Source organism: Thunnus albacares, chromosome 3 (genome assembly GCF_914725855.1).
Source record: "Thunnus albacares chromosome 3, fThuAlb1.1, whole genome shotgun sequence".
Lineage (NCBI taxonomy): Eukaryota > Metazoa > Chordata > Actinopteri > Scombriformes > Scombridae > Thunnus > Thunnus albacares.
The window spans coordinates 28,823,337-28,895,425 of record NC_058108.1 but is presented as its reverse complement, the minus strand read 5'-3'; the positions used below and the strand labels follow the sequence as shown (position 1 = coordinate 28,895,425).

Genomic DNA, 72,089 nt, shown 5'->3' with positions numbered 1-72,089 from the left:
CTGCCAGGTTGAAGATGTTTGTGAAGCATCCACAATTAAGAATTAGCTTCTTTGCAGCAACATCCATATCTGAAGCTTTGTCTACTGTCATGGCTACAACTTTGTGTTCTATCAGAAACAGCTTTATTGGCCAAACATGTGAACACATACAAGGAAAATACACTTAATACCTTTTATTGAAATCCCTCAAAGTCTTCACAACAAATACAGACATGAATGTAAACTTCAACTGGACTGGTTGGCAGAGGCATACAACCGTGAGGCAGTATTTCTAGTCTTGTGGGGTAAAACGATAAAAGAGACAGTGACTATTTGTCACTGTTTGATGTTTACATGCACAAAATATCACGGTTTTTGCCCCTATTCAAAAAAAGACAATATTACTACTAGGGGTGTGCCCAAATACAAATACATTATTTGGCAAAGCACAAATAGTGGGTTTTATAAGAATATTTGTTTCATACAAATATTTAAAAAGTTATTTGTCAGGGGTGTTCCCCAGAGATAAAGCTGAGCTATTGACACAAGCAAAGTGCTCCCAAGGGACTCTCCATAACCTGTTGTTCCCCTTCTCCTTTCCACAAAGTTAGGTTGTACAAATTGGCAATAAATGAAAAGTGCAAAGCAATAATTGCCTTCTAAGTTCCTCCCTACACATTACACGGTGTGCTGTCTCTGTGTTATGGGTGTATAAATAGGAAGAGGTCTGTCTGCATGAGGTGATGAGTAAAGTTTTAGCTCAGTAATCAGCACAGTCGTCTATGATCTGGGAGACTCCAGTTCAAGACCCGATGTGGGGACCTCCTTTGTAAGGTAGTTTATTCATGAACACTTATTGTAACACTTAATTAAAAGTGTCATAAAACAAAAATAGGATTTTTAAGCCTCTTTCCATTTTTATTCGAATACAAATACAAATACAAATAATTTTACTGCCTCAACAAACACAGATACAAATACTAATACTGGGATCTCTGCACATCCCTAATTACTACTAAGCTATTTACATGGTGTAATGACCCTTGCTGTCATCTTTGTTTTACTGTGTGATTCAGCTGCCTGCTCTACTTTTGCAGGTGATCGTTAGCACAACTGGGACTCCTGAGGGTGTTCCCAGGTCTCTCTCTGACTCACTGCCACTCTCTCCCTGTTTTGGTTCAGTTATGCTGTTTTAGTTTGTCTTTATGTTTTGTTTTGCACCCTGCAAGACCCACACACACACACATCCTCCACTCACACACACCGCTGACTCTAATGATTTCCATATTGTGAATATTTTTAATTTGGTCTAATTTGGTTAATTTGTTTTAATAAGCTTATCTTTTGTTAAACATTGACATGGTGTGTTTCCCTGCGGCCATTTGAGCCAGGTCATAACAATGGCTAATAAAAATGAATGTTCTACTAATATTCCTGTTTACATGCAGAGGGTTTTCAGGGTTTCCCTCTGCTCCAGTGGGAACGGGGATCACAAGATCTCTGCAGGCAGTGAAGTAAACCAGTGAGGTGAAAAACATTAGTGAGCTGCTGCCTGATATTTATAAGTGAATTTAATATGACTGATATTATAAATGTGTAGTTACAGGCACATCCAGTACTTAGTTATCTCATGATGTTTACTACACTGCTGAGTGTTTTTGGTGCATCACACCAAGTTATCACAGTCAGTCCATGGCTGCATGTCAGGATAATAATCAATTCCCTCCGTCCCCGTCGTGGAGAAGATGTACTCTGTATAAAGGCCTGCCCTGAACAGCTCTCCACTCTCCTCTCATTCCTCTCCTCTGTCTGCCTTCCTGCTCCAGCATATGTCATTTTGCCTGAGCAGGGGTGCATTACACAACCAGACCGTCATGCATCTCTATGCCGGCCTTGCAAATTGTTGGCTAGTTGGTTTGTTTACAACACACAGAGCTGACCGTAAACAGGCAAGGGGCCGTGTGTTGCAAACTGCGGTTAAAAACTCTAATTGAGACACATGTTCTGAATGCGCTGTATACATGTCCAAAGAATGCTCCTAAAACCCAAATAATATCGTCATATCCCACATGTCTTAATCGGGAAATGCTAAATTCGGAATAAGGCCTAATTTTGGATATCCAAACAGAATATGCTGTTTACATACACCCATATGAAATTCGTAAATATTGTATTCGGAATAATAGTGGAATATTAGAGTGCATGTAAACATAGTGTATTAAATGGAAATCATAAGACTCTCAAGACTGAACAGCTAATCAGAGAGCTTTCTCTCATTGACTTCCTCCTCCAATTCAACATGCTAAATTGGTCATTCAGAGCCGATTAGTGTCAACAGAGGTGGACACCCCAGAAAAACTTTGGACAATAGGTGTTCACAATCAGGGGTGGACTTTACCGTTAGGTCAGTGGACACAGACGTGTTCTACATGTGCCCGCTAGTAAACAGGGTTGCAGCGTGATAACTTTCCAGAGTTGTAAAATCCAGTATGTGAGTATTACAAACCGCTGTGCAGTGTTTCTCTGATCAGCCTTTAAGTGCAATAATCTGTTAGTCCAACCTGACTTACTGGATCATATTTCACACATATTTCAACAACACGCCCACACCAACACAGCCCCTTGTATTGTTTTACACAGGACTGTTTTCAGTCTGAGGAGTTCCTGTATGTTCCTGAAAAACAAGAAAAAGTTGGAAAAACGAAAAGCAACGGCTTAATGAGAATAGGAATACAGTACATACATACAGTAGATGAGACAGGCATTCCTGTTCTCTTCACTCCTGCTACTCAGAGAGCCGGTCATGCGCAGTTGATGTGTTTGCTGTGCATTCAGTTTGTGTGGTCACAAATTTGCCCCCCCCCCCTCTCCAGAATGATGATAATATAAGAAAAAACTGCATTCAATAAAGTGTCAACTAGTAGCTTATAAGAAAAGAAAACTGCTTTCAGAGCAGAGGGAGAGAGGAAGACAATGTGCAGCAACATGCTGCTCCCAGTGATGGAAGAAGTATTCAGATCCTTAAAGTCACAATACTGTAATACAGAAATACTCCATTACAAGTCAAAGTCCTGCATTTCAAGTTTTGCTTGTGTTATATAAAGTTTTACTATGTTACATGTTACTTGTATTGTTATTACAGGCATATTGCCTTATAAGCAACATTTGAATGTTAATTTTAACATAATTTTAATTTATATAGCTACTGCTGGGTAGTTTAATCTATAGTGATGTGTCATATTTTATCACTTCATATATTTTGTATCAAAAATCTTAATCTGTAAATGTAGTAGAGTATTAATATTAAGTAGCATAAGGAGTATAATATTCAAGTAACCTAAAGTACAAGTAGCATACCTCACTAGAGTAAATACATTTAGTTTTTTTCACTGGCTGGTTCAGTGAGTAGTTCATGTCAGAGACGCAGAAGAAAAACCTAGTAAATGACTGCAGTAATGTAACTTATCAACCTCCTTAATACCATATGGTGAAAAGTAACCAAATACATTTACTCGAGTATTATGCTTACATTTATGAGGTACATGTACTTTAGCCTAATATTTTCAGGGGGAAACACTGTACTTGTCATTCTACTACATTTATCTGACAGCTTGTTATTGGTTACTTTACAGACCAATATTTTACACACAAAATATACAATCAAAGAGAAAATATGATGCATTGTGATAGATTAAACTATCCAGCAGTATATATAGCAGCTAAAACAAGCTTCACCTTGACCAGACGTTAAGTAAATGTAAGACAATTGTGCTAATAATACTTCTGCACTTTTACATAGGTAAATTTTTGAATGCAGGGTTTTTATCTTTATCAAAGTATTGTTAGTATGGTTTTAATAGTATAAAGATTTAAGTACTTTGTCTACCACCGCCAATACCAACATTCTCAATCAGAGAAAGGGTGAAAATAAAATGCGAAGGAGGCCCCATAACTCAGTTTAAATCGGCTCCTGTTCATGATACTTGACCACGACTCACCAGCACTCAAGGCTGTCAGTGTGTCAGGACCCTCAGACAACAAAGACTAGGTCATACAACCTGTTATATTCTGTGATCTGTTAGTATACATACCCTTGTTTAAGGCGAGGCTGAGGCCACTCCTCCTGACAGACCAAGATGGCAAAAGACCCAAAGCTGATCTCCCGCCGTCGGTTCATCACTGCAATAGGAGCGCACATGATCGAGGACACAGTCCACACCACCGCAACAGTCGCCAAGATGCGACGGCGGGTAAACATAGAGCGAGCTTTCAGTGGTGATCGAACACTGTAGTAACGGTTCACACTGATCACGGTTAGTGTTAACACACTGGCTGAGACTGAAACAGCCTGCGTGAAGGGGACAGCTCGACACAAGAGGTCACCATACACCCAGGCGGTGTAAATCTGGCTTCCCAGGGTGATGGGCATGCACACACACACCACAGCCAGGTCACACACTGCCAGGTTCAGCAGGAGACTACGTGTGGCACTGACACCTGCTAGCCTCCGGCTGCGCCTGTTAGTGAGGACACGCAGGGACATTAAATTCCCAATGAATCCCAAAATGAAGGACACACAGTACATGATGGTTAGAGCGATGGTGCTCGGCTCATGGAGGGTCCAGAGCAGCATGCTCTCCAGATCTGACAAGTCATTAGATGAAAAGGTGGGCAGGGACAAAGGAAAGGAGGAGGAGGGTTGGTTGACAAAAGTGGATGCTTGTGGAAAGGATGAGGAGGTGGTGGAGAATAAAGGGGAGGGGATGAGGGAGGGGTATGGGACAAGGGAGAACGGCAGCAGTGAGGGCAGAGGTTGACGGAGGGAGTCAGTGGGGGAGCTGAAGGTGGAGGGCAGCATTAGAGAGCTGTGGAAGCTGTATGTACGGTTGAGTCTTTCTTGAGAGCTGTCGTACTGCAGCAGTGGAGAGAAGCTGGGCTGGACTGAGCTCCAGTCCGATGGCTGGTCCTGGGATAGATCCATGCTGCTTCCTGGCGGGAACAGAATCACAGCAGGGGGGACAGGAGAGAAATATGAAAATCTCTCGGATATAAGGCTTACTGCAAAAGCTTCCTTTGGTCCTCATTAAAATCCATTCATAGACGCGGCGAAGAAAAAGCAAAACACGAAAATCAGAATCCAATGCAGCAGCAAATCCTTAACAATCCCCACCAAAGACATCACATCAGGTTCCACGTCCCAAAATCAAAACTGTATGCAGTCTTGTGGTCTGTAGGTCCTCCTGTTCATTGTGGGTAAAAACCTCTGTAGACAAATGTAAATCATGGTTACCCATCTTATGGCACATCCTATGAGTCAGCTGGAGCCATGATGTTGTTTAGCAGTCCTTATGTAACATATATGCACTCGTTCCTCCAGGAAGTGGCTGTCAGAACCTGATAATCCAACACCAGCTGTTAATAGACTTTCTCACCTTCAAGGAAGGTAAATCTGATGCGGACCCCCGTCTGCTGCGCTTTTCCTCCTCACACCTTCAGTCCATCACAATCAGATCTGTTTAGAGAAATGTTGGGAGATATGAGAGGCTGTTTTCACCTGCAGCTGTATTAACAGCAGTGTAGCAAAGGAAACAACAGCAAATAACACATTCAAGGACAGAAAAACACTGAAAAGCTTTTAACATCTCCTCATGGTGTGTTTGGATCACAGCTCCTCCCAGTGAAGTCATAGAAACATTTGTTTCAAGGTTTCTGCTCAGGAAATTATTTTATTCATAAAGATATAGCTGTAGGTGTGGTAAAGAAACATGTTTGCAGTAATATTAATTAATCATTTGTCAAGTAACAGATGACAAAATGTCACTCTGATCATATAATTCTCATTTTACAGGTATATTTTTCATTTATGCACCAAGAGAGTCAGCTGCAACAGTCCCACTATCATTAAAATCATTGCCATTTTTAAAAAAGGACATAAATCAAATGTTGGAATATAGAAACTTAAAATTTTACACACTAACCACATCCTGCAAAAGACATGTTTTACTCCTGAGTGAATAAAAGGCACAGATTGTTTGTAAAAGAAAAAAAATAATGAGATAACCCTCAGAGAAAAGAAAATCCCGCTAAATTTCAATTACTGTTTACTGACCGTGTGCGAATCCTCTGTGATGCTGAGCTGAAAAGCTGAAGGCAGCAAGGTGCTGACCAAGATCTGCACCAAAAAAAAAAAAAAAAACAGAGAGTGACAAAGTTGCTCCTGGATCGCTACAGCCGGTTTATACGCTTTATAATCCGTGCTTTGAGACCCAAGCTACAGAGGGATTTTTTTGTTGGGAGAGCTCTTTGTGTCAGCTTCTCTTTGACACTAACGGGCTCCTCAGATGTCTGCGCTCCTGTCGGCTGGAGCACCGAGCGAGCCCATCCGCCACTGCAGGACTGAACATGAAGTCAGGGAGAGAGCAGCTGCTGCACACACACACACGCACGCGCGCGCACACACACACACACGCACACACACACACACACACACACACACACACGCATACCCCGCCGCGCACTCAACCGCACAGCACCTATGTCATTTCTTAAATACTATAATCAATCAAAAAGTGGTTGTCATTGCACTCTGTGAGGTTCCCCCCTTTTTATCCTACTTAATGTTTCCTTTACAACCTGAATAATGAAGTTCGGTAAAGTTGGAAATATATTCACAGATATGAACTTCCCGGATCAATAACTCGTTGTTAAACGTTGTTAAAACACAAACGACGTTTCTTTCCTACCGTAGACAACGAGCTACAAACTAATTTTAACCCATAAGAGCCGTCCTCTGAGCTGGACTAATAACATTGTTCTCTATGTTCAGCTGGTTGTGAGACACTGAGAGTGCGCAGGGACCGTCTAAAAAGTGCAACACCGAAAAGAGATACTACAAAAATATTCAATAACGTCACACGTCAATGTTCTCCTGCTGTTTGTACTACAACACTTAATTTGCGGAATGGGGAGGATTTTGCATAATTTTGGTGATTTGGGGGGAAATATTCAATAATTACTGTTGTGGAAAGTGTCTGAAAACACTAAACACACATATGAAATAATACACAAAGCACTGCTGAGTTGAAGGTTAAACAATTATTATTGTACAATAAGGAGACAGAACACACAAAGATTTGCATCAGTTCGTCTCAGCGAGCAAAAAGCAAACCCTATTCTATTATAGTTGTTGTTAGTTATTACAGCCAATGGCAAACAGCCACAAGATACATTTACATGCACATGTATGTTAACTAGGAGCCACATCACCTAAAGACACAAATCAAGGTAGAGCCTCAAGCCATATGTGGCCTTCAACCCCTCAACGTGACTTGTTTACTGCAAGACACAGAGATTTACCTTCTAAGGGATGAAACAAGATAGAGAAGGCCAGTGGGCCTCTCAACAATAACAAAAGAACATGTCTGTCGAAAGGCAAACACAGAGTTACAGAGAAAATGTAATGATCTCACTTCATGTTTGTATATTAAAATGATAAGCCAATCCTTCGTCTTTCATTACTTTTACACTTCATTCTTATACAGTAAAGTACTATCAAATTCAATTCAGTCTCCTGTTGGTTATATACTGCAACACTTAGTTTGGGAAAACAAGCTTTTGCATAATTTGGGGGAACAACTTCACTCGTGCAGTGTTCCCAAAATCACTTCACACATCATTGTCTCCTGTTGGTTATACTACACCACTTAATTTGGAAAATGTCTTTATTTTTAATGGTCTTAATGTTTTTAAAATAAAGTGTAATGGCACCAAATTTACATCAAACACCAGGAGACCTCTGATAGTTATACAAAACCACCAAGTTTTTAAAGAATTTTTGCTTAATTTTGATTAATTTTAACCACAATCTCTTTAGCATTGAAACCATGTAAGAAGGTGTTGTATTTGCCTTCCACAAACCACGACATTGCTTTAGGGTACTTTCATGAATTGACATACAGACTCATCTTATATTTACTAAACTGCTTCTTCTGAGAAGGATGAAAGATTGGTTCAGGGGAGCCTCCCATTGGTCAGTAGTTAAAAAGTGGGGTTCACACTGAACAGTTTATTGGTACATCACAATCACAAAATAAAAATATTTTTTAGGAATTTATTTATGAAGCATTCATGTGATGTATTCATTGGGGATATACTCCATTATAAGACCGTGCAATTACTTTTTTGTTGGAGCAGCATCCTTGATCTGGAATAGCAAAATATTCTCCCTGGCAGCAAAAGTCAATAAATTGAATAACCTTTTATGTTTGATATCCTTTCTTGGTTACTTGTGAATACAAGGTCCTTTATACATGTGCGTTGGCATTATTGGTTGTTAAAGTAGTATCTTTAGTGATGAAGTGTCTGATTTGTAAATATCTAAAGAATTCACATTTCTGTAAGCCATATTGCTGCTGTAGCTGCTAAAAGCATAGTTAAGTCTGACCATCAAATAGATGTCCTGGCTTTGTCAGCCCCCGGCTGCACCATGCTTTAAAGTACCAGTCTTGACAGCCTGGCAGAAAGTCTGGACCATCCAGAATAGGAGTAAGAGGGGATGTTAGCTGTGCACGGTCCTCTATAGTACAGATGGACCTCCAGGCTTTGACTGCACTATAGGGTTAGTAGGTTAGTACAGAGGTCCTTGACAGACTTAAAGTTATTCACAAACAACAAATTCCACAAAGGGCATTTGGACTGAGAGGATTCAGTGTTGAGCCAAATCGAGGCTGAGTCATATTTGAGCCAATCCGCTATCACCTGGAGGTATGCTGCTAGCTGATATTCTCATATTTAGTACATCTAATCCCCAACCAGAGCCAGCCATTTGGAATTTTGCCATCTTCAGTCAGGGCTTCGTTTTGCTCCAGATAAAGGAACTCAGCCAGCCTTCAAGCACCTTGATAATCTTGTTTAGTAACAAAATAGGGATCATTTGTTGTGGGTAGACTGGTCTGGGCAGGGTGTTCATTTTAATGAGAATGATCCTAACTAGCCAAGAAAGAGGTAGAGGGACCAGCGATCAAAATCTGCCTTTATGGCATCCAGAAGGGAGGGAAATTGGTCTTAAACATCTGACCATATGCACTCCCAAGTAAACAAAACCAGAGGGAGATGGAAAGGAAAGGGCTCTGACATGCTCGGGACAGACATTAGAGACCCCAGCGGCATGGCCTCAGACTTTGCTAAATTACTCTTGTACCCTGAAAAAGTGCAGAATGTTGAAATGGCTTGGGTCAGGCAGGGAATAGAGGTTTGTGGTTGTGATAAAAAATATCAATACATCATCCGCGTAAAGGGTAATTTTATGCTCCCTCTCCAACAAGAATACCAGTTATTAGAGCATTCTGCCTTATTGCTTCGCCAGTGACTTGATAGCAACATCAAAGCGCAACGAGGGTCACTCCTTTTACTCCCGAAGTAAAGGGGAAAGTTGCTAGATCTCGGCCCATTGGCCAGAACTGCTGCCGTTGGAGTATTGTACAGAACCCTGACCTAATTGACAAAGCCAGGCCAAATTGCTCCTGTGTAAAAAATAAATAAGACCACTTGACCCAGTCGAATGCCTTCTCGGCATTGAAAGAAAGCACAAGAGCAGGGTCCTTGTAACCTTGGGATAACTGAATGATATTAAGGAACCTTCTCATATTATCACAGGAGTTCCAACCCTCAATAAAACCGACCTGGTCCTCCTTAATAATGCAAGGTAGCGCTTTTAGCACTTTATAATATGCATGGCTAGTATTTTGGAAAGCAATTTTTGGTCAGAGTTAAGTAGGGCTATTTGCCCATAGGGTGTGCAAATTTCGGGGCACTTTCCTTTTTTAAGGATAAGAGAGATATTGGCATCCCTGAGAAATTGAGGTAGCATCCCATTTTTAAATGAATGCTTAAAAATAGCCAGCAAATATTGTAAAACTCCTCATAAAACTCACATGTAAATCCATCTGGCCCTGGGGCCTTCCCCAATGGCATGGATTTGAAAGCAAGCAATGCTTCTTCTCTTGTGATTGGGGCATTTAACTGTAGTTCTTGAGCTTCTGTAGCTTTTAGGGGTCTCAGGTCTGAGAAAAATAAGTACATAAGGGCTAAGGCATTGTGCTTGATATGTAGTGTTTCTCCAAATTGGCTAATCTAGATTGAAGGAGCTTATGCTGTTCATTTTTTCAACAACTCTTAGATACTGCAAAAGACATAACCAAGTCCTCTCTTTGAAAAGAGATGATTGAAGTCTCCAGCGCCTTGATAATGCCCCGCCCTCAGAAAGATAAGGGGGCGTGGTCAAATAAGATGATGCTACCTATGGTACATAAAAGAACCAAAAACATCTTTGATGAATGACGAATGAAAATATAATCAATTCCAGTATAACTTTTATGAGGAGCAGAAAAAAAAGTAAACTCAGTGGGATGAAGCTCCCTCCATACATCTCCATAAATCTGAATATATCTGAATACCCAATGTCATGACATACAGAAGTAAGCACCCTGACTTGCCTTGAAGGAGGAGAGACGCCTGGTGGAAGTTTATCAAGAGAGGGATTGAGATGGCAGTTGAAATCTCCTCTCACAAAGGAATTCATAGAAGTCAGTGTAAAATGTGATGCTGACAATGTGGGGCTTTGCTCCATCTCTCTTTGTCCAAACCTCCTGAGATTAAGTGATGTCTTTTGGTAGCATGGGTTTAAGGAGTAACTGCTCAGAGAAGTTATGAGACGTGATGTGTTCTCTGTATCTCCCCTGTAGGGAGCCATACATTTTCCTGACAAAAGTCCCTGTCCTCAGTCACCTCTGCTTTTTCAGAATTGACTGTTTAACAATTCCAAACCATCTCTCCACTTGTTTTACTTGGGCCAAAGGTATCATCTTCTTTGTCAGATGTATACCTTTTCAAATTCCCCAACAGAAAAGGGAAAAATGCCTAGGTAGTTCTCAAAAAGGACATCAACAATGCCTAGGCAGAAGTATCGATTTTCCTCATCATGCGGGGTCTCAACATCCTTTTTTTCAAGCTCTCCCTGTACCTCGTCCAAGACCTTCTTGAATTCATATGTAAAGTGAGATCTGCCAACAATTGTGTGGGCATTTATTCTTTGTTCATCATCTTCCTCCTGAGCTAAGGGGCTGTCTTCTGATTTTTCTGTCTCTTCCATGCCAGGAATCTTGCGTTCTTTTATTATGTTCTGCATGGCCTTCAAATTAATCAAGCCAGTATTGGTGCTGAGTTTGCCAATTAACATAGTGCACAGTAAGCGGAAGATTTTGAGTGCTGGTCATTGAGGTAGTGTTTTGCAACCTGGCAAATGCAAATGTTGCAAAATCCTTCAAACCTTTGTCTTCTGTTTTTCTTCCAATTGACTGAGTGTCAGCTTTGAGCTTGTGGGCAGAGCATGTGTGTAACACTGTAAACATTCTGATATCCTTCCATGTCTTCAGTTTTGAACAAATAACAAAAACCCTGTCCAAGTAGCTGACAAGCTACCCAGTTGAATAACAGAAGAACACTTTGGAGTAGTGTCCAGCAGGAGCGTGTGGTCCATTAAGGGTGCTGGGGCGCCGATCCTCCTGCAATTCCAATTGTGAAATACATATTTTAACGCAAAATCATTTTTGTTATTGTTGTGTTGTGTGTGTATAAAATGCAGTTGTTACTCCACATAAATCATACATTGTTTTACGATAGTTTTAAAGAGTGTATTGGGCCCCAGTTGTTGAATAGTGTTGGTTCAAAATGAATATGCAAATCAGAACATGTTCCATGTCTGGATGTATTCCTTAAATTGATACCATCAGACCAGACATTTTCTGCAAAGCTGCACTCTTAATCATTCAACTTGTGTTTTTCATCAGATAATATGCAATTGCATGTGAAATAAGTTTGATTAAAATGACAAAAATTATTGGTTTTGGCTAGACCAGATTGAACGAAATGTTCAATATAATCTGATGGCTGAAAAAGATGTCAACTGATTTCTTTGACTAAGATAAGACTAAAATGTCCAGATTTTAGTCAACTAAAACTTTACTTAAAAAAAACAGGATGAGGTTGACTAAATATGATTAAAAAAAATTAACAAGGACATTTGACACAGGACTAAGACTAAAACTAAATTTAAAAAAAGCTGACAAAATTAATTAATCCTCTGTTGTTCTATCCTCTGCCTCATTCGTCTCTGTGTCCTCATCTGATACTGGTTTGATAGTGTGAACTGTGCTCAGAGGCAGGTCCTCTGTCCCTCTGTCTTGAGTACATGCCTCTCTAATATGTCTCTCTCTTCCTCAGTCTTTTGTGTCTTTGTTTTGCATACTGATGGCTCCTTAGTCTCCCAGATAGCATACAGAAGTGGGCCACTTCAGGCAATGATGTGGCACTGCTGGCCTTCTTCTGGCCAAAATGGATGTGAGCCTGAAATGGCCCACATGTAAAATAGCGAATATGGCCCAAATATCCCAAATCAAGTGTTGGCCCTTTTTGATAAAGATGCGGTGCTCTTGCTGGATGTGGGCCAGTTCTGGTTTATCTGATTTGTTCTTGGTTGACATACCTCATTGCTATGGCTTGCTTGTGGCCCAGATCTGGGAAACAGGTGCAGACCACCCAAGTGCCATCATTCCAAGCAATTATGTGGGCCAGATGAAAGTGTCCGGTATGAGCCAGATCTGGGCCACAGCAATTTTGCCATCTGGGCTCACAGACTGAATTTTTTTTCTCCATTACCTGAGATTCATTCATCTCCAATGACTTTTCCCGTTGTTTACTGATCAAATCCATAATTCCATCTTGATTTCTGGTCCATATGACCCACAGCCAATGACGGTTTTTCTTATGACCTTGACCAAATAGGGTTATAGAGAGTTCAGACCAGATTTCTCAGGAATAACCTCTATCTCTATTTGTAAGCATCAATTCCATAATTCTTTCCTCTGAGCTACGTTTCCTTTTTTAACTCTTCCCATTGTCTTCAAATCGCCTCTCACCTAGGGAAAGGGGGGCAGGCAAAGCTAGAACCTTTTGTGAAGATAAAGTGAGTTTGTGTAGTAAACCCTTTTGGCCCAATACAAAAAGCTACATCTGGCACTTTAAACAACAGTACTTAAACATATCAATACATAACTAAGAACTTAAAAAAAAACAAGTAAAAATCACATTTCCAGTTTTACATAAATCAATATCCATATATGGTTAATGATAGGTTCGGCGCATCACGTGTCTTTGTCTTTGTGTGCTATTTATTTCTGATATACATGTAGAAAAAAATAATACATTTGTTTGGAACTTAAATTCAGTAACATTTCAGTTAGTCAAATATGCACAAGATCTACTTCAAATTTAAATTTCTGAATCTGAACAGGTATACAAGGCATAGCACACGTATACTATGTTAATAACTACAATGAAAAGACAATGAAAACAAAAGATTACTTACATATAACCATGGAAGCAAATTTTCAAGGGAATCCAAATGCATTAAGTACTGAAACATTGCTTTCCCCATCATAGTGGTTTTGCAGTACAGACTGAAATATAATCACTGCAGGTAGAACTTAATTGGAAGTTGCTCCTGATTGGCTGCTGACTTAGTCACCCTATGCATCCTTCATTTGATTAGTTTAAAGGCAGTGACCATGAAGCAGCTATGAGATGATCTATTAGCAACCATATGAAAATTCAATAAAATTCAAAGCCTTTTTTACAAACTAAGTATTGTAGTATAACCAGCAGGAGACCGGTGATATGTCAAGTGATTTTGGAGACAGTACACAGTGTAAGAGTGGAATTATTGAATATTTTTGCCGTATCGCTTTTTGGTGTTGCACTTTGTAGACAATCCCTGCACACTCGTCTCACAGCCGGCTGTACAGAGAGACCAATGTTATAGATACACTGTGTGTTTTGCATATCATCTCAGGTAGGCCCTTATAGAAATCATTGTATATTGTGAGACTGTCCTCCCAAGAAAAATATGTCATTCTGTGTCATTCTGGAGTGCATGGTCAAACAATGCATTTGGCGTTTAATTTGGAGGACTTGTTGGATGTTGCATGACATCCAAAATCTGGCAATAATCCTAGAATGCAAAACACACACATGTGCAATAAAATGTTCTCATAAAATCACACAAACATTCAACATAGTGTATGTGATTCTTTCAGATGTTTATGTAATTGTGTAACCTGTTACAGAGAGGCATCGATTCAGGCCAGTGAGACCAGGTCTACTTTTTAACAGCTCTTGATAATACAGCAAATGTGTTTAAATTAATCAAACAGAATTAAACAATTGGACAGGACACTGTATTGACTGCATCATACCTTCTATTATTTAGTTCTTCTTTATCTGGTTAATGTTGATAACCAGTGAGCTCAGAGATCTGCAGAGTGCAGCAGCACCAGATGCATAAACCTTGGAATAAAAATTTACCTGCTGCTAAACGTGACACTGGATCATATAGAGGAGGATATATTGTCATCTAATTAACTTGGAAGGTTAAATTAAAATGTCGTGGATGTGGATCACTGGGCCTCTCTCGTTTCAGCCCAGTATCAGTAAATTAATAATTCCCTGTCATATAATGTTTTGATCAAACCGGATGTGTTCCAATTTAAGCATACCCTGCTGTCATTCTCTCCACGGTGGACTAATTTATTTTGTCTCAGGTCGACAGGTTGTGTCTCTTGTTCTTTTATAAACAGTGAACTCATGGCTGATGGCGAAATAAGCAGTTCTCACATTTTTAATGTGGGCTAAATCAAACAGCACATTTTCTTTGACATGCCTGAGCAACTTTAAATGCAACATACTGGTGTGTTTGACCTCGCCTGCTGCACATTCAAAATTTAACGTGTTATGAAATATCAGGTTTTTAAAAAAAATACCAAATATGAACCTCCTAACATAGCCTGTATTTTATGCAAGATAGTTTTCATTTCCACTTCTCACTATATAAAGGAGAACAAAATAAAGAAATGAACCAGTTTTTATTCAAAGAGTCTAGCTCCAAAATTAGATATTAACCTTTAAAAAGAAAAAGACACCCCCTCTGCAATATTGACATGAAAGTTAGTGTTGAAGTTATGAGTCACCTCCAGATATTTATTATTTAGCTCCATTTTAAAGACTGAATCTTTTATGTGTTTTTTTTTCCTTTGTATTCCCTGGTGGATTTCAGATCAAAACAGATATGGCCATATAGCATTTTATAATTATACTTTTTACTGCTAATAAGAGTCAACACTTAGCACTTTTTGGAGGCTTACAAACCCATAAGATAAGTCTTCTAAAAATAATACTTTTTAAATTCACTTTGATGACAATTTTGTCTGATATTAACACAAAAACACTGTAATCAGTTAACGATGTACAAAATTAGAATAGTGAAGCAAATGTAACAATATTAAGGGTTTAAACTGTTTCCATGCTGCTCTGTGCACTTAAACATTTCCCAGGTTTGGCAGCTTTTCCATTTAAATGAGCTGCTGACATTTTTTACTATACAAGAAGAAAGCAAAGGTGTCTTTTATTAAAGGGAACCTATTATGGTCATTTTCAGCTCTATATTTTTATTCTGAGACTCCACTAGAGTAGCTTTGCATAATTCAAAGTTAAAAAAAAAAAAAATACGATTTTCATGCGAAAATCAAATGCCTGTCCTATTGATTGGCTCTAGTGCCGTGTTGGAATATATATAGAGAGAGTCCAGGTTCATACTGTTTGGAGTAAAGCAGTCGTCCTCCTGATAAATCCTGAGCTCCATTATGTTGAGCAGTGCAGAAAAACTAAAAACTGTAGTTATCAACTTGACAGGACAGAAAAACTATCCAGTAATGTTTAGCTTCTGAAATATTTTTTTTGGACAGACAAGAGAAAAAAAAGTTAGTTTCTGATTTTGGTTTAATTTCTATTCGAATTGTCAATTTGAAGAGGGAAACCGGTTAGGGGAATGGGAAAAACAGGAAAAAACTGGAGGTGGATTACGTTTTTTAATTCACATGAAAAAAAAAAAAAATTTGTTTATCCTGTTATCAAATAAGTTGAACACAGCTTTGGCCCAGGAGGCAGCAATGCAAATCCCTGCCTAGTATGCCGGAGGAGGTCAGTTGAGTAGGTGGTCCTTCAATGTGGTCGAGGACGCATTGCGTCACTGCTAAAAGAATGTGGCCACACGCAGCCCAGACCACCTCCGAATGTGGTCTGAGTGATCAGATCTCAACGCGTCCTCAATGCGTCTTGGTCTCCTGTACTTAGAGTTGTCCACTTGTGATCGGAGCACCCAAGACGGATGTTAATGACAGGTGTACACAGGGCTTAACAGGCAGTCTTAGCTCCTGTCTCTTTCAGACCCCCCTCTCGTCGAGCCCACTCTGTTCTGATTGACCAGCCATATCAGAGTCCTGTTAAGTTACCACCGATGCAAACCCAACATTTCCTGTTTTACTGCTTCATATTAAAGCTTTTAAATGACTAAATAATGGGAGACTTTTATTGTGAAGAATTTACAGGAAATTAAACGTGTTCCTCAACAAATTAGCAGAGCTTCGTTAGTGGTGCTAAAAACCAACCGACACAACAATATAGAAACATATGGAGACATTTGGAGCTCTTTGTTCCGCAGATCAGTTAGAAATAATTCAAGGAGGAATAGTACAAACAGAAACAGCCAGAGTGATTATGTTGTTTAATGAAGAGCTGCAGACAACCAGCAAACCTCCAACAGGTAAGCTACTTATTTTACTTTGGAAAAACACTCACAGCATGCCAGCTCGATTCACGTCTCGGCTCGACGTGACTAACCCCAAAACAATGGAAAAACATTCAGCTCGGGCTGAAAGTAGAAAAAAAACGTTGGAAACTGAGCGTTCAGAGCAGTCTGAAGCCGGAGCTTTTTGCTAACAGGGATTACTTCTACATATGTTTACCTCATTATTTGATACTTTGGCCACGTTTTATATGAACATCCAACATTATAACATTATATATATGACTGAAAATAAGGAAATGCATAATAGGTCCCCTTTAAGAGGATGAAAACATTACTGCTATCTTGAATGCACATTGCTGACTAATGTAAACTTGGAAGAAAAGTGTATGCCAGGGTTAAATACATACACATAATATATATAGTAGGAATGCTGCAGAGTAAATGCCATTCGGATCCTTTATGGCTTATAGCTGCTCTGGTGATGCATCTTAGCGGTACCTTGTTTAGAAACTCTGTCTCTGTGTTTCAGCCTGAAAAGGGCAATGAAGACAAAAGGGCAGCCACCTCCTCATGCACACCCGTGAGTTCAGTTTTAGTTTGTCATAACGCACACCTTCACACATCAGGATGATTCTGAATCAAATCACAACATGTATGAAGTAAAATGAGCATGTTTTTATTCCAACTTTAATATATAAAATCATTCTAATTTTATTAAAGCTTTTTTCTTAAAGGATAAGGCTAGTGATTTTCCATGTTTTTCTTGTTGTCAACAAATCTCATGTGCAGAGCCAAACCAACAATGAACTCATCCTACTTACAAGTAGTCTGATATATCGTATTCCTGTGTGCTGTAGAGCTCCATTGTAGTCCAAAAATTAAAAACACATCAATGAGCCACAGGTTCCTTCACCCTGAAGAGTTTGGGCATGTTAGGCTGTTTAGAAACAGCTCCAAAGAGTAATAACAGCGATCAAATCTTCTGTCTCAGGAGAGTAGTTCTGTGTAAGGCAGATGCAACTGAGCATGCTCGGGAACTCAATACCATTCACAGAGCTTCACCACCTTGTTTTGCTACATATTGTAATCTCTTGATTTCATACTAAATTTATGTACAATGTAGTTCAAACTCAGGATGTTGTGATATGTAGCACAACAAGCTAGCTGCTGTAAACAGAATTCCCTTCCCACGCGTGCAGTAGTGTTTGTTGTACACAGAACTTCTCTCTGAAGACTGAAAATGCACTGTTTGAAGCTTTACAATATAAATTTTCTATATTATCAGTGCATATCCAAAATTCTGAATCATATTGCAAAACCAGTCAGTCTGCATTTTAAAACATCTGCCTCTATTAAGAATTTATAACAAATCTCTGTCATTGTGTACCAGCAGCAGTGTGTCTCTATGATCCTCTCGCTCTTCTTATCACTTTGATCATAAAGGTGACACTACTCTATAGAGTAAATAGGCTACAATATAGTACAGATCTTAGTTTCGCTATATTTGCTTCCTGTAAAATCTAGAATAGAATTTAAAATCCTTCTCCTAACTTACAAAGCCCTTAATGGTCAGGCACTATCATATCTTGAAGAGCTCATAGTACCGTATTATCCCACTAGAACACTGCGCTCCCAGAATGCAGGCTTACTGGTGGTTCCTACAGCCTTTAAAAGTAGAATGGGAGGCAGAGCCTTCAGCTATCAGGCTCCTCTTTTGTGGGACCATCTTCCAGATTCGGTCCGGGGTACAGACACCCTCTCTATGTTTAAGAGTAGGCTTAAAACTTTCCTTTTTGATAAAGCTTATAGTTAGGGCCGACCAGGCTCACCTTGGATCAGCCCTTAGTTATGCTGCTATAGGCCTAGACTACTGGGGGACTTCCCATGATGCACTGAGCTCCTCTCTCCTCCTCCTCCTCCTCTCCATCTGTATGTATTCATGTAAAATCAATACATGCCTCTAACTTTGCTTCTTCCCCAGAGTTTTTTGTACTTTCTCATCTCGCAGGAAACCCTGGGTTGCAGGCCGAGCCTTCGCGGTCCTTTGCAGTCCTGTTGGCATCCTTCCCTGGCTATTGCTACTGCTGTTGCTGCTGCTATTGTTATTGATTGTTGTTATTCTGTGCCCCCCCCTCCTCTCCCTCTCCCTCTCTTTCTTTCTCTCTCTCAACCTAACCAGTCAAAGCAGATGGCCGCCCACCAAGAGCCAAGTTCTGCTTGAGGTTTCTATCCATTAAAGGGGAGTTTTTCCTTACCGCTGTCGCCAAGTGCTTGCTCATGGGGGAATTGTTGGGTCTCTGTAAATTAAAGAGTACGGCCTTGACCTGCTCTATGTGAAAAGTGCCCTGAGATTACTTTTGTTGTGATTTGGTGCTATATAAATACAAATTGATTGATTGATTGATCTGAATATTTATAGTCTATAGTTTAGAGAATATTATAGATCTAAGCTGACAGAAGGGCAGGACTGAGAGAAAAAGGCACAATTAATCCGTTTGCTACTTCAGCACCACAAACAGAACCATGGATTTATTAATACACAACACAGTTAGGCTACTGATATTTCAGTAACAAGGAGGATGCATTTCGGTCATTTTGCTAACCAATCGAATCGCCTACTGACAACAACAAACATCTACGGCACAGAGGAATATGATAAATCAGGCTTTGATACACACAACACTTGTAAGTAGGATGAGTTCATTGTTGGTTTGGCTCTGCACATGAGATTTGTTGACAACAAGAAAAATATAGAAAATCAATCGCCAGCCACATCCTTTAAACCATGTGTAAAGTTTTTACTTTATAATTGCATCATTCAAATTGTAAGTATTTGTTTTTGTTTGTAGAGAAATGAGACAATCCTTGTGACTTTCAACCCATTCAGCTCAATCCACCACTGGAGAAAATTCTACACACGGTGGCTTTAAAGGCTCAGTTCAACAGAAACATTTCTCTTACCTCTAGCGTCCTAGCCATGCAGATAGTTTTAACTCGCTTTGGATTTGAGATATCCTTCTCATGCATTTCTGCCACATCCCCAAAAATTGTTTGTGGTGCTCATAGAAATAAAAAAATTATGTTTAAAAAATTCAGTAGCAACCTCTATTTACCGAAACACTGTCCCCATTACTCTGTATGATCCACATAAACAGTGTTAACAGCTTTTATTGAAACTATTAGTTTTGTAGAACATTTTCTTACAACATGACTGTATATTCATTCATTTCTTTCCCATAAAATTGAAATATAGAAGGGCTATCATCTTTAGGGTTCCCAGAAATGCACTCAATAAGCCTTAGAGATTGAAAAGGATTTCTCTGCTTGTGAATTGAAGTGTGCTACTATGAGTCACTTACCAACATGCTCATAAATGCTCATGCTCATACAAAATACTCCAGCCAATCCTCAGAATCATGTCATTGTCGTGGTGCCAAAAGAATTGATGGCGGATGTATTTGAGAGTCTCTTTCATTCTCACATTGTAGTGCAACCTATCACACATTGAGTGAATAAGTTCACTTTATTGGCACTACAACAAACGTTGCCTTGGTGAAGGTGATTCATAGAAAAAACTTAGATGAAAATAAACAAAATACCATGCATAGAAAAGATAAGCTAAGCTCAAAATGTACTTTGAAGTGCCAAAGGTTTACAATTCAAAAGTCAAATACTCTCTGGGAATTTTCTCCTTTTGAACTAAAATTGAGTTGTCTATCTGTGTCTGTGAAGATTCTGAGTCACCCAGGCCAGGTTTATCCAGAAGGGATAAGTCAAGGACAGCTGGGCTTGTTTTTGCTTCCCATCCAAATGGCCTCTTCAGTTCTTTTCTTCAGTTGTCTATACCTCCTCCCAGGGGGTATTTCCTCAAAGAGGGGAGAGACGCTGGGAGGAAATCATCTCTAATGATGTTCGGAGCCTTCAGGTGAAGCTGAACTTTATAAATTAGAAAGAGTGCTCGGAGGGAGTAGTCAATAATTTTAGATGCAATATCTTTAGTTCACAGGTGCAAATTAGGAGATAATTTATTTTACAGTCACTCGTCAAACACATTTATATGAGCCAACCTGGGTTTTAGAAATTACAATTCAGTGGAAAAGGCAGACATCAGAGCGCGCTACATGAAAGAGGAGCACAGATGAGACGGACCTGCACCACTTCCACATAGGCCACTCTGAAAATTAAGCTTCTGAAATGGCAACATACAATCTACAGTGACATGGACAAAAAATGGTTGTGGGTTATAATTTTCATTTGATGTGAAGTCTGTAGGTGGAATAGATTTGAACCGATTGTTTGCTAAAGCCCTCCCCGAGACAGTGATTGTCCAATCATAGCTTAGCAACCGTAACTAGGTAAGCTTTGGATTTCTCCACATGTGGGCATGGTGCTCTATGAGCAATTTAAAGAGCTTAGGGCTGTGTATTTTTTAAGATTTCCAAACCTGAAAACACAACAGCAAAAATGTGAAGAATAGTGTTTATCTGTTTTAACATGAGCTGCAAATGTTACCATGTCCTGCTAACTAGCATACTACCTACCGTAGTAACCATAATCTGTTACGTCCAAGACGGGGCACATCATTATAGCCACATTAGTTTGTGGGGTTACAGGTTATTTTAAGAAATACAAGATTTCCTTTTATTTATTTTCATGTCTTCTACATTGATAATCAACTGGCTTTGGTAGCTTTAGCCTCAGCATTTTAGCACAATCATGAAGTTCATATTTAAGACATTTTTACAGGGTTCTCATTTAAAACCAGTCTGTTTGAAACATTAAAAAGTCAGTCAACTCATGGAGCTAATGTTAGCAAGTTAGCTAGTGTTAGTGAGCTCAATTAGCAAACTTAATTAGCTAGCTTGCGGAATAGAGTTGCTGGTTCCCACAGTAAAAGTCCATGACTCACAGTTGGAGAACTTCTACAGCTTTGATTGGTTAAATCGCCAGTACAAAAGCTGAATAACTGTGTTAGAAAGAGCCTGTCAAGAAAAACAACACTATAGGTCGTAAATTCAGTTGCCAAAAATGACCCATTGTTATGTTTGAGTGACAGATGCCATCTAGCAGTTGTGTTACTTATGAGACGGGGAAGTGACGCAGTTCACATTGTCAATGAATTCAGCAACTATGGCGCTGTGATTTGTTCTCATCTGCAATGACAAAGCATTTTGAACTTGCTATCGCTCGGATTAACAGCCCTGACTGGCTTCTTCTTCATGGCCACATCCACAGAGGCTCATTATAGCATTATGATAACTTAAACCTTTATGATGGTTACCTTATCGAGAAGAAGCCCCTGTGTTACTAAGTAATGTTGAAAATATGATTGAAAGAAAACAGAATGGGGAAAAACACCTCTAGGACCAGCCATTTCTCCCACTTCACACTTATCAGCTACAGCAGATTTTCTGCTCGAGACACTTGTCATTTGAGCTTGCATAATGTGAAACCTACTTTTGTCTACCTCTGCCTTAAAGCAAGGATCCCTAGTTTAAAAAGTTACCGTGAATTTCGATGGTCAGTCTATCACATTTATCACTGTAAACTGTGTATGTGCTGTGCAAGAAAGGAACACTGATAAACACAGCAGCGGTAACCAAGGGAACCACTGCAAAAATGCAGATACGTGGAGAAAAATATGTTCTTTGCAATAACTGAAACACAGTTATCCCAGATAAATGTCCATTCAATTTGAAAGTCAAAATCCTGCTGACACAATCTATCAATCTAAAGATGTAGCAGTGCTCATTGTCTGAGGAGATGAAACAAGCTGACTTGATTGCTTCTGTCAATAAGCAGGGGGAGAGGGAGGAGGGGGGGGGGGTGGGGGGGCTTGTGACTCAAAAACAGGCAGCAGAAATAAGAGTTTCAAAGAGGCACCCTTCAAAGGGTGTTGTACCATGGCTTTCTAGAAGAAGTACATCGCTGGTATTGTCCTTCAAGTGGCACAGTCTCTTTTCTCCAGGGGCCACTTCAAATAGAGTGGCTTTACACTGTGTGTGTGTGTGTGTGTGTGTGCGTGTGTGTGCATGTGTGTGTGCGTGCATGTGTGTGTGCGTGCATGTGTGTGTGTGTATGTGTGTGTGTGTGTGTGTGTGTGTGTGTGTGTGTGTGTGTGTGTGTGTGGCAAACTTTTTCTTTACATGTGTGTGATGACTTGAATCCCTTTGTCATTGTAATGGTACCCCACTGTTAACATGAATACATTGAAGTTGCCAACATGAATGGCTAGGACACACAAACACAAACACATACGCACACACACACACACACATACACAGAGAGAGAGAGAGAGAGAGAGAGAGAGAGAGAGAGAGTCTAGCCAATGTAGCAGTCTACTTCGTATTAAAGATAAGAGTCTGTTTTCCATAATCAATTTGTCTGGTTTGCAGAAAGCAAAACGATGGTTAAATGTAATCTTCAAGTGTGTATGTGTTTGAGCAAAACCTGCTGAGATTCAACATGTCATAATGATTGGACATACAAAAGAGGATCAGAAATTATTGATGAAGTGATTTGATGAGACGAAGCGCTTCTTCCTGCTGTTGGTTTATTCATTCGGTTCATTCCAGTAACAATATACGCTGATGTACACTGTTGTCACGCAGCACAAACTAAACAACACTTTATGGATTGTGGACCCGAGTATGTTGATTAATTTTCATACGGAGGAAGCGACCATGTAAGCAGAAAGCTTCCTCCGACACACACAAACACTCACACACTGAGTTGTTGTCATGATGTCACAGCCGTGATAATAAGTGTAGGAGAAACATATCACACAGAGATCTCTGAACTCCCACTGTTAGATGCAACACACACATTCAACCCTCCACTGCACACCATTACTCTGAGGCAACACAACAAAATCTTGTCAAAATGTACAAGTGTGACAATTGAAACAACATCTATCTCAAACCTCAGTCTGTTTTCTTTTTATACACGAAACAAGTGTCTGCAGGGGGGGGTTAAACACACATGCACATCTGACAAATAATCTCACCTCATGGTCCATTTAGTAGCTGTTCTGGAGCTTTTAATCATATCACATACTCTTCATCGGCAGATGGAGTTGTCATGGAATTGTAAATGTTTAAATGATTCGTTCTTGACCTTAAAAACAGCAGTTCACAAAACAATCTCACCTCAAACACGACGTTCATATATGTTTCCTTGTCAGTGTATTGAGGACATACAGTACACCAGGGGATTTTAACACAGAAGTTATCATTTCAGTGCAAAGAGATGAAGATTCCTTGTCTATTAAAACTAACGATGAAGTGAGGAACCTTGGCGTCCTTCTTGATCCCAACTAAGGCTTTCCACAAAGCCTCTCAGAATTGTATTTTTTACCACAAATATAGCAAAAAGAAGAGGCTGTCTATCCAAGCCAGACCTGTAGAGACTTGTAGATGATTTTATAACCTGTAAAACTGACATGGCCTTTTCTCTGACCTGCCTCAGAAAATTGTGGGGCAATTGCAGCTCATTCAGAGGCTTTTAACAGGGACTAAGAGTGTTTTCAAACTGCCTTGTTGCCTGGTTGAATCAGACTGTGGTCCGTTTTCCCACTTTGGTTTGTTGTGTTTGGGAAGATCTGAACGCAGCAATCATACTTGGGTGTGGACCAAAACAACCACACCGACAACCACAAGTTGTCCCTGTTCAGTCTCAAACGAAATCTGGAGCGGTTCATTTGTGGTGGGAACGTGAGCCGACCTCAATCCAACCCAACTACTATAGGCATACTCTGCTAGACTAAGCTAAACGGTTCCCGTAACCAGGTGCACTTTGCATTCTGGGATGCATATGAGTGAAATCAACAGTTGCTAGGAGCTAGCTGGAGAATTAATCAAGGTCCGACCTGGACTAGTGCAACACAGTACGTTGCATTTGGCCGGAGGACCTTCTTCCTGTGTTTACGTTCTTTCTCACGTCCAAGAAACAACTATCCAATGAGTAGAGTGAACGTTCTCACAAGGCTTTTAGTGACGCACTTTGGTTTGCTTTAATTTTCTGTGTAAAAAGAAACTGAACCAAGGGGAATACGCAACAACTTTACCAACTCATCCACTGATTCAGACCAGAGCAAACAAACTGTAGGTTTGAAAACGCCCTGAGAGAACAGAGCACATTACAGCTGTCAACACAACACTGACTTTCAGTAAATATGGACCTTAAGGTTCTTCTGCTAGTCTATAAAGCTCTGAATGGCCTTGCCCCATCATATATGTTAGACCTGCTCAAAAGCTATCTTGCCTGGAGTCACTTCAAAGTCCGGCAAGGCTGCCTTTAGTTTTTATTAGATATTATTAGATTTTATCAGATTTTTATTAGACCTTTAGATGCAGTAATAGCCTCCCCGAGGATCTCAGATGTGTTCTCATTTCTCACAAAAATATTTCTGTCCTCTGTTACCTTTCAATAATATGCAATACATCTTTTGTAACTGAATAATCTCGATGTGAGTCTTCCTGTATGCTGGTTGCGAGTGGCCATTATTACTATTTTCATTATTACTGTTATTGTCATCTCCATCATTATTATTCTTAATCTCATTATTATTTCTATTTTTATTTTTTAATCTCTCTATTTTCTTCCTCTTCTCTCCCCTTGTTCTTTCTTTTCTTCCTGATCTTCACGTAAAACACACTGTGTTTTCCGCTGGGTGTGAAATGTGCTATATAAATAAAGCTTGCCTTGCCTCAAGGTCCATTTTAGTGATGGGAATTGCAGCTCTTTTTAGTGAGCCAGATCATTTGGCTCAGCTCAGATCATCTGGCTTTTATAATTCAGCCAAATTTATCAATGTTTTGACCTATGATTGGTATGTGTACACATATATCACTTAAATTAGTCAATGAAACTATACTAAACTTTATCATTTCCAGATTGTAATGTAATGATACATGTTTGGTATAAAAACCGTGAATAATGTAAAAACATCAAATACTATTACACAAGTGTATTGAACTTTTTATTTATACTGAACTATCCAAAACAGGGTCAGGCCAGTGTTGAAAATGCTAAATTAAATGAAAGAGAGAACAACAGTCCATCAGAACTGTAGACCATCAGCCTCCCCGCCTGCTTTTAATCTGATGGTATGATCTCTGTCTGTCATTGCAAGTGATTAGTCGTCCACACATACACATCAACACAACATTCAGTCAGTGCATGGAGTGCGTGTGGCTGAGCAGTGTGGCGAAAAGATCATCCTATTATTCTATCTTGTATTAATTTATGAAAAAAAAAGAAAGAAAAAAGAAATCAGCACATCAGACACATCAGAAGTGTGTCAAGTCATGAAACACATACACATGTTTATGTAAACATATTTTGAGGATTTTCACTGCATAGTTTAATTCCTTACTTCAGCTATTTCCATTACTTCCCCAACCATACTTTACCGAACCTTAACTAGAACATAAACTAAATCCTAAAACCAAATTATAGCCCACAAACAGGTCCAGTCATTGTGGAAAGTTGCATAGAGAAGTTCGTCCTAGTTGGTACTGTAGCTGTAGCAGCCGAAACATGCTGGCACCGTAAATCACAATCACAGTCACAATAGCTCTCCAAGCTAGGTAGCCTGCTAACTTGTAACTTGTTAGCTTGGTTGCTAATGGGACAATAAGTTCACACACGTGATAAGAAAAGTTCAACAAAGTCGAACTTGATGCAAAAGATTTCATGGGTTTTATTCACCCCCGTTAGCAAATGCACTGATTGCGCTAATTCAATCAGAATAAATTGATTTCCCCGTCAGATGTGACGGGTAAAGTGGCTCCTCAGGTTGTCAGTTAGTAGTGACAAGAACCACTGTACACAGGAAGTGGCCACACAGAAAGAGAAGGAGACTCATTATTTTCCTTTTTAAAAATAATCAAGACACTTATCAGTGTGTATTTTGATATTTTTACGGGTCAATCATATAAAATAAAAATAACCACTGCAGCACAAACACTGCTTATTATTTTGTTACTTACTTGCACACTGACACATAAACAGCAGCTAATTTGTGTTTTCTCATCATTTTTTCACTTTTTTGTCTATTACCAAAAGTGATCAACATCCTCTTGCAGGAAGAAAACACAACAAACTCCAACTGAAAATAAGTTTAAGCCAGTCATCTCCAGTCATTCTCTAAAGAAGAAGAAAGATTAGCCTCACAATGGATGGGAAACGAGTGCTCACTTTGAAACCTCGCTTGTAAGTCATTTATTAGTATAACGTCCTCGTCTCGTGTTCGCTGCAGCTGAGACAGGTCGATACGTTCCTGACCTGAGGGTTGACCTGGACCAGTGACACAACCTGCGCTCAGCACAAAACTCACTCTCTCTCTCTCTCGCTCTCGCTCTCTCAATTCAATTCAATTCATTTCAATAAGCTTTATTGGCATGAATGTCAGCTGAACGATATTGCCAAAGCGTCAAGGACAATACAATCCATTAAATAAAATAAGATAAACAAATAAATAAAAAGAACAAGAAAATGGCAGAGAACATTAAACACGTTTTGTTTGTGTGTGTGTGTGTGTGTGTGTGTGTGTGTGTGTGTGTGTGTGTGTGTGCGTGTTTAACTCTACTATATGGTCACATGTACTGTACAGTGCTTGTATTGGCAGGACTCTGTAAAGTCCAAATGTTGCCAAAGCATATCTTTTAATTAAGATAACACAACAATAACATGACATTCACATTAGTAAATAATGGATCACATTCGTTCGTCACATTTAGTGATGTTTTGAGTTTTGAGTCCCTCAGTTTGTGACATGTAGTCACATATTGTGCAGCTAAGTTTGCTGCATGTCTCTCTCCAAATAGAATCTGATGCTTTTTACTGTCATCTAACTTTGTAAAGTTTGGAATTAACATATCAAATTTCTTAAAGTATTCCACTCTGATATTATTATATTTGTCACATTTTAAGTGGAAGTGCATCTCTGTCTCTACCTCACTTGTTGTGCAGTGACTTCAGACTCTTTTCTCTGTCAGTAGCCATGACTCCTTGTGTCGTTCTGTCTCTATGGCTAAACTACCGTCACTCAGTCTGTATTCGGTCTCTGCTTAGTATTTCTGACAGTGGAGACATACTCTGCCAATTTATATTCATGGTTTAGAGTCAGACAGCAATTAAGTTTGTTTTGAGTTTTGATTTGTTCAGTCCGATGTTCCAGATAGACATCTTTTGTTAGTTTAATAAATTAGGTTGACTCTGATTGGTGGTTGGAAAGCACTGCTGGTCTGAGGTTGAGCGGTACTGGGTGTTATTTGATCTGTAAGTCTCAGGACCAGCTGACAGAAGGGACTCTTTTGGGGGTCCAGTTCCTGGGTTTGTAGTGTCTGAAATCTCATAGTGTCTTGGGGGCTCAATATGAGATGTAACCAAAATTTTTTAATGTAAATAATCAATGGGTAATGGCCTAATTCTGCCCTGTATGCACTGGTTGATGTTTTTCTTTGGATGTTTAATATGGACCTACACAATTCTGCATGTAGGGTCTCTGTGGGATGCTTGTCCCATCTAGTGTACTCCTGATGACTGAGTGGACCCCAAACTTCACTACCATTACAGGCGATTGGTTGGATTATACTATCAAACATTTTTGTCTAAATACTAATTGGTATGTCTATTGCTCTACATGCTTTTTGTTTCAGTGCCAGACTAAAGTTCCCTGAGGCACTGATTCTGAGCCCCAGGTAATCATAGTACAGGCTGTGATCTAGATGGGTGTTTCCTAGTTTGAATTGATATTTAGTTTCCTGAGATTTGGGCTTCTTTTGGAAGATCAGGATTTGTTAAAGTTGACTGTCAGGGCCGAGTTCTGACAGTACTGCTCCAGGAGGTCCAGGTGCTGCTATAGTCCTCGTTGTGTGGGTGACAGCAACACCGGGTCATCAGCATATAGCAGGAATTTAACTTCCTTATTGTTAAGAGTCAGGCCAGACTGCTCCAACAGTACTGCTAAGTCATTATTGTAGATGTTAAATAGAGTTGGAGACAAGCTGTTGCCCTGAAGACGCCTCTCCCTTGAGTGAAGAGATCTGTAGTTTTGTCGCCACTTTTCATTCCACACTTATTACTGACATACATTGACTTAATTGTGTCATAAAGGTTACCCCCTACATCGATTTGGAGAATTTTATAACATAATCCCTCTTGCCAAATAGAAAAACCTTTTTAAAATCAATGAAACATGCAAAAAATGTTCCTTTGTTTTTTTTTCTCTCTCTTGCTCTCTCTTTTTCTCTGCCTGGCATCATATTTTATGTTGTACTTCCTTTAGGGACAGGAAGTGATTATCATAAATCATTGGAGCTTCCTTCTCTGTGGTAACGCTGGGATCGCTGCTGAAGGCACATATGAATCATGTTCTGTGCTCACACACACACAAACACACACACACTCAGACATACATATACATCTTTATGCACACACACACAGAATGATCTAATTTCTGCTATTAATTGAATCTCTGAAAGCGTTTAACGAACCATCTCAACCATTAGGATGTGTGTATAGGACAATCCATTTCCTTAGGCATACGCCCCAGCGCCACACACACACACACACATATATGTATATATATCATATACCACATGTGACCCCCACTCTCTCTCTTTGCATACAGTTTCTTTCCCTGATCTGCCTGCTTCATAATGATCGTTCATGGCTGTCTAAACCCTTCTCTTTCACTCATCTCATACATCTTTCCTTCAATATTCATACTTCAATGAATGCAAACTTGCAATTAGCCAAAATTCAAGATTATTAACTTGACAAGCCACATGTATTAGAGACAGAATGTGCCATGAAAATAAATATGAATGCACATTCTTGTTCTTTTCCTTTGTTCTACCGCCACATCTTCAGTTTCATAATTTAATACAATTTATTGTCATGCTCTTTAACATTTGCTGCTGCAGCAAAACGTTACTGTGAAAGAAAATGCTGAAACACACACATCTCAGTTCTCTACATTGGAGGCCAAGCATTTTATCTCAAGGACAATTATATGTTTTATATCTCAGAGGAACTGAAAGTCAAATAATACAACTTTCATTTGTCAAGGACAAAAATGCAATTGTGATCTACATTTTGTTTGTACTGTTCCCGGAGGTCTGCTTTTTATAGGCTTCTTTATGTTTGTATTGTTGCCCTCTTGTTTTATGTAATTTAGCTTATGTAATCTGTGGGGTTTTATAGTATTTCTACAGTTAGTAACATCCCAACTGTTCATTTAGAGAGATTAAATCTCTATGATGGCCAACTTTTCACTCCACCTTCAAGTGTCGCCATGCTAGCAGCTCTATGAGGCTGTACTTAGTTATATTGGTGCTTTGAGCAAAATGCAAACGCTAGCACACTAACTTGCTCACAATGACAATGCTAATATGCTGATGTTTAGCAGTTATAATGTTTACTATGTTCACCATCTTAGTTTAGGATGTTAGCATGCTAACATTTGCTAATTAGCACAAAACCTGATGGGAATGTAATTATTAATAAATTAATAAGTATTTGGTCATAAACCATAGTATTAAACACTTTGAAATTTTCACCTGATGGTGGTGGGAACATAAAAATCAGGGGATCACCAAGTTCATTACAACTTTTTTGTCTGCAAATCATGAATGTCTGAAATTTTGAGCCAATCCATCTTTTAGTTGTCAAGATATTTCACAGGAAAAATGGAAGTTTTGATCTACTGGCTCTAGAGGAAAGTCCCGGATCACCAAAGTCATTAGGATTCATCCTCTGGGCATCATGGATAGCTGTACGAAATTTCATGTCAATCCATCCCGCATTTGTCGAGACCAAGAGACCAGTTGCTACCTCTAAAGCCATGTCGCTAGCATAGTTAAAAATGGCTCACCCCATCGCAGAACAATTCTGCCACTAATCATGTGCAGAGGGCCTCACGTAAGCATCCAGATATTCAAAGTACCTACAAATCATAATTGATATAATATTATAGTTTAATATAATGCAAGCAGCTACAACTTTGTTATGCTAAGTATTGCATTTTCACACTTTCACCCCCAAAGTATCAACATGTGCTCAGCAATCTTTAATTTTACTTTCATCTTCTCATTTTCTGCCTTATGAACAGGAAAAGTGACCAGTCCTCATCACCATGAATCCAATTTCCTGCAGAGATACTGTGTCCTCGTCATATACTGGTGTATGTGTTACCCTAAACATGTCCACCTGTGTGCAAGAGTGTGTGTTCTTATGTGGGTTACAGAGGAAATAGATGCGTTTGGAATGAAGGGCAGCTACTCACTGAGCCTGGGGCAATTCCTCTGCTTTGCATCACAAATATTTCATATCTTCTTAAGTCACCTCTGTTCTTGCCCCCTCCGCATGTGTGTCTGTGTTTCTCTAAGGGTGTATGAGAGAGTATAAGTCTTGGATCACCTTTTGCTTGACCTAATTGGTCTATCATTGAGACATAATCATGTTTAAATCATTTTTTCCTCTGGAATTGATATGAAGGAGTACTGAACTGACAGCTTTTGCACTCAGCACTACAAGAAAAAGAGAGACGACAAACATGAGATGACAGAGCCACTCTTATCAGATTCAAAACCCTGCGGCCGACGTACAAGTCTAAGAAGTGACTCTCATATTTCCAGTCCGTAGTCCATCACTGTGCTCCAGACATGCTCGCTTTGCTGTGCCCTCAATGTGGCAAACTAGTCACCCCTCAGTTTGGTCTTTACCCCTCTCCCTCCAGCTGAGTCATTCACAATATATCTGCAGCTATAAAACTCATCTCCTCAAGTAACCTTTCACGTCCTCCTCTCGCCATGATTTATAGTCCTCTAACTCCTTCCTCTAACTTTCCTCACTTTTGGTCACATTTGAGGTCACATTTGGCTTCGCACAAGCCACAAAAACAGGATGAGGTGTGATGTTTTTGATGCAAGTATTCAGGAAACATTGAGCGAAGCTGGTGTCAGCGGTGTCATCGAAGAAAAGCTGATGTGGAGCAGAAAACAGAGATAGTGAGCCTGCAGTTTGTAGTCTGCTAACACAGTGGGGGATATAAAATATTAAGATGGGGAAACGCTGGAATCAATAACCCTTACATTTTTAAACAATATTATAACAAAAGCAGTGTCTCGGTCAGTCATATCTGGTGTCTCAAATGCATTGGCTCCACTTTTTGAACCCCTCAAATCACTAGACTGTATGTTCATTCAAGTGATTACTAATGCTGAAAAAGTTTTTCACATTTATGAGCCCACAAACTGAGGGTGTAAGGACAGAGTTGTTAAATGTTAATGCACACGGGCAGTAGTGTCCTATTTCGGTGGAACTGACCGTCTCCTCACACTCGAATGGCACGAACAAAAATAATATCTTGATATGTTTTTTTGCTACTTGAAGAGTAACTTTGATGTCCTCTCAAGCCTGTTTCACCTCTGACCACAAGTATGCTTTGTTGCACCTGTAACCACACCCAACAGTGATGTAAGGGTGTCCTGGAGTACACTTCTACATCACTGCAGCAAGTTTAGAGGTTAAAACACTGGAAGTCAGCAACAACAAGATCTTCAAGGGGGGGTGTTAGTGACTCCTTAAAGGTGATGAGCTTTCTGTTTACATTCATTGTTACTCACCAAAAGCCATTGTGTGTATACTTGAGGTCTAATAAACATACTTTTCCTTCCTCATACATTTTGAAAGCTGCATTGTTCAGTAACTTCCTGGTTGCCTGGCAACAGGTCCAAAAAATGGTCTTGTACAAAACCCACTATAAACAACTTAATTGTCTTTTTACACTTTGGTTTGTACAGATTAAACAAATGAGATAATACCATATGCATAGCCACATGTGGATCTGAGTGGGCCTCACTTGATGATAATTTTGTTTCTAATCACAGCAGCTACATCTTTTAAAACTGTCAGCAGCTCATCTGTCACTGAGTGCACAGCAGCGTACTGCACACAGCAGTGCTTTTAGTTAGCCTTAAATTTCTATGACGCATTTTGCTTTTGTCACATAAGGACATCATCCGGAAGAGAAAAAGTTTAAATTCAGTCGTCATACTTAAAGATAGTTTCTCTGTGACCCGTGCTATTTTCCTGATCAGCAAGTAATTAGTTTTCAAAGTCGCCCTCCTCTCAAAAATGTGTTTTGCTTATTGTTCCTTCAGTTGGATGTGTGAGTTTCACCGTGCAGGATGATGTATGTGCAGAGTTTGACACTAGAAAGCTGTTTTCACACAAGTGTGATGTGGAAACTCGAAGCCCCCAGTGTGCATACACTGAGAATGTACTACAGTGAAGTAGGAGGCATCCAGCAGTTAAACCTTGAAATGAAAAATATTTGCATATTCATAGATAGTGGAGTTTCTAATGAGAGAGAACGACTAGATGTCATTTTAAGAATTTTAATGAGATAATGTGGAAAAATCATATTAGACACAAATTTATTATTCAAAGTAGAGTAATATAAACGTCTTACAACACTGGTGGTGGATGCTTAATGAAGTACTGAATGTAAAGTTAAGCCCCACATATTATCCAAAATGAACAGTGCCCTACAGGTCCTGGCCTACAATATGACTCTTCTCAACTGCCAATCACATAAAACCTGCCATCAGATCAACAGTGGTGACACACAGACTGAACTTTCTCATTAGTTTCACAGCGAAATCATCGGACTCACTGGATAGTGAAATTACTTCAGTGCCATGCAATCATCACAGGTAAGCCATTTACATTCGCTGTCCCTGCTGTGTTGCCTATTCTAGTTTAATCAATATATGGAAGCATTTCTGAGTGATTGTACTTCTGTGGACTCTAAGCAGTGCTCCTGCTGCTTTGTGACCCTGTGGTTATTTGGCCGCTGTGCCGGGCCGTTGTTGCATCCGGTGGACTTGATGAGTTTGATTACACTGCTGGTGATTTGTTGCTGCTGTATCTGTACGCACTGTATTGTTCAACTAAGCTGAACCCTGACATGTGAAGCTCCTGGAGTATCATCAATATGCCTTTTTAGTAGAAGTATAGAGATGTGACGAAAAGATCACTGACCACAACTGCAGGATGCAGTCACATCTCTCAGTAGGTTTTTCCTGATTTAAAATGCGAAATGCCTATTTTGTTTCAATATTTGGTCTGTTCACTGTCCATATTGACCAGCTACAAGCAAACCAGAGCTTCTAAACACAAAAACTCACAGAGACTCACAGTCAAGGTATTGATGATCAGTCATTCTGAGTTTAAAGCTTTTGGCAGAGTGGAGTCTCAAAACAAATCTGATTCCAGATCTGCGTTGTCAGGGACTCTCGGTGGACTGGAACGTCTGTCTTCTGCCTCCTTTTTCTGTCCGGTTCATTTTATTGTCCAAGGCCTTCCAAACTCAGAAAACTGCAAGCTTTGACGTTTCTGTTTCTCTTTTCTTCTCCTCTCTTGTGTTAGGGTTGTTTTATTGTAGTTGGTTCAGAAATGTACAATGATAAATGATACTTTGTATGTGCAGCATCTCAGTCAAATGCTTTATCTTCTTTTAGAGAAGTCTATATTTTGACAGAAAAATAGCTTCCTGAAATGCTGAGTAAAGCTTCTGTAAACAAGATGTATGGTGTAGTACTGTGATATTCATAAAATAACACTACTGGAACATAAGCACAGCTTGAAATGGCTTGTACCTCTTGATTTGTGAATATATGAATTTGAAGGTTCTAAGAATGTGAAATTGAACCATCAAATAAGTTCAGCTACTATATTTGGGCTTATTCAAGCATCACATGTTATTAGTCTACATGAATATATATATGTAGTCAGGTGATTTCTCTGCAGTACCTTCCTTTTTCACGCTGCGCGGTCACTTGCTGTGCAATAACGAGGGTAATATGGAAATACAGGGAGTCTCATCTTCTGCTCTTACTCATCTTTGAATCGTTGAACTCTACACTACATCCTGACTTAAAGTACAGGACTTACGACAAGTTACCAATGACGTCACAGGAGAAGCGCAGGGCTCTTTTATCTGTTGGCTACAGGCTGTAGGTTTTTCCACCCTCATTTCACCAGGCAGTTTCTGGAAGAACACTGACACAAACAGCCAGGGGGCGTAGTTACAAGAGAAAGGATGGAGAAAGGGAAGGAGGGAGGGGAATATAGATGTGCATGTATGTGTGTGAAAGAGGAGGAGGAGGGGATGAACGGAAGACAAACTGTGCCAGCGTAATTCCCCGTAGCACCACGAGATTAATTTTTCACTTGAGATTTTCTGTTACACATTGTTGATGTCGATGAGTCCCTATCCATTTCATGTGGAAGATGTATGAGCTACATGATGAGTAGATTACATCAGCTGCCTCGTCCCTCTCCCTGTCTGGTATGAACCATCCATCTTTGGCCTCTCCTGTGACAGGGTTGAGCTCAGGGCAAAAGGTTGCAGGAGTCTGAGGAGGCACATTTAGGTCTGTCTTTCACAATGCTTTTGCATTTGTGAATACATGCATTTGTCTGTGCGTGTGTGTGTGTGTGCTTGTTTGAGTGTGTGGGAACTAAAAAATAAATAAACATGTCTTTGAGGGTTTATATACATGCATGTAATATGCTACAGAAAGAGTCTACAGTACCATCTAGTGGTGAGAAATGTTCATTCAAATGCCAAACTGAAGCAGGGATTTCCGTTTGACAGCTGCAAGTTACAGAAATTAATACAAAAAGTTCATGAAATCCAGTTTGGCCAAAAGTGATTCAAGAAAGATACTACTTGATGCAGAGATTGACTTAAAGGATATGTTCAGGTATTTTTAAGTCTGTCTTAACACAGTACTGACATGCCAATTGTATTGCATACAGTATATACGTAACAATTCCTACTCTCCGTACTGGTGTGTTGCTGTTAACGCAGCTACACTGTAAAGAGATGGAGGACAAAATCTACAGCCCTTGTCACTTTCCAAAGTAATGTAATGTATAACTGAGTGTAGGTAAAAGTGAAAATGTGGAAACAAATAAATAAAAATTAAAAAAATAGCGAAATCAAGTCAGTATCTGCCAAAGTTAAAGTCTATTGAGCATGAAATTCTTTTTGTTTCCCTGTAATGAAATTCCTTGCTGAACTGCGGGATACGTTCCAGTTGTCGGCTACTAGCATGTAACACTCAAAATAATAAATGACCTTACCAGTTAATCAGTCAACTTTCCCATTATCAGCCAGATGAACGTGAAACTCAAAACCCCTTTCCTGGCTGACCTTGACAACAGTCCAAACAGTTATAATCAAGATCAGGTGCTCTTACAGTAAATAGCAGGATTGTGCAAATTGTGCAAACAGGACAGGTATCGTAATCGAGTAACATTAAACCTACTGAAATATTGTGACAATAGTGCGACTCAGTGCGAGACCCAGAGCCGGGGAGAGCAGCAGATGAGCCAACTGTCAATCACAGCTGTCAATCAATACCCACACAGCACACATCAAAGCTACTATGGCAAAGTCTTCAAATCTTATTAACGGACTAATCATTTTCTAAATGACCACCAGCACATTTATTAGAGGGTCTGGATTCAGAGATTGAGACCGTAACGACTTGTAGAAAGAAGTGATGACACCAGTTGCTGAACTGGTGCCAAGATTGCATCATGAATCAGGTAACAGATTCTGTGATCTGTCACTGAAAGGCTTACTCTTCACTAACAGCTAACATTTAAGCTGACATTAGCATTTTATTATCAGCTGAGTCAACAGACCTGGGTCAAGACAGCAGAAAAGCTTTACAAATGGCATCACTTGTCTTGTACAGAAGATCGATAGACTGAGTTTGTCTTCAGCTCGGGCTTGGGGGAGTCAGCTGGGGAAAACCATGTTGCTCTCTGAGGCAAACTCAAATGAAAACACTCAAAGTATTTGTAGCAGCTTTTGTCTCCAGGACTGCGAAGTGCCTGGAACAAACTCCAGATATGGTCTCAGGGTCAGCGTGGATTAGTTTAATCTGACCAGAGGTTTGCCTGTGGATCTGGTGTGAACCTCAAAGTCATCCTTTGATTGGCTCCCACTGAATTCTCTTGTCGTCTCCAAATCCTGAGGAGAATTAAATCCATGGATGGTTACATTTGGTGGGCTGTAGGTCTTAGATGAGGTTTTTTTTTTGTTTTTTTTTCAAGAGAAACTTTGCTCACTTAGAAAGAATTTTAGGGGCTTGACATACCGACATGCCTGCAATCACAAAAAGACATGAACACTTTGCATGTACAAAACTACAGATAGTCGATCAAACAGTCATAGAATGTGAAAGCAATGCTGAAAATGAGTCTCTGGGGTTGTTTGTGCTTATCAGTGTCAGTGGAAAGTGTTGCACTATAAGGGCAGCTGATTTTGCCTTTGTGTGTGTGTGTGTGTGTGTGTGTGTGTGTGTGTGTGTGTGAGAAAGAGCTGTTCTTCTCACGCTGTGATGATGACTCATTGGTGACAACAGTTACCGCTCTGATTTATTTTGGTATCACTTATCCTTGATTTGATTTGGTCTCTCTAGGAGATCACATACACACACACACACACACACACACACACACACACACACACACACACACAGACACACACACACAAGATCACACTCTTACATTCACTCCAACCTGTACTGCCTTAGACACGTAATGTGGCATTATGGCATAAATAACCTTTAACAAATACACAGTACTCAGTAAGTAAGTTTGATTTGATGTTTTGCACAGGCACTGTGTGAATATAGTGATATTTTAGGTCATCAAAATCAAGTTTTTGAGTCCATTTAAAGTCCCCTCTGCTCAAAAATGTGTTTCGCTTCTTGTTCATTGAGTTGGATGTTTAAGCTTCACTGTGCAGAATGATGTATGTGCACAGTTTGACACTAGAAGGCTGTTTTTACATTCATCTGCTGAAGATGGAAAGTTTCTTTGTGCTCACTTTAAATCTGCTTTTAAGACCTACAAGCCTGATTTGTGACATCACAGCTAACTTGGAAGCCAATTGTGGTCCAGTACGCAATTTACACAAGTGTGATATGGAAACCTGAAGCCTCCAGTGCACAAACAATGAAAATTAACTTTACAGTGAATTAGGAGACATCTTGTTTTCAAACAATTAAACTTTTGAAATGAAAAATATTTGAGTATTCATAGATTCTGGATTCATTTCAATGAGAGAAAAGGTCATATCAGGCAGAAATTATTATTTCAAGCAGAGTATTTTTTTTTTAAATATGTCTTGAGGGGATCTTTAAGTTGTTTAGCAGGTTTTGCTTTTAGGGTAATTGTGATACTCAAGTGATAACTGATACTCTCCAAACTCTTTCCCTCAGATGACTTGACTGTTAAGTATTTTTTAGTTTTCTCTCCAAACATTCATTCATGCAAATTACAAAAGATTCCACTAGCAAAAGAGTTTCCTGGTGAACTTTCAGCCCTTCAACTCTTAGTATTTTTCCACAGTCACACACACATTATAATGGACGGGGACATTTCTCAGTGAGGTTTATAGCTGGTGAAGGTCCATTGCTTCCTTCCTCATCTCAATAAGGCATTATAAGGAAATAGAAAAGTCATGTCATCCACAAATACAAGCGAACAAGCAGCCATAGCATCAAAAAGGCAAACATACAGTAGTCTGCATAAATCATACATAGACATAAAATAATTTAATGAGGGTGTTTGTGTGATTTGGCGATCTCTATTCTAACAGAGAATTGAGAAAGCCCAGTCCGGAGCATTGGGAGGTGTAACTAACATTGGGACGTGTAACTATTTGGCATGTCTTGTATTATAGTTGTGTACATCACCGTTAGGCTGGGAAAATGCTTTACAAGGCAAGAGAAGCGAAGCAGGCTGATGCAAAATTTTTGAAAATAAAAACACAAGTTTGGTATTTATTTATGTTAAAAACTGACAGGATCTTGAGCTGATTGAAGAGAGGAGTTGAGTGGCTGAGTGGGGAGCTGCAGAGTCTAGTGATGATTCTCTGTAGGGTCATCGAATATCACTAAAAAATATCACGGATGGATGCTTGAAAGTATGAAGAAAATGATCTGCGTACCTGTTTTCATTGTTGCACACTGTTTGCACTGCAGTATGATACAGTTGAGCAGAGAGAAAAGCAAGCAGAACGTGTAAAAATCGAATAAAAATTAGAATAAAAAGCAGGAATATTTATTGCTGTCTTTGTGTGTGTGTATGTGTATGTATTATTTCTGTGTGTGTGTGTGTGCATCTGTGTGTCGGTGTGTGTGTGAGATCAGTCCATAATGAGGATGTAATTGGTGGTGTCTGAGTGCAGATTTGCAGGTGTCAGCCTGATGTGACACACTGCAGGCCTGTTTGTACCTCGCTGATAAGATAAGACTCTCTGTCTGTCACTATCACATTCACACAGACTGAAAGGTGTCAGCTCCTTTCATCCTGACAGATTAATACGTTGCCATATTTGAAGCGTGATTATCACTCATTCACCTCATGCACACCAGGCGCAAAATGTATTCTTGTTTGGCTGTGCTTGTGAGGACATTACACTGATTCGGGCTTTAGCTCTCTTTGTCCAAAGGGCAGCTTCATCAGGGCTGTGTGAGGTCAACGTAGGATGGAAACAGGATGTCGAATTAACACTTGTATGAAATGTATTGATTGACTGTTAGTCATCAGGATTCATGACTACAAGAAGGTGTTTTTGCAATCAGTTTATCAGGTACCATATTGATTTTGTGTAAAGAAACATCTGACTTGTGAAGTTTAAAATGTCTTTGTAATTGATGCCAGTTGTATTGTGGGTTAGTCAGAGCTCTGGAATTGATCTGGAATTAATCTATATTTCTGTTATTGTCAACAAATCCCCCCCAAAAAGACCAAAACCAGTCATGCGTTAGTCCGTCTCTTCATATTTCCACAGCCTGTGACACTCAGCCCCGAGCCCACTTTAATTCCTATTAAAGATGAAAAAAACAGGCCACAAACAGATTATCCTATTATATAGAAAATTCTAAGCAATTTCTTTGAACAGCTGGTAACTATAGTTTTTAGCAAATGGTATTCAAACAGGAGTAAAAAAAAATGTAGGGAACTATTTCAGAAGCAGATTCATACACAGTTTTCATAGCAGCAGGACGTTGAATGTGGAATCAACTCAAAACAAACTGCAGAGCCCATGTTCATGGTAGGAACATAAAAAGACATGTCATGCAGTGCAGTGGTGCGGCTCATAAATGTGTTTTTGATATATTTTGAACAACAGTGGAGATCTATGGCACAGAGGAATAATATATATCAGGCTTTGGATACACAGAGAGTACTTGTTAGTATAGGATCCGTTCGTTGTTGGTTTTGGTCTCTTCATGGAATTTGTTGACAGTAAGAAAAATAGTCTTTTACGGCCTGAGCCAAGTCGACTCTCAAGTCCGTGTGAGGGAAAATCAAAGTCACATCACAAATCTTCATCTTAAAATTGTAAATAACGCTGAAACTGTCAAGGGTCTAATGTCACGCTCATTGCATGGCATTAATTCTAGTGGACATTTTTCTTCCAAAGCCGTTTAATGGAGCTTTAACCAGCTCCTATCAAGGAATTATTATTGGAACTTTTTAATGAATTAAACAGCTTAAGCTAGAAATCTGTGCAATAAAAAGACATCTGTTTATACAGAGACGGACGGAAGGAGTCAGAATAAAATGTCAGAGGTAAAATGTGTGCAGCTGCTGAAGTCAAGGCAGCAAAATGCAGATATGACTTATCAATACACGAGATCAAAACAATCACACTGCATAACAAAACACTGACTACGGTGATTATTACAACTACATTTACATTTACAGGAGATTCAGCCGCACCTCTTATCGCTCCCTTTCCTGTGTGTGTGTGTGTGTGTGTGTGAATGGTGTGATGTTGAGTTTCCGCTGTGTGTATGTGTAGTCTGTCCTCTTTCCTGGTCTCCATGGTGATGGAGGTTTCACAGCTCAGGTCCTATATCTGTTTGACGTCTTCTTGATCAGATTCCTCACACATGTTATCAATCCATCTGTAATCTTGTCATCCTGTTTGTCCATGCTGTGTTTCTGTAATTTGTCTTCTTGCTCTATTCTGTACACACAATATCTATTGCATGTCTCTCCGTCCTGGAAGGGACTTCTATTTTTTTTTTTTATTCCAATTAAAGGTCTAAGGATAGAAGATGTTGTATTGCTGTACAGATTGTAAAGCCCCTCAGGCAATTAAGTGATTACAAAAATGCTACAAATGCAAAATCCTCACATTAACCAGCGTAGTCATGACCAGTTGAGCCAAATTAACCTGCAAGCTCCTTTATTAATGACATTTTACTTAGTCAAAACTGATTGGTTTTTGCATTCAAACTCTTAGTCAAGGCCTTTAAGCAGTGAGTCAATCCTCATTTTTCTGGCTTACATCTGGCTCAAGTCCAAGTCTCAAATGTAAAGTTCTGATCCTGACATCATCATCGTTCACTAATGAGGCTGTGTTTTCTTTGGATATTGTGGAGGATTACATACCAGAAATTTCTGAGCATGAAAATATAACCAACATTGCATTCTGATGTACTTTAAAGGATAAGTTCACAATCTTTTAAGTCTGTCTTAAAACAACAGTCAGGTGCCCAAATGAACAGTGAAAGAGGTTTTTCCTCGCTGTAATCATCCCTCTTGTTCACTTTGGCTATTAAAAGATCTTCTTCAAATGTACTTTCAATGTAAGTGATGGAAGCCAAAATCCACAGTGTGTCCACACAGTCATTTTGTGCAAAAATGCATTTAAAAGTTTATCTGATGTTTATACGAAGCTTCAGCGGTCTGAATTAGTCATATCAAGTGGATATCTGCCATGTTTACAATCTTTTTAGCATCAAATTCCCTCTTTGTGTTTCCTCGACAGTGTTTCCCTGTTGAGCTGAAGTGGAAGTAAAGTAACAAAAAGAAGGACTTTGGCTCTAAAATGACTGTAACACTGAAAGATATCTACTTGATTTGACTCATTTGGACAGCTGAAGCTTCATTTTAGCTTAAAATAAACTTTTTAATTACATTTTTGCACAGAAGAAGGCTTTTGGAGGATTTTGAACCACATTACTTGTAAGTGCATTATGAAGGGATCTTCTAATTGCCAGTATGAACATGAGGAATGATTATTGCAAGAAAATTGAACAGTACTTTGAACAGTAATTGTGAACCTGTCCTTTAACCAAAACATCTGATATTATCTGTGATACGCACTGACTCTGTCTTTTTCTCTTCTCTTGTATAACTGAACATCAGCAGGCCTGATCTTTGTTGATCCAGATTCTACTTTAATTTTCCATTTAACCGTCCAGTGACTTATTATAGATCTATTGTTTGTTTACTGTTAAAACTAACTGCAACATTTACATCTGCCTTAGCACAAGTTTTACCACTAAATCTTACTCCAAAGCTCATTTAGTCTTAATGTGAGTCAGAGATGATTTAATATTCTGTGTGACTTTGTGAGCACAATACACATTATATTATAAGTGATCTAACTAAATATACTGAGGCTTCTTGGCAGAAGACAGTTGTCAGGGAGATTTGACTGGAGGATCCGGATGCTATGAGCTTGATTTATAGTTTGTTTGCAGATGATTACTTTAGATTCATTAGTTGTGTGTGTGTTTTTACAAACTGAGTCAGCTGATTTGTGAGGGGAATTTTTAAAGTATTACATTTTTATAGCATGACATGCTATAGATGTATATGAATCCATGTTCCCATGCGGCCACATTTACAACACACACACACACGGACACACACACACACACACAGGGAGGTCACCAGTTGCCATAAGTGTCCTATGTTGTAAAATGGAAAGTCTCTTTTAGCAAGTAAAATTCAGTTCTCACACAGTTGGGGCCAGCAGACAGTTTAACCAGATACGTATGTTTAAGACTGAATAACAGCTATAGATTTATTACCAAGGGAAGACAAACAAAACCTGAACTGCTGCTTCATCCTTCAATTCAGCTTTCAATTAACATTAACATTTAAGACGTATTACCACTCAGAATTATACAAATAAGTCTGATTATAAAGTGATTTTCAGTAACACTTTACTTTAAGTCTATTTAGCATTTATAAGCAGTATATAAACAGTTAATAAATGGTTAAAAACACACTATAATGCAGTTTTAAGCTGATAGAAGCGTTCGTTAACCTATTTGTCAACAACGATAACTCCTCCTGTGGGCACCCATGAGAAGAGGCTGGTGCATAAACAGATAATAAATGAAAATAAAGTAAAACAGGTTTAATAATATAAAATATGTCTTCATAGGAGAAGCTATAATTGTTTACAAATACTGTACATTAATAAAATGTCCTTATATCTGCTTATAACTACATTATTGTGTGTTATAAATCATTTATTAAACGTTTATATACTGCTTATTAATGTTAAATAGGGGGACTTAAAGTAGTACGAGTAGTAGTAAGAAGTTTCACCAGATTTTCAAAGTTTTGATGAAGTAAGTGTTGCTGCTGCCTAAACAACTGCAGAAACATTTAAAATCGATAGATAGATTTTTTTTTTTTTTATCTTAGTTGTTTGTGTGCTGGATCAGTGATAAAATACTTTCCAACCGAACAGAAATCACCACAGAGGTCGAATGGTGTTTTAACCAGTTTTAAGTTCATATCAGTTCAGCAGACTCACTCTCCGGTTTCAGATGATGACCTCCTGGCTCCCCTGCATTTGTCATGGCTTGGAGTTGGTTTGCTAGATTTCACAGAGGCCAAGGACAAGGTTAAAGTGGTTGGCAGTGTATGTGAAAGTCGATGTGACTGTGTGTGTGTGTGTGTGTGGGGAGGGGAGGTCAGGGCAGATGGTACAGATTTCAGGAACCATAGGAAAGCAGGGGTTAATCACCAGGGGAGGGGAAACAAGTCAACCGTTAGATTTCAGGGGTTGAAGGGGAAAGACTGAGGGCAGAAGCTGGTGGTAGAGGCAAATAACAAAAACAGTGTTTAACCTCTCAAACTCCACTGACTGGCCGGTGGAGCCAGACATTGTTCAAACTAGCAGAAATTTACAGTTGAGATCCCAGAGTTTCCAAAGACTCCAAATATGTTAAACTGAATTTTGAGGAAATGTGCATAAAATGATGCACAATTGCGGATATTTTCATTTGAATGTTGCGGCCATAAAAAAAGAGTCTTGGGTTTGAATTAGAGCTGCACCTATTAGTTGATAGACAGAAAACTAATCTGCAACATTTTTGATAATCAATTGATAATTCTTTTAATCATTCTTTAAGCAAAAATTTGTCAGTTCCAGCTTCTCAAATGCAAAGATGTACTGCTTTTCAGTGTTTTATATAATTGAGAATTGAATATTTTGGGGTTTTGGACTGTTGGTCACACAAAACAAGACATCTGAAGACATCACCTTGGGCTGTGGAAACTTAGAATGGGCATTTTTCACTATTATCTGACAGTTATGTCATAAACAATTAATCGACACAATAATCAGCCGATTAGCCATAGATTTCAAATATTACTTAAACATGATATATTGTCAATGAAGAGCTGGAGCAAGACAAAACAGAATATACATGTATATGATACTGTCATACAGTGTAGAATAAGAGCATTTTTCCAACCTCAAAGCTACTTAAAGGGAAATAAAATGGGAAAACTGGATGTTAAAGAGATGAACAAATATCTTATCTGTTATATTCACACTGCAGCTACTAGAAATGGTCATCACTTCATGGCTGATAAAACAATAGTTTCATGCAATTACACTTACTAGCTTTCTTTCTGTGAACTAGAAAAGAAAATTGATGGGCTGTCACTTTCACATCCGCATGTAAAGTTTGGAGCTGGAGCCAGGAAGTGATTAGCTTAGCTTAGCTTAGCTTAGCATAAAGACTGGAATCAGGGAAAGGTAAAAAAAAAAAAAAAAAATGCACCTTTAAAACTTGCTATACATACACATATCTCATTTGTATATGGACACAGCTAGGCTAGTTGTCTCTCCTGCACGCTTCTTCACGCTAAGCTAAGCTAATCACCTCCCAGCTCTACACTTAGCGTAGAGCAATACTATAACTACGAATCTTTCTTAACAGTATGTTATGTGTTTAGTTCAGTCAGCCAACTCATGTAGAACAGATCATTATTTAAATGTAGAATATGTACAGCATTAGTGTTTGGTGTCTATTCTCTGACCTCGTCACTTCTCATAAGGAAATTCATCCAGCAGGGAGTGGGGAGCAACAATACTAACTCCGGCCCATAGGGCTTTTTAAACGCTATATGTGTTACATCTGCTCCTGCTGTCTCCCCTGACACTCCATCCACATCCATTTCTATGTCTTCCTAATTGTTGTCACTCCCCCAGTGATTCTCTCTCCCTCTTCCCCCTGTGTGTTTGAGTGCGTGTCTTTGATTGTCTGAGTGGAGACAGGTGTGCCTGAGTCAGAGCAGAACCCCACCAGCTGCACCAAGTCCTGTAATCAACCCTGCATATATAATCTCAGCTCTGTCACATCCACTCTGCCAGATTGTAGCGTCTGTTCAGTCAGTACTACACTTCTAGCCATTCTTGTCTACCTGAGCATTTTGCTCATTTCCCCTTGTCTTTTACTGAGTCTGAACCAGTTTCCTCCCTGCAGTTATGCCTGTTCTGCCCTCAGGCCCCTGCCTCCTCAACCTCGTCTTGTCTGCTCCATTCTCCCAACCTGAACCCACCAAGGTCCACACTTCACCTTCTGGATCTCCGTCTGGCTCAGCTCTGAACCACTCCCTGGACCTCACCTGGCTAAACTAATAACCTTGCAGTCCTGAAAATAAAAACTGTTTTAATTCGATCCTCTCAAGCCTGTCTGTGTTCACACTCGGGTTCACCTGCTTAGTTGCCACGTAACGATATGAGTGGCGGCCATAGCAGCAAGCAACAACATAACTAGTGTGAGCGTGAACTAGCTTGCAGACTTTGCTTCGTATAAGGATGGCAGCTGTTTGAAAAATGATCTAATATCATTGTTTATTCATTATTAATGTTTTTAGCCACCTTTAACAAACACCTTTTCCTATAAACGCTAGATACGCGTGGGCTGAATGTCCCGGCTCAACAGAGGAGGCATGTCCATGAGTGAGTCAAGGGATCGCAGTTAGCTCAGACATGTAACAGCAGGACAGAGGCGCGAATGATGTAAAAGACAGCAGAGATTACAACTAGAAAGTGTTACGATGACGCAAGTACTGCGCTGCCGCACTTATGGTTTTCCCATGGGGGCAGTACTTAACTTTGTTATAATCACAACCACTTCAACTTTTCATAGAAAGTGCTTTAGTGGATGCAGAGTTGTCTTAGAATATGGAAAGTAAACCCCAAGAGCTAATTTTTTTAGAAAGGCTGATTGGAAAAAAAAAAAAACACTAAATGAGTGATGGTTACAGAAGCTAGTTAAACAGAGTCTGACCTAAAAATGACGTCATGACTTCAGCTCTCTATAACCATCAACTCGCTATCACTCCCATCAAAGGCAGTGACATGATAAAACTGTGTGTGTGTGTGTGTGTGTGTGTGCCTGCATGTTTATGTACAAGTGTGTATGTGGCGATATTAATCCAGACTGATTACATGTCTGTTGGCTCAGACCCAAATGAAACAGCAGTTAATTCCCTCCCTTCTTCCCTACATTATTTGTCTTCTGTAGCCATTTGTGTCTCTCACCCTCTGTGTGACTCAAACACACACACACACACACACGCAGGGTTTTATCATTATGTCGTTGCCTTTGATGTGAGTGATAACGAGTCGATGTGTAGTGGGAGTTCTGTGTTGCCTGTGGTGCGATCGTGGGAGAGGTGACGGCAGGAAGTGAAAAAAGGTGATGAGAGAAAAGAGAACCATTCTCTCCCTCACGTTTGACTCATTCTGGAGTCATGTACTGCATAAACAGGATCATAAGTCTCACTGATACCACTAAATGAATCACACTTGTCTTCATAACAGACCTGTCGGCTTTACAGCTCCTCTACTACATTTCTCACCCAACGGTGCCATTTTCATAACCCACTCGATTCACTGGCTCTAACAATAGCTTATTTCACTTAGTAGCTTAGATCACACACGCTGCTCAGAATCATAACAGTTGTATTGCATGAGTGCATTTGTAAAGAGACTCATAGATGTGATATTATCCAGGGATGGAAACAAAGGTTATAATACTGTAACCCTAGTTCTATAAGCACAGGCAGAGCCCTCTACTGGAATCTACTGGACTCTACTGGACTCTATGGGTAATACTGTCCTCCAATCACAAGCACGCAGTCGCCCACTGAAATTGTGTGTTGCTGGCCAATCAGGACATGCCTACCAATTACATGTGTCTCACACAGTACATAAAGCAGCGTCTTGGCAGGTGGTATACCTGATGGTACAACATCGCCAGTGTTGTAACACCCAACAAGTCAAGTTGCAGTGCAAGTTGAAAGTAGATCATTCTCTCGACAAACTCTCAGGGCGGTGTTAGCGAGGCGAGGCTGTATTGATCTGCATGCAGAGGCAATTACTCAGAGACTATACATTATGATTGAAAAGGACATGATGCCTTTTAAATGGGATGAATGGTATGTGGGCTTTTGTTGGCTACTTTGAACTGGGCTATTGCATCCCATTACTAGCTATATTGAAAAAAAATGCTGGGATTGTGCTGCAAAAATGGTTTGAATGAAAACTTTAACCAAGAAAAAAATGTGCCTTTTGTATTTTATGAATTAGTAATGATTAATCAACTATTAATTTGTTTTTAATCAAACAAGACAATGACACACCCCTCCAGCCAGCTGAGATTTCTTTTTCTTCCTTTTAATAATAAACACTGTTCACAATAAATGTTAACCAACATTATTTCTACTGCAAGAAAGTCATCACTGAATGTGCCACCACTGACTCAAGATGTTGCCACACTGCTTGAGCTAGCTAAAGTTAGCATGGCTCATATTCAAAGTTTCATCAAGCTGATGTTTGTTGCGCTGCGTTGTCAAAAACATATACGGTTAACATTAGATACACCAGGCTGCAAAAAATATACCATCACCTCGACATTGTAACATTTTCAGAGTCTGAAGATCCCTCCACCAAATGTTGCAACAATATTCATTTGGGTTTTAGAGATAACAAAGTGCATGGTGGGTAGTCACAACAAAAACTCATTTTACAGGATAAGGCTGGCAATATTCTCTATCGTTCTTACTCGTCAACAAATCTCATGTGCAGAGCAAACCAACAATGAATTGATCTAATTACAAATATTGTGTGTGTATCCATAACCTGATACACCTCATTCCTCAGTGCCGAAGACAGAACTTCACTAGCTTGTTCTGCAACATATCACAACCTCTTGACTTTGTACTACCTTGTAAATTTCTCAAAGAATTTCAGTACAAAGTCAAGAGGTTGTGTGATCCGTAACACAACAAGCTAGACACCGAAAGAGACTGAAAGGTGATCGCTGTTATTAGTCTTTGGAGCCGTTTCTAAATAAAATAACGAGCCCAAATTTTTTGTGGTGAAGGAACATGTCACCCAGTGCAACGATATGGCTCACTGACATGTTCTTAATAGTTTTTGGACCAAAACAGGGGTCTAAGGCACAGAGGAATACGATATATCAGCCTTTGGATACACACACTATAATTGTGAGTAGATAAATTCGTTGTTGGTTTGGCTTTGCACATGAGATTTGTTGACAATAAGAAAAATATTTTAAAAATCACCAGCAATGTGCTTCAAGCAAAGAGACACTAATTGTAAGTTTAATAAACACAGTGGTGTGATGTAGTTTGATAGAAATGTAGAGAGATTAGTCCTTGAAATTGTCTTTATTTGAGTTGGGAGCATGTAGACCAACGGAGGGTTTTAACTTAGAGACTGTTAAGGTTTCTTCTTTGTCTTTCTCTTGTTCTGTAACATTCTGTCTTTATTAATCAACACTCACCACGCCTGTTAAAGTAACATCTGTCAGCCTCGCACTTCATCCGCCTCTCTCCTCTGCACTTTGCCTCTCAGATACGCACACACACACACACATACTCAACGTATTACGCCATGTAACACACACAATGTACACAGCAGACTCATTAAGTTAACTGCTTTGAAATCTTGTGATCAGGGATTCTGCGCTTCAATTCCCCGCGGATCATACACTGTCTCCAACCGCTCCTGGGAGAAGCCTCTGACCCACACACACACACACACACACACACATACACACACACACATGCAGTCGCACACAGAAACACACACACACGCTGGGTGGTATGTGCAGTTGTGATATCATTTAATGGACTCACATGGTCCAAGTTAATCAGCTTTGCGTAAGTAGCTGCTAGGTCATCCATGAAGATTTATTCCTGTTTTCGATTAATCATATGATTATGACTCGCTTTTTTCTTTTTAGTCTGGCAACTTATGTTCCTCTGAGTGTTTTATATTCATCATCATCATCATCATCATCATAAGCAGCAGCAGCAATAAATGACACTATATCAAGCCCAAGTATTATTGACACTGATAATTATTCCAGCCGAGCAGAAACAGACTCTTCGTTAGGACTTTAACCAGCGGGAATAGTAAGACAATACAAAGACCACACACACACACACACACACATTCATATACACATGCACACATCTATACACGCACACATTGCACTACTTCCCAATTAACATATTGAATGTGCAGTATCAGTCCTTTTATCCAAAACTGAGGGAAGTATTTTAATGAGAAGCACATGACTGTACAATCCTGGTTAAGATGACAAGACTTCTCATAGCCACACACACACACACACACACACACACACACACACACAGAGAGAGAGAGAGAGAGAGAGAGAGAGAGAGCATGCGTGCACGAATACCCCCACAGACGTACTGGAAATTGTCAAACATCCCATATAGCAAAAGGAAATGTCTCTTGTCTGAGGGTTTATTTATTCAGGACAAGAAACAGAAGGTCTCAGATAGATTAAAAACACACACATATTTCATTTTTAATGTGGTTTTAATTGCATTACAGTATGAAAACAGGGATGATGTGAAACACAAGTAGTGAACAGGGAACTTTTGGCATGTACACACAAACACACACACACACACACACACACACACACACACACATACACACAGTCGTCTGCATCCCTCGTCTGATTCGGTGGCTCACAGTGAATGGAAAGTACCTACCATGGCACAGAGTCAGAGAGGTGGTAAGCACAGACACAAGATGAGATAATGAATGTGCTGAACAAAAGTGAGCGGATGGAGAGAATCGAGAAAAGAGAGCAGGGTGGTAAAAATAGAGGAAATGAAAAAAAAAAAAAAGTGAGTTGAGCCAGAAGAGAAGGCCTGTGTGCTCCATCCAGATTGTTTTTTATGAAAGGTCTGTTTCTCATTGGTTGTCCTCGGGACCCAAAAAAAAACAATTTTCCTGTTAAAAGTTAATCTCTCTCCCACACACACACACACACACACACACACACACACACAGTACACAAAGGCTCTGCAGGTTTTTCCATCATTGATAAAATGATACTCATCTCAGCACGTTGAGTGTGTGTTAGTGTTTGGCTCCATCCACACTGCCTCTTTCTGTTATTGTGCAGTATCTAAAGTTGCATCCTAAAGGAAAACTTCACTGATCTTTCGACTATTACATTTTCAACACCTTAAAGCTGAAAGGTGGCTTGGGAAGACTTTGCAGCTTGCTTTTTTCATTTAGATGATAGCAGCTTGGATTCACAGCAGCTGCAATGAACAGCGAAAAAGAAACATTAAAACGTCCAAAGAAACTTCACAAACCAATCCTACAGCATAATCCACCTCTCTGCTTTTGATCCGTAGTCCATGATCAAATATATTACTTTCATGTCATATTGCATCGTCACTAGAAGCTCAGTTGGAAGTAGGGTATTTGACGATGATTATTAGGAACAAGCTGACATGACCAGATTAACCTGTAAGAAGGCCCTGGGGGGAGGGAGCCATATTGACCCCCCCACTCTACATCCTCTGTACATTTTTATGAACTCTGTCATCTCAAAGTTCCCATAAAGTGTGTCTGCAGATTAAACAAAGGAACTTCATTATTGTTCCAGGCACGCAGAAGCTAACCAGCACTGTGCTTTGGTTCTAGTTTGCTGTGTGTCCCAGCGTTTTATAGTCACACTGAGGCGTCCGTTGACTCTACCCGTCCTCCCAGCCGCACAGCTGGTGCCGAAGCCAAAGCCGTGGGCGGCTCCACCCATCAACGGACGCTTCAGATGGGGTTAAAATAACTCCCTGAGCGCTGACGTTGACCAAAAATGGCCCCATTCACCAGTGACAGCGGATTATCTGAAGTGAATACCAGTTTGGTAACCTCATGCCTGTACAGAGGCCTAAACTATCTCGTTCTGACTACATAAAAACAGTGAAGTAGTTTAGTACAGTGGTTCCTAAACTTGGGTTTGGGCCCCCCTCAAAGACTCACGAGATGATAGATGTGAGAGCAGTGAGATGATTAATGAGGACAGAAGAAACTACAAAGTTCTGATACAGAAAATGTGCTTTCATTTTTCATTTTTGTCTAATCTTTAGCAAGGGATATCAGTAAGCTAACGTTAACTACGCAATAGTTCCACCTGATAGGACAACTAGTTTTGTGGTGCAGCCAGTTTTAATTTAGTGATGCGTGAATCTGCACTTTAAATATTTAGCTATAATGAGGCGAAATTTGAACTTACAAACAGCTGGTGAACTGGCACCTGGAAACTCTATCATAGACGCACAGCATTTTTTTTAACACAACAACATTTTAAAATACCTCGGTGTGGATGTGGTCTAAGAAAGAAAGCAAATAAGCAAATTTCCCAAAATGTTGAACTATTCTTTCAAATAACAATGCAGAAACCAGCCTGAGAGCCCCCACAACTAGGACCACAGCTTCTTTCCCCAGGCAATAGCCATATTTTTTTTTTTTTTTAAGATTCTTTTCTGGGCATCTTAGCCTTTCTTTGATAGTGATTGTGGAGACAGACAGGAAATGTGGGGAAAGAGAGTTGGGAAATCAGCTGGGAATCGAGCTGGAGACGTGCTGCTCAGGGTATTTGCGTCCATGTGGTATGCATCTTAACCACTCAGCTATCGGGTCGCCCGGCAATAGCCATCTTTAACAACGACAGTAAAAGACTGTAAAGATACCAAGTCATCTCAAATTCATATTGTGTAGGCTATACTGTGTCTTTGCCTGTTCTGCACTGTGTAGATGTATATAAATTTTTTAAATTATTCTGTTAATACACATACCATTTATTTACACTCAAATTTGTATTTATATTTACATTGATATTTATTCTGCTATTTATATTTTGGTTTTTTTGACAGTTTCATCATGTCACTATGCAAGTACATAGTCTACCCCCACTACACTGAATCTTTGTGATTTATGTCCCTTTCTTTGTTGTGTTTATTTTTATGTTTATTGTTTAATGTTCATGGTTACTGCACTTCCTGTTAACACACATTGAATTCCTTGTATTTGCTACTTGGCGAATAAATCTGACTCTCATTCCTCTGAATTTGGATTCTGATTCATAGTTGCATTACTGACGTATTGTACTTCAGTAGTGCAAATTCCCTATTGCACACAGTGAACCTAGTATTTTTGGGCCTCTGTGGTTCTGATGCTCCGGGGCAATTGTCAATTCAGCCTTACATACTGAACCTTTAGATCAACAGCTGAGTGTTTTATGTTGCAGGAGCAGTTTGAGAAGTTTTTATTTGATGTAACTCTGGGATTTCATTAGAATTAGTTGTAGCTGTGAATCCAAGCTAACAACAGCTGCTTGTCCTCCACAGAGCAAAACTTTTCAAAGCCTCCTTTCAAGAAAACTCAAAAGATAGATTTTTGAAGTTGTCTGTAGTTTTTTTAAACAAACACACTCGGGGACAAATACACAAGCAAATGAATTGTTTCCTGATCCTCAAGGGGTTTTTTTTCAGAGAAGAGAAAAGCTTTAATCAATATCACATTGTGGAGCAGAATCCCCTGACACCGTGACTGACGCCACGATAGCCGCAAAGCTCCGTCCCAGACTGCGACCTGGGACATATCTAACCCCCTCCTCCTCCTCCTCCTCCTCCCGTCCTACCCCGATCACTTGCTCTTTCCCTCCCTCCTCCCCCTCACCACTCCATCGTCCTCTCCTCTAGATGTGGTTTGCGAGCGATTCCTCGCTCTGGCAAGAAGAAAGGAAGAAATCATCTTTGTTGTTTGTTCTCCTTCAGCTTGCAATCGCACAGCTCTACAGTTCCTTTATTTCTAGGAATAACCACATTCAAGCAGCAGTTGATCTTCGATTAATTTAAAAGTGAAGATGAAAGTGACTCTGAGAGCCCAAGAATGTGTTTTTCTTCTGTTTGTGTGCGCGCGTGTGGAGCTCAGAGAGTGAGAGGAAACAGGGGGAAAAGTCCCAACTTGAGGCTTGGAAAACTGTGACCTTGCACTCTGAATCCTGCAACATATTGACGACGAGTTAAAAAAAAGGAGGGGAGAAAGCAAGGAGAGAGGGAAAGCAAAGAAAGGAGAGAGAAAAGAGAACCGTTATATTGCTCTAAACACAGAGACAAAGGGAAAAGACAGCAGTACACACAAATTAACACAACTTTTGACAAGACTATAAATAGAGACGCTTCAATCCACATCCATTCAACAACCACAACATTCTCCAGATACACACTCACACACACAAACACAGCTCCGGCTCACACTGTGGCTGCACTGATATGGTTTAAGAGGAAATTAAAGCTATCATAAAGAGGGGAACTTGTAAGTGTGTGTGAACGCGAACTGCATGTGCAGCTCAGCTGTTGTTCTCTGCATGATCTCCAGCAGCATGAAAGTGAAGGCAATAAGCTGTTTGTAGCTTTGAAGGACGGGAATAAAGAAGTTTTCATGGCAAAGACGGACAGAGAAGGACGTAGAAAAGAGGAAATAAATGAGGGGTCTGGTTTCGCTCTTCTCATGCTGACTCTCTCAATATGTGTCTGTTTCTTTGCATTATCAGCAGTGTTACTATGTCGTGCAGAGCAACGGATCTGCCTCCCCTGTGATAAGAAATGCAGGAACTAATCGGCTATTGCGCAAAAACTTTACAAAGTGATCTGACCTCCACTTAAACTGCTAATGTCCTAGAAAAGAATCATTTTAGTGAGCAGCTAGACGAACCAAAAACAAAGCAACCTGCTCTCCATCTTTAACAAAACATCTGCAGGGATAATGTTTTAAACCCCCTGACAGCAATTACTCGCCTGTGTCTGTCATTACAAACTCATGTTCTGCAGTCAAACTCACAGAACTTTATTTTAAACATATGAACAATTCTAGTTTAGATCTCATGTCAGGATTAATTTTGGGAAAATGTGAATAAAATGATGTGCACTTGAGGTAATCGGAAACAGGTTGTGAACTCAACACCGACATATCATCACCTTTTAAGTTGATATGTTGAACTTGTTAGCAAACAGTTGCTTATTTCCACATCCAGCAGTTATGGAGCATTATCATTCATTTGGAGTCATGTTTCTGTCCACCTGGTGAATGCAAGTCCAATATTCACTCTCTTTTGGCTCTGTTTTTGGTCTCCACCAACCTCTGTGGCTCTTTAGCTGCTAAATGCTCCACTATGTTCACCAGCTAGTTGTTAACTGTGTCTGTTTGCTGTTTGGTGCTGAGCAGATGATGTATAGTGGGTTTTTAGAGCGTTTTCTCTGAAAATAGCTGCCTGCTGTGGCCAAAAATGACACTATATGAGCTGTGAGAATGAACCAAAACAGTAAAGTTGCAGCCGCACAGATAAACATGGAGCTGAAACTCACTATAAAGCTCCATAAAGACGAGAGGAGTTGAAGAGTTGCTGATAATTCTCTGTAGGTTTGTCACTACAAGCATTTGTCATTTGATACATTGTTATTATAGCTGCTTTAGAAACATGGTGCAACCATAAAAAAAATTGAGTCGTTATCATCATATACTTTCAACAAATGGAACAAGCTGATACAGACTATTACACTGTCAGACAGTGTGCAATAAGATGGTTTTTGAACCAGGTTTTTGTGGTTTCAAAAGGGGGGGTTTTATTTACCCAAAAAATGCAAAAAGACCAAAGCAATCATGATTAATTACTAAATAGGGCCCTAAAAGAGACTGACAAAACACAACTGGACTGGCCAGTTTAATTGACCTCAACAAAGACAAAACTGACCAAACTAATGACACACTGGCTGACCAAACCATTTAACAAACACAAGTGGTGGACAAAACACAATAATTAAATTAATTACAAATAAATACTATAGAGAGAGTTTGCTTCTAACTCAGTATTAACTAAAAATCTAAACAAAGTAAGTCTAAATTAAACTTACAAAATTAACTGAAAAATACACAAACAACATCTACAAAGCCCCTTTTCTGCTGCTTAAAGGTAACAGAACTTAAGTGTTGACAGTACAAAACTGACTAAATGTGTGTGTCTCAGCTAGAAATTATGCATCTCAGAAATACTAATAATCTTCTGGAAAATCAAATTGTTGGCTATTTAATGAAATGAAAATTGTAACTAACTAAATATGAGCAAAGGTAATTCAAAATGAGAATGTGGAAAGATGAAGAAACCAGATATTTTAGTTATCTGCTGGTATGTGTGGGTGCAGCCCTTCACGCTACGTGAGTGGAAACAAAAAGGGGAAAACTGTATGTATATAGTTAAGTTAGATGTGAGCTCTTATCTGACACCATCTGATTATTTTGTATCTTTAAGTTTCTTCCTTTTCAGTGATGACTAAGTTTTCCAGCCAAACTGATGATTAGATTGTATGAGATACTGGAGGTCACAGTGTGAGTCACCATTTCAAAAAATACACAATTACAGTAAATGTTACAAATAAGTAACATATAAGTCATAGATCATTGAATGTTTAGTAATATTGCCAACTGCTGAGTTTCAGTGCTGACACACTGTTAGTGTCAGTTGAAGGTTTTAATGTCTTAAAACAAAATGGGAAGCATGGTTATGAAATGGTGTTTCTCAATGAGCTTTGACGCTACAATAATCAATATTCTTATATTAACAATGGATCAAATGACTACATTTATGTGAAAGATTTCACTCTTTTGAATTATCAACTGACTCTGCTGTTCCTTTTAGCTCTGGATTTCATCAGTGTCTTCCAGCATATTGTGTCAGTTTTTCAGACGAACTTAAGTGGTATTCACTCAACTGAGTCATTTCCAGACGCAACAGGCAGCTGTTTTCAGGGAAGAAGGCCATGATGAATTCACTGTAGCCAACCAGCATAGTACCATTTAGCAGCTAAAGAGCCAGATATTTCCCTCAGAAGTTGGTGGAGACCCAAGACAGAGCCAAAAGAGAGTGAATATTGGACTTAGATTCACCAGGTAGCCAGAAATACAACTCCAAATAAATGCTGATGTTGCTCTGTATCTGCTGGATGTGTAAATAAGCATCTAATGTTTGCTGACACATTATCAACTTATAGGGCGATATACTGTATGTCTGTGAACCCAAGTGGGCAACAACAATCAGTTAATGCAGGTTTAAGATCAGCTAAATACTCTACCCGTGTACGAAATCACAGACTATGCACCACATACCCAATATGTGTACTATCGTTCAACATACTTTTGTGTGAATCAACACTTACCTGTAATTATCACGTCACTTCCTGAGAGCCTCCTTGCCGGTTGGAGACGCATAACCATGGCAGCCTGTGCCAACCATGAAGCTCATTTAAAAAATATATTACGCTTTGCAAAGTGAAAACCTTATACTTACTCTTAAATTGAAGGATTATTGACATTACGCCAGTGCTGCCTTAGTTGCTGTCCGCCATTGTCTGTTATGTTGCTGTTGTTGTCGTTACTACTGCATTGTATTGTGGGATATTTATGCCAGCGTAGTGTACTGTTTTAGTGTACTAAATAGCATGTTAATATGGAATTTCAGATACAACCCATGCGATACAGTTGAAAGCTATTAAGTGAACCTTTAGGTTGGGATTGTTTGGAGGAATTAAACATGTTAAAGGGGACATATCAAGCACATTTCTAGGTCTATATTTATATTCTGGGGCTCTACTGTAACATCTTTGCATGACTTACAATTCAAAAAACTCCTTATTTATCTTATACTGGCCCTTTATGCAGCCCCTCACTTCAGCTTCTGTCTGAAACAGGCTGTTTTAGCTCCTGTCTCTTTAAGGCCTCCCATCCTGATGTGACCACTCTGTTCTGATTGGCCAGCTCTTGGAAGCTGCCCCTCGACAGATCTCTGGCAATTTCAGAGGCTACATCAACAAACTATTGTAGTAGGATTTCATTATTTTTTTCATTCTTTACAGGAAATTTAAACTTCTCAAATACATCTGTACATTTTCAATGTGTGTGAACAATGCAAACAACCTATGGAACCTTAGCAACAACCTTAGCAACAAAGATTATGGAACAGATGGCCAGTTGTGGGCATACGTGAACAATCTGACATCAGTTCGATGAGGGAGTAGAGGTGACTTTGCAAACAGAGCATTCAGAGCAGGCTGAAGTCCTCGCTTTTGATTTTCAGGGAGCATGTCTACATACATTCCAACTGAAGTTTTGGACCTATGACCATGTTTAACAGACATCAGACACCATAACAGAATAAAAATAACAGAAATTCCAAAAAGTGTCTCCTTTAGATTCAGTAAAATGCACCAGTTTTCTATTATGTGTAAGGATCTGTGCTCCGTTTTTCTACAGTGAGTCTTTAATATCCTCATCATACTTCGTGGCACTTTCTAATTTTCTCTCTAAAGTTGACCTAAATTAACTTTTAGTCTTGGTGTGGCATTTGTATATTTTCTCAAAATGTAACATTATACTTACTTTGCTTGAAGGACCAGCACAGATATGCAGCACAGACAAACCGCACATTATTAGAGAGGAAGCATTCCTCAGATGGTTGGTGGATCTGGCAACCTGCATGGCTCCTTGGCACGTCTGTATGTGTCTGTGTGTGTGTGTGTGTGTGTGTGTGTGTGTGTGTGTGTGTGTGTATGTGTGTGTGTCTGTGTGTGTGTGTGGCATTGGCAGCACTACACACACTCCGATGTCACGGTCTTCTTCAACATCTGTCCTCTTGAAGAATGACCCGCCAGGCTTCCTCACAGAGGAACTCCAGGCACGTTGCTCTCAAACTGCTGCTTTCATCTCAAAACGCCTGTAGCGTCCTGATTTATCATACACATTACTCTTCATAAGAAAAACCTGCCTTAACGGTCATATTTTATTCCTAGCATCATTAGCGAGGTTGTGAGTAGTGCAGCATAAGACAATATGACCCCAGGGTTTGCCTTTAAGAACCATTTTTCTGGGTTTGGCTTGTTTTTCTTTCCTTTTTTTAACCAGAGACACATAAAAAAATGTACAACATTCACATATGTGCACAATAACAATTGAACCTATGAGGCATAAAGGAGAGAGTGACTATTTAAAACACATTTTGGATGTTGCGTGTGAATGGCTGATATGAAGGCAGTTTATCAAAAATATTCAGAGCCCAGGGTGCAATTTATAACAATTAGACTTTGTAATCACACCCACAAAACCACACACACACACACTAATAGAGACACACCAACACATATGTGAGATTTTGTTAAACAGCGTTCTGCACAACCATCATCAAACACCTAATGATTTTTTGCAAGAACGGGGTTCATCCTTCTTGTAAACTTCCGCTGACTCCAAGAATGAGTGCAACCGAAATTTAAAGTCCCCTTCCCCTCAAAAATGTGTTTTGCTTATTCTGGATTGCTCAGCAAAGGAGAAGTAGTAGATGTAATGTAAATCATTTTTTATGAGATAACTGAACTTTTTTGTGAAAAAAAAGCCATATGAGACACAAATTGATACTTTTAGCAGTGTTTTTATCTGTCGTAAAACATGTCTGGAGGGGATCTTTAACTTTCAGTGCAGTTATCTGGTTTATCAGTGAAATTTATTCTTCTGCGTTGTAGACCTCCATTGTTGTTCAAAACCTGTTGAACTGGGCGACGTGTTTCTTCGCCCTGAAGGCTGTGGTTATGGTAGTTTATTTAGAGACGGATCCAAAGTGATAAGAATGTAAATCAAGCATTTCCCTACGTCACACACCACTACGCATGTGTGTTTACAGCGTTTCGCTAGCTTGTTATGCTACATATCACGACCTCTTGACTCCGCATGGAAGTTCTTTGAGAAATTTACATTGAAACACAAAATGCTGAAAATGTGATCGCTGTAATTAGTCTTTGGAGCCGTTTCTAAGCAAACTACAGTAGCCATTGACTTCGGGTTGAAGGAACCAGTGCAACAGTGTGGCTCATTAACATGTTTTTAATGGTTTTTGCACAATAATGGAGGTCTACAGCACAGGAATAAGAGAGGCTTTGGATACACACACAATACAATTCATCGCTGGTTTGGCTCCTCTGTTATTTTTTGACAATGTATAAAAATATATAAAACCTCCAACTTTATACTTTAAGTTTTACTTCATGCTTGCTTTAAAAAGTGAAGCCAGTACTTGAAGTTGCCATGTGGATGTTCATCCACAGACCCCGCCATCACTTTGCTGGTTCATCCCGCCCACATTGAGCGCTCAAACCGGCCATTGGATCCACAGCGCACCGCCCCGCCCCCTGGAGGAGCTTATAACTTGACTGTAAAGTAAAGAGTCACTCAGTTTGAGGTTCAGAGGCAGTGCAGCTGTGCAGTTGGGTCAGCACTGTGGAGATGTGGAGAAAATAGACCTTTTCTGACCACGAATGAAGCTGTAAAATCACCCACACAGTCACAATGTGGAAGCCCGCCGGGGCATCAAAATGCACCTCCAGCTCAGCGGGACCCCGCGCTGCCGCCGCCGTCACCTGTCTGCTCGTGGCCGGGATGCTCGTCGTCACTGTCGGACACCCGAGCAGCGGAGACCCGGAGGAGCCTCCTCCTCCTGCTGCTGCGGGCGCGAGTGGAAAAGTTTTCTCGGCGTATTTCAGGAAACTGACCCGAGAGAGGAGAGCAATAAGCGGACCCCAGCGGAGCAGCAGCCCGCCCGGACCGGTGGAACATCTTTCCCCGGGTGACCTGTTCATAGCGGTGAAAACCACCGGGAGGTATCACCGACAGAGACTGGAGCTCCTGTTGGACACATGGATCTCCAGAAACATGCAACAGGTGAGCCAAGGGATGTAAAGATACCTGATATCTGTCACTGGGAAACAAGTTGAATTTCTTAATGCAGTTAGAGCCATATGATAAAGGAGGTACATTAATAATAAACAACATTTTGAAACAGTTGAAGTTTTATAATATGTTACTTTGTGTCACAGGTGATACATACCAGAAAGGATTTTGAACTCACACTATAAGTATTTTACCTCTTGATCATCATTTTTCAGCTCTCTACCAAACATATAAACCAGCTGTGATCCTGTTAATGTGTTTTATCAACAGTCTACTGTAGTATCCAGTATTTCATGCAGGATACAGTAAGTGCTGATAAGTCAAGTTAGAGCTCATATATCTAGTATTATAGCCAAAAGACAGACCCAACATCGAGGGAAGTTGTATCCAGTTAAAATCAAGATTATTTATATTTATTAGTGTCATCCAGACCAGACCTTTACCCTTGTTTCCTTCCTCTCCTGCTGCCATTGCAAGTTATAAACCCCGTGAAATGCGACTGGGTCCGCCGGCTCTTTGATCCAGCCTGCCAGTGAATTGTGAAGCAGAGATAGAGGCCTTTGTAATGTATGAGAGGGAGATCTAAAGACTAACAGGCCGACCACACTGCTGCTAATGTGTTGACCTAATCCAAGCAGGGGGACATGAGGAGGAAGGACCGCAGGACTCATCAAGGAGTCTCAGTGGGATGCAGATTTGTTTCAAGGCTGCGAATACAACAGAACAATTGTTCAGTTGTTAGTTCAGACTGTCAGCAACATGCAGGGACTTAGTCTGGATGATGAAACCAGATTCAAACATCATAAAAACTGAGACGTCATGGCTTTGAAAAGAGGAAGTAGAGAGAGTTTAATGCCAAAAGTGCTCTGTAGAAAGTTTTCAGAGGTGGAAAGTAACACCTCGAGCACAGTTTTTAAAAATATTTTTGTTCATCTTTCTACTTCTACTCCACTGCATTTGAGAGTGAAATATTTTACACCACTACATTTATGTGATAGCTGTTCTTACTAGGGCTGCAACTACATATTACACACAAAGAGCATCTTTTTTGTCCAAGGTTAAGTGTTTTCTGTGGTCTCGGTTTGTCCAGCCAACAAGTCCAAAACCCAAAGATATTCAGTTTACTATCGGATATGACAGACAAAAGCAGAAAATCTTCACATTTGAGAAGCAAAAACCAGCATTTTGATTTTAAAAAAAGGCTGGAACCATTAATCTAATCTAATCGATTAATTGACTAATTGTTACAGCTTTAGTATACTTAGTAGTTACTTTTCAGCTAAAGATTTTACCAGGGATGCAACATTTTCTCTGTAAAATGACAGTAAATATTGAATAATGGCCACAGACCAAGGTAACTCCTTCAAATGTCTTTGTCTGACCAACAGTCCAAAACCAAAAGATGTTCAGTTTAGTGTCATGTATGAGAGAGAAATACATCAAATGAAGCTGCAACCAGAGAATATTTGGTATTTTCAACAACAGGTACATTAAAATGCTGCTGATGCCTCAAAGCGAACTCTAAACCAATAAAAGTGGCCATTCTTTAGTCTAACCTTTACAATATACAGGTACAGTTACACTTAATCACTCATATTTGTGTACTCAAGTACTATTTCAAATCAGTTTTTCAGTATTTTTCTATGCTACTTTTGCGAATTCTCCTTCCACCACTGATCATGTTAGAAACCGTCTTCACAAGTCCAGGATTAAACCAGCGGTCCTGTGATCTGAAAGAGTTACAACACGACCGCTGGATTTCGACGTGGAGATGTTGATACAGGAGGAGCTGCAGTCACAGAGCCTTACAGATGAAACAGATGAGATCAAATGGAATTAACTGGCAGCTTTTTAGGTCTGAATCACAATGCCGAATGAGTCAAGGATGAATCTGTTGCTATAAAACACATGGGACTGTGGTAAAACTGCACCCAGCGGCTTCAAAGCTCGTAATCGAATGCAGACGTTGAGTGTGGAATCGTACAGCGGTCGTTCTGATTTCCATTTAAACCTCAGTGTTTGAGGAAAGGACTCGTTCAATCCTCGTTTCAGACTGTTGACATGTAAATAAAGCTCATGTAGGGGGAAATCAGCTGGTGTGCGTATGTCTGACGGATTCCTGCTTCTGCTCTCACGGTCAGGTATGTGTAACTCTACCTGTTTCCCAGACACACCTCTATACTTTCAGACTGCTGAGTAATGGAAATACAGCAGCGTTTGTGCACATACACACACACACACACACACACTCTCACAGTGTTACCTTCACAGACACACAAATGCCCTGGGAACTCACCAGATTTCTCATGGGAAGTTAAAAATGTGTCTGATCACAAGAGTAAACACACACACACACACACACACACACACACACACACAAACACACCACTTTCTCCTGCTCTGTTGGTTGTTGTTGTTGCCGCCGTTTCCTGTGCTATAAAGCTCAACTCCTGGCGAACCACCGACCCACGACACACCCCCACCCCCCCTCTTTTTTAAACCACATTTTCTCTTCCGTCTCACCCCCACCCTCCCCCCCCACACAAACACACCCTCCCCCAAGCTTTCCCAGTGTGGTTCATGCATACACTGGTATCACACAGACACTCATACAGATGCAGAAGCTGACTGCTCTCGAGGGGCTTAAGGAGCTCAGAGGGGGAAGAAAAAAAAAAAGACTTGACATAAACTCACAGCTGGTTGGACTTTCTCCATTTTTTTTTTCAGTCACTCTCTCTCTTTCTCTCTACCACAAGCAGTGATGTGATCATACAGTACTTGCACCGAAGATTTATTAGTGAATTTGTGCTGCATGGCAGGCGGGTTGTGAAGGGGAAGCCTCTGAAATTGGTCTTTCCTCCGAGGCAGCCATACTGTGTTTTTGTTATTTTGTCTCTGTACTACAGCGCATTGGATATGTAATCAAACTATAATCTCTAAGTACTGATTCTCAGATTTTGTCTTGACGCATAGCTCCCCAGTTTTAGGAGACAGAAAGTAATTAGTTAAGCTTTATTTAATCAGGAAGTCTCCTTGAGATCAAAATCTATTTCACAAAAGAGGTATGAGAGCAAAATGAATCACAGGTTATTCACACAAGGCAGCCACCGCACACACTAATTAAAACAGACACCAGTATTATTAAAAAAAAATACCAACAAGAGGATGATTAAAGTCCCTCAAGGCAATGAGTGTCTTTAACTTCAATTTGTTTTGCGGTTCATTCCTCCAGTATTGAGGTGCGTTGTGCCGGAAACCAGTCTGACCAAGTTCATCTGGTGTAAGGGAATTTAAAGTTAACCAACCATGTGATCTGGTCATGCTTGTTCACATCAGGGCTGTGACTAACTTTTTTTTTTTTTTTAATCGATTCATCTGTTGAAAATTGAAAAATGTAGATCAGTGTTTCCCAAAACCCAAGATGCAACCTTAAGTGTCTTGTTTCATCCCGACCAACCGTCCACAACCCAAAGATATTCAGTTTATTACCACAGAAGACTAAACAAACTAGAAAATATTCACATTAAAGAAGCTGGAACCAGAGATTTTAGGGGATTTTTAAAAAAAAACAACTCAAAACGATTTAATCAATTATCAGAATAGTTGCCAATTCATTTTCTGTCTGTCGACTAATCGTTGCAGCTATTGTTTGAACTCAACTGAGGATGTTAAATATCAGTATTTTAGATAGCATGGCCTGAAGTAACTGGACAAGTTAACATGAACTTTGCAATCGATCACCGCCTGAAGTCTTCGACTCTTGTTATCTTCCCCGCTGATGTTCTGCCAAACCTGCAGAGCAGCGATCCACTGCGGATCAATGTGGTGATTTGCCGCCGTCTTGGCATCTAAGTTAAAACGATTTTTTAGATGTCTGGGACACATATAACTGTCTTTTTAACAACAACATTATTTTATTCCAGTGGGAAGCAGAATGTAACTACACTTTAAAATACAGCCATTAAAATATGGTAGAAACAACAGACATCTAAAAACGTTCAGTTTTCAACCAAATTTAGAGTTTTAATCTAAACTCCCAGATGTTTTTAGGCGTGCTAGTGGTCTGGCTCTATGAATGGGAATGTCAGTCAGCTGCTCCACCACTTTGGTACAGACTGAAATACCTTGAATACCTTGGGGCTGCAACTAACAATTACTTTCATTATCAATTAATCCTTCTGATCAATTGATCACTCAATCAGTCTTTTCGTCTATAAAACGTTACACCTACTTAACATCAGCATGTTAGCATCGTTGTTGATGTTTTGCATTGTAGCACGCTGATGTTAGCATTTAGCTAAAATCACTATGTTTATGACTGAGTGCAGCCTCACAGAGCTGCTAGCATGGCTGTTGACCTGCAAATCATTGAATATGGTCTCGTACAAGTAAAACCGCTGCTCAGGTGGATTGAGGTCATGTGATTGATTTGGACAGACAAGAACGTTACACTATTTGGCCATCTTTGGATACCAGTCTGTGCTGTAAGTTTAGGATCATTATGCTGAAGGACTACAAGCGCTACACTTCTCACCCGACGTGGATGTAAACAGCTTCAAGGTGTAGCTGAGAGTCAGCAGTTTCACCTCATCTTCAATGTTTCCCTTCAAATCTTTTGTCCTGGAATACAGGGCAGACTATTTACAGACTGCACTCTCTGTGCACCCAGAGTGTGTGTTTACTTCCTGTGGAAAGTGGAGGGGTCTGCACGGCTTCCTGAGTGCGCAGCGACCCTCAACCCCATCACTCATCACATAAACACCCATGTAGACAAACACACACCACAGGGTTGCGACCAGCTGCTCCGCCGCTGATAGACGTGCAGCTTACCTTCGTCCTGGCCTTCATCCAGTATCAGCATTGCTCGCCGCTGTGTTTTTTCGGCGGGTCAGCGTGTGTGTGACCAAGGAAACACATGGAGCTTCACCTGAAACCGTCATCCATGAACCGTGATGGCGGAACAGGGCAAGCTTCTGTGATCCCTGTGTTTTTGTTTCCCTGCTGGTCAGTAAAAGGTGCTGGAATAACATGACCTCTGTGTGTGTGCTTTTGTGTTTTGCTTTTTTTTTTTTCACAGACGTACGTGTTCACCGATGGAGAGGATGAGAAGCTGAGGAAGAGGATGGGTGAGCTGAGCGCACACATGAACGCACATAAACACATACACACACTCGCACAGAGCGGTTTTGCTGAGTAGCAGCCGTGTTATCTGCAGACTGAGAGGCAGGAAAGCAGGAACCAGGCTGCTGACTGGGCAATACTGGGTTTCCATGAAGTGCAGGAAGTCACTCCAGTTTAATCATGAGGCCTTTTCCTCATCTTACTCATGGAATTGTTTTACTTTCAATGAGGTATTCTTTTCACTATCAGACACATTGTGCAGAAAAATGTGCAATCGCGACATTTATTAGGGTGTTTTCATGCAGTCATTTCAAACGGCTTTTTATTCCTGTGTCATGCTCGGTTATTGATTTCTGTTTGTTATCATCAGGGGCTCGCCTCATCAACACCAACTGTTCGGCGGCGCACAATCGTCAGGCTCTTTCCTGTAAAATGGCGGTGGAATACGACACTTTTGTTAACTCTGGCAAAAAGTAAGATACAGTCCTCACGTGCAGCACACACAGTCATACATGCACAGAAAGAGCTGTTCATTAACTGCCGGCTTCATGTGTCGCAGGTGGTTCTGTCACGTCGACGATGATAACTACCTGAACGTCGGCTCCCTCCTGAAACTCTTGTCTCAGTACAGTCACACGCAGGATGTTTACATCGGCCGGCCCAGCCTCGAGCGACCGATAGAGGCCACGGAGAGGCTCGGCACCGCTGAAATGGTAAACCTGATGATCCACCATGCAACTAAAAACACCTTTTAAAATTTAAATACTGTACTCTCCACTCATGTAGCCATGCAGGTTTAACGGCTTCACAACTGTTCTGTATGATTACAGCACCGTCGTTCATGCTGTATGTATGTGTGTGTGTGTTTGTGTGCAGAAGCAGGTGCGTTTCTGGTTCGCCACAGGAGGAGCAGGGTTCTGTCTGAGCCGCGGCCTCGCGCTGAAGATGAAACCCTGGGCGAGGTAGATCCTCACTTAAAGAAGAGAATGAGTTTTTTTAAAAAATTTATTTAACAGCTGTTTCAGCTTCATCATCATCGCATCTCCTCTTCCGCTTTGTCTGTCTAGTGACGGCACTTTCATGGCGACAGCTGAACACATCCGCCTCCCTGACGACTGCACGGTGGGTTACATCGTGGAGGCGCTGCTCGGCGTGAGCCTCATCCGCTCGGCGTTGTTCCACTCCCACCTGGAGAACCTGGGACTGGTGTCAGACGTACACAACCAGGTACACGAACGCAAAGTGACACAAACACGACGGACAGAACAACACGGCGATCAGGATATCAGCCACTACAGATATTAAAACTCTGCTCTTGTGTTTTTTTTATCAGGTGACTCTGAGCTACGGCACCGTGGACAACAGCAGAAACACTGTTAACCTGAAAGGACCGTTTTCAATACATGAAGATCCTACAAGGTAAACATTTTACCAGTGTGTATCAGTGCATGACATGAAAAAATACATCAATAATAGACTCTATGATATGAAGACTCTAAAGAGGAGATCATTGAATAACCAAAGAAATAAAGAAACGGGCTGGACGGCGATTCAGTAAATTTACTTACCCAACTTACTGCCTCCAACACACAAAACATCACCAACTCTTAACGATTATCTAGAGTCCTTGTCTGTTTTCATCTGCGGTTTTTTTGCAATAGTCCAAACTATTTCTTTAAAGACGTTTCTTTCTCTTAGATATTTATTTATTTTCACCCACTCACTCTTTTTCTTCCTTCTGTCCTTGTCTCGGGTTTTTCTAGTCAGTCATTTTTATCATTGTGCGCTGAAACGGACTAATTGCAGTTATTTCTGTACTTCATCAATAGACAGTGTTGCTTAGAGGGTGGGGGGGAGCGCACGCAGGAGACGGCAAGCCTGTTGGGGGGGGGATGGGTTAACAAAAGAAAAATTCAATATCTCTTTAAACAATCAGGAACACATACAGTGTATTGTATTTGTATATAGTTCTGACACAGTCTTATACAGCTGCAGGACACGCTTTAGTTTTAAAACGTGTGTACTACAATTGGACTTTATGTAAGTGCTTCATGTTGTGTATATTTTACTACTATGACAAGTTTCCTGGCTTTGTTCATTGTGTGTGTATGAATGTGAGCACACGACTAATTGTATTCGCAGTCTTATTTTCAAATCCCCAGTTGGCGGCTTCCAGGCATTGTGACACTCATTTCCCTCTCATTCTCAGGTTCAGGTCTGTGCATTGTCTGTTGTACCCAGACACTCCTTGGTGCCCGAGCCCCCATCGACTTTAACACCCATCCAGAGACGGCAGACGGAGGGGAGGGGAGAGGAGGGGGGGAGGAGACGGTCTGATAGAGGAGAGCAAGTACATGTCTGACTAAACTTGATTTTCTCTGATGGGAGAGGAAATCATTGCAGAAAAAAAAAAGAGTAAATAAAGAGGAGTCCCACTGCTACTCTCCTCCCACTCCAACGCTGAAGAATCTCTGAAACATTTGGACACTTTCCTCATGTTCAACTAGCAGTCGGACTATTGGCAAGGAATACCATTTTATTTGTTTGACACGTGACCTCTGACCCTTTGAACTGTTGCTGGGTGTCAAAAAGGCCACAAAACTACAACAAAAGAAGACTAAAAGTCAAAATTCTTGGATGGATGTAAAATAGAGAGACAACTTTGCTTCGCTGTGGGGCAAGAACTTTTAAATTTTTGGGCCTGAGGGTAGTGCCGGAGGAAAACGTAAGTGTTACCGAAATCAGAAGGACTTAATCAGAAGTGATTTTCAGATGGTTGGAAAACGTATTAAGGGGCCCGTGTCCAATTATCTCTGCAACTTTCTGACAAAGACAAACATTCAACTTCTCTCTCTTGTTCTCCTTTTTCATTCTTAACACTATGAAAGCCTTCGAGGAGAGACCGTCTGAAAGCGTGCACCATTATCCACAGTTTCAAACGATTATCGTGTCTTTGTCTTTCTATGATGCCAGGCTTTTCACCCAGCCTTCCGAGTTCTTTTTGATCATGATCCGGCTCTTATCCTCTGTGCGGTGGCCATTTTAGGACATTTCAGCTCTAAATGTAGGAATGAGCCTGTCAGACCCGCCTCATCTTTCTTCCATCTAAGCTCAAAATCCTTCAGCTTCAGTGGTCCTTCGTCAGTTTCAGCTCTCATTTGTTATATTTAGTAGGTCTCTGGTTCTAGCTGTGCTTTGGGCTTTTGGGGCTAGCGTGTAATGTTGAGGCGTAAAAGGGTAACACTGGTTTATTACGTCTTGTTTCTTACTTTCATATGTTTGGCCTTTATTTTTATCAGTTATGATAACATTGAACTCGATCTGGGAACCAGCAACAAAAACATTTGACAGGGCAAGAAACACAAGATGATAAGACACTTTGTGAACAAGCCAACAGTTAACTCACATTATCTAAAATACTTTATTTGGTTGTGAAACTGAAAGTGAACACACATGAAATGTTGTAAATAATCCTTCACTGGACAAGAAAACTGTTGCACACAACTACGGTAAGAATGTGAGATCTTAGCAATTAACTCAGTGAGAACATGTGAGATGCAGAATGTTATTATTAAGGAGCGAAATTATGGCCCAAATTATGAAAATAAGATAATAATCAACCAGAATTATCCTTAATTAACTTCAGTGGAATTTTTTTAGATGAAGATTGATATCCTCGCACATTTCCTCTCCTCTCACTCCACTTCTTCAGCTGTAAAAGATCATTTGTCTGAATGTTTGTGAATATTTGACTTGGTTTTCTGACCCTGCGCCCCTAGAAATGCAGAAGAAAGGATCATTCATTCACCGATTTATTTTCTTTTTAAGATAAAGCAAGAGCTGAGGACTCTGAAAGTAATCCAGACTCCATATCTGAAGTTCTATCTCATCAATGTTCAGTATTATCCTCTCTCTGAAGCATATTATCACGACTGAGCGCTTTCATTTGTGCTGTTTGCAATTCATCATATGATAAAAAAGGAATAGTTTGGGACATACTCTTGTTCAGTACTATTGCCAAGAGTCAGATAATTAGATTGATACAACTTATTTTTAAGTCTGTGATAAATATGAAGGTTCAGCCAGCAGCCAGTTAGACAGCCGTAAAGACCGGAAACAGCTAGCTAGCTCCGTCCAAAATAACCCCTGTAAGACCCCAAATTATAATTTTTACACTTCGGTTGTGTGTACAAATTAAACAAACAAGATATAAAATGTTAATTAGTAAGGTTTAGAGTTGCTGGTAGGTGAATTTTGTTATTTTAAACGGAGCCAGGCTAGCTGTTTCCCCCAATTTCCAGTCTTTGTGCTAAGCTAAGCTAACCGGCTGCTTGCAACAGCTTATATATTTATCAGACAGTCATGAGAGTGGACTCTATCTTCTCATCTAACTTTCTGTATGAAAACAAACCCCAAAATGTCAAACTATATTTTTAAGAACTCTCTATGGACTAACGTCATATCCCAAACTCATCCAGTGAGGTCTCTGTTACAAAATATTCTTCACAAATGGTGGACATCATCTGTCTTTGTCCATTTTAAATGTGTGGATTATGATTATTAATGATGTTAGACTGCTTTGAAAATGCAGTCTAACAAAGATATCCCCTTTGAGGTTTTATTGAGAAATGACTCATGTTGGGTCGTCTTCTATTCTGTGCATTGAAAGCAACAACGGTGCCGCGATTTAATGAAAGTTATTAAGTTAAATTCTGTCCCTTTTTTTTGAATGAATGTATATGATGAACTGTTGCTTCTAAAGCAGGCGTGCTCTCTCCAGTATCTGGACTGTATGTAGAGATTATGGTCGAAGTTAATAAAAACAGTGTTTGAACAAATATTTGAATGTGTTTGTGTGAGATTGTGTGCTATGATGGTAGCTTGGGGGATTTTAAATGAGGTTGTGAGGGACACCGTTCCAACCTTTCACCTCTGACCTTGTTTATGAGCGGTTGGGTTCCTGTCTGAAGACCCCTCCTCTGTACCCGTAAGCCCACAGAATTCCACCGCCCACACACAAATACACACACACTGAAACAACAGCAGTCCTCTTATCTGATCAAGCCATACACAAAGCCCTGGAGAGATAAAGGCAGAACTGAAAGATTAGCACAAACTGTGTTTATCTGTGTGTTTTGTGTGTGTATGTGTGTATGTGTGTGTGTGTGTGTGTGTCATGGCCTCTCTCCCACTGTGATCTCAGAGATGTCAGGCTGTGTGGACCACGGGGAGCACTTAAACTAGCAGTTACATAGTAGTGAATTAGTTATGCTATTGAGATTCAAAATGCTACTGACAGCGACACCTGCTGGCTGCATGTGTTACTGCAAAAAGTGAAAACAACTATATTACAAGATTGGTTAAAGTTCCCCTTCAAACATGTTTTTTTAAGATACTCTGCTTTGAATAATCATTTTTGTCTGATATGGTTTTTCCACAAAAACGTTCAGATACCTCGTTAGAATCCTTGCAATTAAATCTACTTCTTCTCTCTCATTGAAAAATCCAGGATCTATAAATATACAAATATTTTTCATTTTAAAAGTTTCTTACTTCACTGAAAAGTCTCTTCTCAGTGTACAGACCACGATCAGCTCCAAACCTCTTGTGATGTCACAAATCATGCTTGTAGGCACCGTGAAGCCCAAACATCTGATTTAAACATTAAAGTCCCCTTCCACCTTTTTCAAAAACAAACCTTTGAGCAGACGGGAGCTTTAAGTATAAGTAGTTAACTGCTGCTTGTCCCTACACATTCATTTCATCTGTATATTATAATATAATAAATAAGCTTTAATTATGAAGCGCTTTACATGGAAAAGTCAAGATAAAACAATTCAACAGAATATCATTAAATCATTAAAGTACTATTGAAAGCCACTAAAGTGCAGAGAATTGATAAAATACACAACAATAAAATAATCTAATTAAAATGGTAAAATAATCAAATAGAACAGATAAAACATACTAAAGTAAAACAAACAATGACTTTAGTAAATGATGCTCGTTCAACAAAAGTCTTTCAAACCTTTTCTTAATAGGTCAGAAATCTGTTATGTTTGGACTGTGACGGGGTGACGATGGAAATAAATCCAGGAATTTATTGTTCGATCCCAACAAATTTTGATATTTTGTACTTTAAAAATACATCAGAATTTCACATAAAACAAACCAAAAACTGAGGAGAAATGTTCCAACCAGCAAATACTTGACTTTCATTTCCATATTTCCATTTGTTTTCTTTTTTTTAACTTTCAACAAGAAAGCGTCACAATTCCAGATTAAATTGGTCAAAGCATTCTTCTAATTATGACTCATACATTGTTTAGCCACTAACCTCTTTTTCTTAATTTGTTTCAAAACTGGGTTATCGTCACTATAAATAGCATGACAGGCATGATTACCTCAAGGAAAAGCTTTGTATGCTGACTCATAGAGCATCAGAAACCCTGCTTAGAAGAATCTGAAGAGCTGCTGTAGCTGAACATCTTTTTTTTTTTAATGAGCCCATTTGCTCTCCAGACAGCTGCTGTGATGGAGGCATGTTTGAGTCATATACATTTTGGTCTCTGTTGCCTTTAAAGAGCACGATGGGCGCGGTGCATCATGAACAGATGATGTGGTTTTGACAGCTGTATCACAGAATAAATTCAACATATTATTACACTAATCGCAAAATTAGCTCTCTTGCAAAAGCGTGTGACTTTTCTTCCAGTTGAGAGAGAGCACACCAGTAATAATACATGCAATAGGCCTACATATCTGAGAGTAGACAATATGATGTTAGTGGACGGTCTGCAAAAACTTAAATCTTAATATGACTGTACAGCTTCCAGATTTGAGGCCCCGCTCTGTTTAACAAATAGACCAGAAATGTCATATAACGTTACAGATTCAGCGTTCACTTCTGTGTTGTTGGATGTCAGATGTTGTTGGCCGGATCATCAGATATTCGACAACTATTTTCCGACACCACATCTATGTGATTGTTGTCTAGCAGGGGAAATA

At 39.9% G+C, this 72,089-nt stretch overlaps 2 protein-coding genes and 1 long non-coding RNA gene across 5 annotated transcripts in view; 2 read left to right on the top strand and 1 right to left on the bottom strand.

The window, feature by feature from the left end:
• LOC122972617 (prolactin-releasing peptide receptor-like) overlaps window positions 1–6,837 on the bottom strand; it is an 11,511-nt gene extending 4,674 nt beyond the window's left edge. Inside the window, exons 1-3 of one of the 3 annotated variants that reach the window (XM_044339866.1) lie at window positions 6,089–6,837; window positions 5,412–5,491; window positions 4,071–5,242 (exon numbers count right to left, since the gene is read on the bottom strand). In XM_044339866.1, coding sequence (XP_044195801.1) covers window positions 4,071–4,960 — 890 coding nt within the window. In that variant the 5' untranslated portion in view covers window positions 4,961–5,242; window positions 5,412–5,491; window positions 6,089–6,837. Of the gene's footprint in view, window positions 1–4,070; window positions 5,492–6,088 lie in introns of all 3 variants that reach the window. The other 2 variants (XM_044339871.1, XM_044339860.1) reach the window with 2 other exon arrangements.
• A 38,104-nt stretch (window positions 6,838–44,941) lies between these two features.
• Window positions 44,942–45,507, top strand: LOC122978883. The gene is made up of 2 exons (XR_006402765.1): window positions 44,942–45,217; window positions 45,313–45,507. It is a non-coding gene; the product is annotated as an uncharacterized LOC122978883 (long non-coding RNA).
• Window positions 45,508–59,291: 13,784 nt separating this feature from the next.
• LOC122979789 (beta-1,3-N-acetylglucosaminyltransferase lunatic fringe-like) lies at window positions 59,292–69,923 on the top strand. Its single transcript, XM_044347526.1, has 8 exons — window positions 59,292–59,951; window positions 65,038–65,086; window positions 65,452–65,554; window positions 65,641–65,794; window positions 65,958–66,043; window positions 66,149–66,308; window positions 66,415–66,500; window positions 67,291–69,923. The coding sequence occupies exons 1-8, from the start codon at window positions 59,580–59,582 to the stop codon at window positions 67,355–67,357; spliced, it is 1,077 nt and encodes a 358-aa protein (XP_044203461.1). The 5' UTR covers window positions 59,292–59,579; the 3' UTR covers window positions 67,358–69,923.
• Window positions 69,924–72,089: the final 2,166 nt, after the last annotated feature.

What these genes read in the sequence shown, in the direction of transcription:
- LOC122979789 (XM_044347526.1), top strand. Translation starts at nt 59,580, where the DNA reads ATGTGGAAGCCCGCCGGGGCATCAAAATGCACCTCCAGCTCAGCGGGA. An exon ending in TTTGTTAACTCTGGCAAAAA is followed by an intron (nt 65,555 to 65,640) that starts GTAAGATACAGT and finishes CATGTGTCGCAG; the next exon opens with GTGGTTCTGTCACGTCGACG. An exon ending in GGCTCGGCACCGCTGAAATG is followed by an intron (nt 65,795 to 65,957) that starts GTAAACCTGATG and finishes GTTTGTGTGCAG; the next exon opens with AAGCAGGTGCGTTTCTGGTT.